Here is a 70,864-nt window from a genome sequence, read left to right as displayed (position 1 = left end):
TGAAAAACATGCTGTCCAGTCTGAGCACCTGATGGGCTCTCAGAGAAGGTCTTAGATCATAGACCAGGCTTGCCAATCATGCAGGTATGGGCAGAGAAGTTCAGTGCTTCCTCTCAAATGTGCAAACTGCCTTCATGTTACGTATTCAGTTCAGCAGGCTGTGGGTCAGCAATGGAGGCGAGAGGTGGAGACAGGCAGAGAAGCAGAGGTGTGTGGTCATGCAGGTGAGCATGTCCTTGCATGCATGCACACGCAGGGAGCACAGCATTCCAGTATTAACAGAACTGGCAGCTTCTTCTCTTAAGGCACCTGTTGCATCGGCGCAGACAGACAACCCAAAGCTCTAAGCAAACAGCTACACTTCACACAATGCACTCCTGGGGTCTGTATTTCCAGAACCAAAAGTGAACCTTTCCAAGCACACACACCCTTCGGTGCCTCACACACCCCTGGCAATCCTGCACTGCAACAATGCCGCTTTCTGCTGCTTGGAAGTGACCTGGAAGGCACACCTGCCGAAGCAAGTTTGTGTTACTTTTTATTAGGACAGGAAGGGAAAGAACAAGGCTCTGGATGCAAAGGAGAGAAGGTGTGGTGGGAGTGAGGGAGTTAAAAGCACCGGCATTTTCATGGGCTTATCTGCCTCTTCCATCCAAGTGCAACGCGCAGGCAGTTGCCATCCATTGGTCTGCAGGTGTTGCTGAGCTCTGCCTTCTCCATGCCTTCTGCAGGCTGTATCCTGGGGGCGCAGTGACCCATACCTCCAGGATAGGGGCCTGTGGAAACACAGTGGGCTGAGCGGCATGGCCAGAGGAGGAGGCAGCCCAGGAAGGCTAAGGAGGGGAAGTAACTCCTGCAGTGACACGGACAGCTGAGGTACATATGGAACATATGGCTCGGTGGCCTTGCGTTGCTGCTCGCGAGGCGGCTGTCCTCTTCTGATGCACTTCAGCCTGCCTGTCAGTGGCAGTAGCTCAGCCCTTCACTGCCCACTCAAAGACACAGTCAGAGACGGTTGCGCCTTCATGCAGAGACTCTCCAGACATGCAGGTGCTGTTAGCCATGTCCAAGCAGAGCTTAGAGACAGCAGGCACGTGCTGGTCCTCCTTCTATTTCTGTGCTCTTTCATTTCCCTGGAAATCTGATAGGTGCTGACATTCACTGTGGCACCAAGTCCTTTGCCAAGTTTGACTTTATACTTGCTACACAGACATGCCATGCATGGAGAATTAGTCAGTGGTGGCTCCTCCCTGGCACATGGCAGTCCAGTTATGCCTACATTTTCCTTGGAAGAGGAGTCCAAACTGCTTCCCAAACAGGTGCACCCAAGTACTGACTCTGCCGTGAGGCGTCCCTGGGTTCAGTTTGCGTGAGAACCAGCCTCGTTTCCTCGCACACAACAAATGGAAAGGAGCACATGGCTGGCAAAATGGTGCCAGAAGGCTGGTGGGCTGATTGCTAGGCAAGCAGGCATGGATTGTCTGGCCACACGGCTGGCTCCAACCAGAATGCTTTGTAGGCCAGCCTGGGCTTTCTGCCTGCCAAGCAAACAGGAGCAATGCTGAGGGAGAGCATGAGGAGGAAGAGCAACTGGAAACTGCAGCAGTGAGGGAGGGAGTCCACAGAGGGTGTCCGCACTGGGTGGCACAAACAGGTCTGGCTGACCCTATAGGGTCTGCAGACTTTCAGCACTAGCTTCTGCTAAGTCACAGAGGAAACAGGACAACTCCTGATAACATGTAGGCATTTGTGGACTCGGATGAGAGGAATGCATGTGGACGAAAAATAAGCAAGAAATAAGCAACTTTCCCCCACTGTCCTATCTAAGGGCATCCCTGTTCAGAGTCAGGTGCAGTCCTTGACTTGTGCCGATCCCAGCCAGCAAGGAAGTCCAAAAAGTGCCTCCAGCAACGACCACGCTCCTCGGCCCCCGCATGGCTTCTCTCGCTTGGCCCTCCTGCCCAAGCTAGCTGCAGCTGCACCCCTCGTTCTCTCTCGGCAGCACGACTGGAAAGAAATATCACGGGACAGGCCCCAGTGGCTACGCAGGGCCTGCAGGTTCCTCATCCTTCCTTCTCCAAACCTCTAGCTGTTGTAGAGTCCGAAGGAAGACCCTCAGATTGGCTGGTCCGAGATGACTGGGTTCGCACAACACGGCAACACACTGTGGATAACTGGTGAGGACAAGTTGTTGTGCCATAAGAATCCAGGCTGCCTCCTGTAAAGTGGCTTGTTGTTGCCAGCAAGACACTATGAAAACCCAGGGAAGCCGTGAATGAGTCACTCCAGCAAGAACTACAAAAAACCTCCTGCCACTGAGTTTGCCTGGACCACCACCAGTGACAGCTGCTTGTGCCCGTGTGCCTTTTGCACTCACTGTGGTACTTGAGCCCATTTCCTCCACTGCCAGAGAGATTGCATTTCATGATCTCCAAACTGACAGCCCCTCCAATCTGCCTGAAAGGCATGCTGGTGCAGCTCTCAGTGGTTTGCCAACTTTCCTCCCTGTATTTATTTGCCTGCTGCAGAAATATGCAGAAATGTTTTCAGTATTTTCTTTTTAAAAATTGGTCAGTAATTGATAGTTGTGCAAATGCACAACTCCAGCTACCCAAAATTGGAAGCCTTGCCTGGTCAGTGTCCTTGAAAATGCCTGTGTCCAAGCAGGCCCTGCCCATGGCCACTGACAAAGCTCAGTTTCAAATACATTATTTTGGTTCCACTTGATAGCTATGAAACAGTGCCATCGAGGGCAAAACAAAAACCACAAGCAGAACTTTGCTTACGAAAGGTGTGGTGACTGTATCACCTAGAAGTGATCCTCTAGGCTTTATGGTTGTACCTGAAAGTCTTCTACCTTTTCCAATATTTTTTGAGATTCTAAGTGCTCAGGAAGGTAGAAAAGTGCAGTCTACCCCATTTGACAGTTGTCAAAAGTAAGGCTTTTAAAAACTGGGTTTTTTGACATGGCTACATAGGTTTCCTTGACAAAAACATATACAGATGTCATGATTATGAAAATCAATCTCCAGAAAGAGAGTGGGGAGCAGCAGCAGCAGCTCAGTGACTGCAAAAAGGGTCATGATCACAGCTTCCCTTGTATTTCCTACAGGAGGACTGAGGGGGAAGAAGGGTAGAGACAACTCATGGTGAGCTTGATCATCTGTTGGGCACAGACCTTGGGTTGTTCCACACATAACCCACACTTTATAGTTTATTCAAGGGGTAAGATTGCCAAGTCATGTGAACTCACGCACGGTCTCAGCTACTGGGGCCTAGGGAGGCCACAGGGCACAAGGCCGTAAGACAAACTGAAGAACAACCAGGTATATCAATATTAGTACATCTGCACTCCAGATCTTATTCCAGACAGTGTTGTAAACAACACATGCCCCTTGCTACAGACAACCACCATGCAGATTTTGAGCAGCCATTTTGTGAAGAGCCAAGCGCCCATTAATCCCTGATATGCCATAACAGTAGATATAAATAGAACATTTTGAGATTTTTTACAGGGACAGTAAATGTTTCATCACAGACAGCAAATCCTAGCTGCCACAGTTATAAATGGCAGGTGGGGGCAGGGTGCCAGCCCATCCATTATTTTTGTGCATAGGGGGTACACATTAGGGAAGGGTACACTGAGTGTGTGTGTGTGTGCCATGACTTTAAGGGACAAAGTCCTCTTCTCAGCAGAGCCACCAAATCACAAGTACATAGCTAAGAGCTTCGCCAAAACCTATAGCACCAACACTGAGAGGCTCGTAAGTGCAAATGCTGCACTCAGAAGTAAAAACAGGACCCAACTCGGCATGGGAACAATAACGGTGTATCTATTCATCCATTATAATATGCCACCATTGCCTGATGGATGTCTTAGATGAGCTTTTTGCACTGGGTACAGAGGGTGCAAGGCATGACTAAGAAGAACAGGAGTATGCTAAGGGTATTTACAAGGATGCAGTGGAGTATTACCTGCCCACAGATGAAGGCAAACAAGAGGAGGTCCAGCACAAAATAACTACTTTTAATACGGTTTAGGCCATTTTCTTTTCTTTACAGAAAGTGAGCATATTCTACCCTTATATAATTCACATTACATGCCATTCCTGAAACTGCCTGCCATTTTAGTGCTTAGCAAACACACACATGACATTAATCTATTTTTCCCTATTTTCCAAGTGCCCATTTTTCTAACTGCACATTTTGTGTCCCATTGCACACTAGGAAAAACAAAACCCTGAGGTGCCCTGTGATCCTTCTGCAGAAGATGGAACTCAGAAAAAGAGGGGTAGGGGAAGTGGCTCAGTAAGGCACAAAACAAAATCGGCATTTACGAGCAAAAAGAAAAGCAAGAGTGGAAATGCTGGCAATAACTTAGGTGGCAGCTGAGGAAAATACACTGTGCAATATACACCTAGTTACAATTTTAATGAAGCACTGAAAGTTTAGCAAGGGATGTCTCCTTTTCTGCCCTCATAACACAACCAAGTCATACCAGAATGCCATGACCACATGGTTCTTTTCCACATGGTTTAATGTGGAAAAGAGCACAGAGCCCGCTGCCCTGATGGATGGGTATTTATGATTAGGAATAGGAAATCCAGAGAGAAATTTATTCTGCTATATTTATTTCTGCTAAGGCAGAAAACAGCATATCAAAAAGCAGTTGGGAGGTGGGGCACTATTGCTCAGAAAGAGAGGGAGGAAGTAGCCATGATGAAAGCAAAAATGAGTCACAGTGGAATAAGATGCTGAAACTGTAACATGGATTCTTTCTGCCCTGCTACAAGAGCTACCTGCATTAAAATCTAATGCACTGGATTCCAAAGATTCATGAGATTTTGGTTGAAAGATCCCAGCTGCCAAAGCAACGCCACACAGAGAAAACAGCAACGATTAAAATCAGGCTCCCTGAATATCCACAACTCAACAGGAATGCTACTACATAAATACCAACTTAAAATTCAATCATAAACTTTCCAAGTTCTTCACTTCAAGGCCCCACCAGTTCAAGTGTGCAAGATTCTGAGGGGTTCTTGCAGCTGGAAAGTGAAGAAAGTACTGGCCCCTGCCCTCCAGAATAGAAAATATTGAATCTAATGGTTATTTCAAAAAGGAAACTTGGGGGCTCAAAATCCAGGAAGTACAATTCTATCGTTCTCCTCCTGGTTAATATAATTAAAATCACAAAGGAAGAGGGCAACTTGTATTATATCCTATTCCCAGCCTGAATGCTAGTCACGGACAATGGCTGGTGAAGCCCTCTTTATTGCACATAGTTAAGACAACTTCAGTGACCAGAGAACATCCAGCAGGAGAAACCAGCACCAATGGTTGGACAGAACATTAATGTATCGTTGCATCACTGTCTGTGGATGCAAAGAAAGAATAAACCTTGAAAAGCTACTCATGAATAACCCTTCCTTAAAATAATCCATCCTGCCCCTCTCAGTAGTATACAGAGCTTCTCCGCTTGCTCAGCACAACAAATTCTTTAACCAAAAGTTAGTTCTCATGCGCTAGTAACTCAAGCACAGAACTCCAAATCCCAGAACAACGCACAGCCATCATTCTCTTGTAACCAAAATTATGGTACTTTGCATAATCCACTTTTCAGATTTGGAATTGCTCTGTGGATAATTTGGAATTGCTGATATAGAATTCCCAAAAGCAATGTCTAAAAACAATGGAGTTACTCCACAACAATTAAGAACATTATCTGGATTATGCAAATCATCATTAGCTTGGCTGCAACAGTACAGTAATAATAATATGAAAGTATTTGATAAGAGTCATTTCAAAGAGCCAAAGGACTTTAACACTCATTATTTCTATTTATCTATATTTTACTGGATTGACTGCAAACCAAGGGTATTTCCAAACAAGACTTTTATTGAGCTATCATCCTGCCTCATTCATGGAATTTGACCAGGGTCCAAAAATAATCTTTTATTTGTAACCCTTCTGTGCCTTCCCACCGCTTCCTCTGATTTTTTTGTCCCCACAGAAAAACCATTGAGGAAGAAAAGATGAAATAGCTGAGCAATGCTTTTTGGTTGTTAGTACCAGAAGTCTTCTCTCTGGAAGCATCTAAGTTAGTGGAACTTAAATCCCATTGCTGTTTTTCCCTTAAAAACCTATGTTACGTTAACAAAATATTCCATTTCAATCAGCCCAATTCTTGCCCAGGCTTAAACTGATTGAAATTAAATCCAGACATGATGGGATGAAAGTAATAAGGATTGCCTGTTCCCCATATGTTCCTGTCGGCTAAGATCAAGCCAGGAGGCCCTTCTTAGGGAGCTGTCCCCAAGGGAGGTGAGGGGGGTGCTGCCGAGAAGGGCCTTCTCAGCAGTTGTACCCCACCTCTAGAATAGGCTACCCAGAGGGCAGCATTTTGTTACGGCATTGTTAGCATTTTGGCAGCAGGCAAAGATTCACCTTTTCTCCAGGTATTTTAACAATGGATTTTAATGACTATCTGGTTTCAAATTTGACTCCATAATAGTTCTCGTTGATTTTAGTTTAATTTTTTATTTAATGTTTTATATTGTATCTTAATTTGATATACTATTTTTACATTTGGATTATGTTAATCAGTTTTGAATAAGTTGATTTAAGGTTATTGATTTCAGAATGCTGTGTTGTTTTTATATTATGAGCTGCGCAGACAGCCCAGATAGGGGCCACTGTAGTGGCATAAAAGTCCCTTAAATAAACGAAATAATGATTAGCAAGCCTTGTGATTATGAAGGAACTTGGATTCCCACCCTCACAGTATTCACTACCCATCTGCCCACACCGGCTTACACCCTTTGTGATCCCTGAAATCATTTCTCCAAGACTAACTACTAAGGGTGCACCCATGAGTGACCTCTGTAAGTCCCACTGTAGCCTTTCCTGTAGGCTCAGGCTGTCATTTTTACTTCACAGCTCTCAGCGCTGCTGCTGCTGCTGCTGCAATGTGCTTTATGTGGGTCAGCCCTGGAGAGCATGAGGGAAGCTTCAACCTCAACAGCACCGCACACCTGATGGTGATGAGTCAGTGGAAGCGCATGACATTCCAGCATTGGCACTTGCTCCTTATTGCCCTTCTGGTTATATTTAGGCTGCAATTTTACACGGTTTCCCGGGAGTCAGTTCCACTGAACTCAATAGGGCTTACTTGTGAGTAGACATGCACAGGGCCACAGTACTGATGTGTTACTTAGGATTCACAAAACACTGAACCTACAAGACGCCACTCAGTGCTCCATCCGAATGCTCAGGAGCACTCTCTTGCATTTACCATCTGTGCACTTAAGTCGTAAAGAAAAGTACAGAGCTGCTCTTGGTGGCCAGATCTCCACCCGGCACACCCTTCCCATGAAGACTTTCCAAAGTAGGAGTGACCGTTCTCTTAAAGCAGTGCAAGCCATTTAGCTTTTGCTAATCAAAAAGAGGATAGGAAGGGGGTGGTTTTACAAATTGTAATGGGTTTAACACAGTGCTGAAGAAATGCTTTCAGCTTGAAGGATGAATTCAGCTTTGGAGAAGCCCTCAGGAGGCCACATTCAGTGGGGAAGGGAGCAAAAGAAAAAGTAGGAGCAAAATTTAGAAAACCCACAAAATTTACCAACATAGTATAGTTTAAGAAAGCAGTTAGAGGCTGAAGTCACAAGGAGGGACCTTCTAATTAAGCTATAGAGACCTTTCTTGAGTGAGGCATTCTTCTGAGTTAACACATAGAATAGGCTTTGTCACCGGCACTGCCAGACAATAAACCACTCTTTAATTCTGCTTCTAACTAATTGCAGCAAAGCAGTGTCTTAGCACCACTAAAAGGTCCTAGTGTGGAAGCAACCTATAAATCAAGTAAGTACATTAAACTCTAGATTTGCATTCATTTCAAAGGTGTTGTCAGGATTTCACCTATTTTCTTTCCATCATATTTAACCATGAATATATTCAGTTGTCCTCCTTTACAAGTGCCACATCAGATTGGTTTTCACCCTTCAACATTGCTGAAACTTCACAGTTGAGTTCTCCAATGCTAACCTACTCAATACTTCTCAATTCTTGGCAAGCAAGGAAAAATACGCATTGTCCTTAATGCTGAAATGGTCACATATTAGGTAAAATATCCATAAATAACCAGTATTTCTTCCAAGTCTTCTAGAATACTGCATGGCATCCTGGAAAGGAATTTTTTTAACTAAACAGATAGAAGATTAAACCCAAGCTAACAACAGGGCACTTTCATTCTCAAAAGTTATCTGTATCTCCCAAACACTGGAAGAAAATCCACTGTATCTGAATACATTTCCAACTGTTGTGCTGTGGACAATGCAACAGTGCAGGGTTGTTGGTAATTGCAAGAGCACATTTCCAAGTCAGAACCAAAGGTGGATGCCCAATAAGAACACAACTCAACTGCTCTTAACAAGGGGGAAAGGTTTGGAAATACTGACCTAGTTGGGATGGAATGTATAAAGCTCAATGTGGCTCCTGCCAAGTCTGCAGTCAGCTCTGACAAAACACAAACCAAGAGTTCAAACAGAAGCCTATTCACACAGTAAACCCAGTGATGCTAAAAATGGATGAAGATTCCAACAATAAATTGCTACTAGTTCAGTGGAGTTCACCACATGACTGGCAGGTAGAAGCTGCACATGAAACAGCCCGGATGTATGGTAAGAGACATTTTAAAATGCTGATTATGTGGTTGGACTAATAAGGGTGTGAAAACATTGTGCATGATGCTATTTGTAACTAATCCAAAAGTACTGAAATGGTTACTTCACATTAAATATCTTTGCACAACATTTAGAATAAGAGAAATGCTTCCCTATTATTTCAGAAACAGTAAACCTGGGTGTGGGGTAGGTAAAAGTAATGCAAGTGTTGTAGCTGGCAACCTGCCAATAAATAAAAAAATAAGCTGAAATAAAGTAAGATAGAACCTCAGCGTTCATTATGTCTCCAAAATTAAGCTAGTTAGTCCAAACACTTTGACAGTATTCAGCTACCATAGCATGCCACAGAAATTGAAACTGTGCTTAGTGGAACTGATCCAGAGAAAGACTGAACACAGCTGACAAAGAGGTGTGTACTGGATCAAAGAGGAAGGGAAAGAGCTGAGAGCTATGCAGGCAGCGAAGAAATCTGAGAGGCAGTGAGTTAGAATGAGAGAGGAAGAGGTATAGAACAGAATGGTGCTCTGATCAGAAACAGGAGCAGGAAAGAATGCTTTTGTTTGTTTTTTTATAAATAACACAAATGCCTGAGGAACTTGTTTTTTTCACTAGGTGTTATAACCTCATTTACAACACACTTTAAAAATAACCCCACCTTGCCCAACAACTTTGGTCTGCTGCTTTTGGAGCAATCTCCCTGAGAATTTGTGTTCCCCCTCCCCCCTCCAGTTCTCTTGCTCTCCCTTTGAAGTGATTTTATTGCTTAGATTTAATACAAATCTAGCCCAAGTTCCTCCACAATCAACCCCACAAGAATGAACCTGCCACCCTCCAAGACAGAAGAAAGTCTTGGGGCTGCCACCATTCTAACACAAGATCCACACAAGTTTGCAGTGGCCCAGGTCATATCAGTTTTGCTTCTGTGCCCTTTTATGGGAATAGAAAGTCCAGGAAAGCAGCAGGGCAAAGCACACAGCTTCTTTCCCACCATACAAAGAGTGGAGGCAACGCTCTTTCCAGGACGGATAGCTCTGTACACAAACAAGGATTTCACATGAGCTTCTTCTCAAACCTGACAGCTACAAGGAGCAAACCAAGTTTAATTCCAGTAGTAAAATAAAAATTCCTGGGATGAATGATTTCACATTCCCATTATCAACTCTGCAACCTTCTGGGGCTCAGATTTAAAAGTGGGTTGGGAAGAATAAATAACAAGATGATTTTATCCTCTCTTGTTGTTGAGACTCATTGTAGCATGTCAGCCAGCCAGATTGGGGATCACCCACGGATACCAGACTGTCACAGCATTAAAGTCAATTTGACGTGCTGCCTTCACCATGATGTGACCATTATTTATGCTTTGAATCAGGGACAAAGGATGATCATTTCAAACATTTGGTGCAATGGAATTATCCACTGTGCAAATAATTTGCCCCTACAACCCCTCCCATCCCTTGCAACCTGAGTGTTCACAAGGAACAAAGTTACCCATAAAGTTACAGATATATGGGGCTGAGAATGCCCATAGTTCCAGTCAGGAAAAAGAGAAAGACTGCATGTTTTTGGAGGAGATGTCCTTTACAAGGAATTGACCAACTGATCGTTGGTCAACAGTTGCCAATGATCCTACTGCAGAGGCAGTGGTTCTGGAGGCAGACACAGTGCAAGTCCAACTCCTAATTCCCTGCAGGACAAAAGCACTTTTTCTAGAGCCCAACAGATTTTCAGTGCAGCAACTGTGCTGCACCCATTTCATGTCTCCTCGGGAGAGCATTCTAGAGGAGAATAACTGCCTTCCCCATCATCCAACATGGAGGAGTCATTTTTTATATTGGTCTGGAGAACCTCAGATTCATTCTCATCCTGTTCTTCCTCTTCTTGCTCCCGAATGGCCTGGCGACGTTCCTCCCTAGCTTCCATAAACTCCTGGGCTCCCTCACCCACCACAATGACTGTGTCTGCCACACTGGGTGGCGCTTCCACAGGGTTGTGGTCATAGGAGAAGAGTCGAAGCCTCCACAGGTGACTCAAGTCAGGAAATTCAGTGAGCTTGTTGCGGTCCAGGTCGAGGATGTGAAGCTGGGTCATGCGCAGCAAAGGCTTTGGGAATTCCTCAAAGCGGTTGCCATACAGCCAGAGTCCCCGGAGCCCCCTCATGCGTGGCAGGCCATTTGGTAGGGTCTTGAGTCGGTTGTCACCCATCTGCAGGGACTGTAGTCCAGGCATCTGAAGCAGGACCCGTGGGAAGTGGTACAAGTAATTACTCTCAATCCACAAGCAACGGAGAGTCTTGAGCTGACAGAACTCTGCAGGAAGCCCAAAAAGACGATTGCTGCCAAGGTAGAGACGGGTCAGTTGTGGTAGACGGCACAGAGCCTCAGGCACTTCCTCCAGCTTGTTAAAGTCCAATGCCAGGATCCGCAGCTCCTGCAGCCCCTCTATTTCTTCCGGCAGCTCTGTTATCCCTGTGCCACTGATGTAGAGCTTCTGGAGGGTGCTCAGGGCACAGACTGGTATTGGCAGCTTCTTCAGATGGCGCCCAGAGAGCTCCAGCATCTGATCCCCAGCATTCAGCTGCTCTTCGGCAGCCGATGGCAGCCGTTCCTCCCTGCCTGAGGACCCCCCACTGCCCATCCTCATAGCCAGGGAAGGCTGCTGGCTGGACGAAGGCCTCCACCTCGGCCTGGTGGGCTCCAAGGAGACATGGCAGCCCCCTAGGCCCCTGCCCACGAGACTGCCCTCCCGGGGTCAGGACCAGGGCTCTCTGGTTGGCAATATCCCCTGCCAGGGCTGGAACTGATGCTGCCGCCGCCAGCGGGTTCTCCCCCGCCAAAGCTTCCCAGAACTCGGAAGCTGGCGTCCCCAGCTCAGCCCCACGATAGAGCCGAAGAGGGCGGGACGGGAGCTCCTTAGCATGGGATGGTAAGCGGCGCTCCAATACAGCGCTCGTGCCCGGCTAGCCGGCTGCTCCCCGGTCCCAGGCCACCCTTTACGTTCAGGGGCTGGGGGCTGCGAGCTGGTGGCGGCAGCGACGGCGGCTGGGGCCGCTGCTAGCGCTCCCGTCCACAGCAGGAAGGGAGGGCGCCCCCTCAGGTGGCCGCGCCGCCGCCTTAGGATCTTCCGCGCGCCGGCACAGGTAGGCGCTGGCTGCCCTTAACCTCCCGGCTTCTCTCGCTCCGGGGCTCCCGGCTTGGTCTGAGCTCGGCTCCCACACACGAGCCGGGCGCCTAGCGACTCGTCTCCATGGAAACCCCCACGCGGGATCGCCCGCCTATGGCAAGGCAAGGGCGGGGTTACGAGTTCGCTGCGCTCTCGCACGCGCGCGCCCCTCCCCCCGCCCCCCCCCCCCACTCCTCACCGGACACGCCCCCCTTTACGGGAGCGGACGAGTTTCCAACCCGACTAGGTAGCTAAGGAGAGGAGGAAGCCACGCCCCGTCGATCCGGCCCTCGTGCCCCCCGTTTTCCGATGGCGCGTGCTCCTGCTTGCTGGCACCCCGGACGGCTACAGTCTGAAGAGCTTCTCCAGGTCCGTCTCGTCTGTGCCACCCTGTTTTCGCGCACTGAAATAAGCGGGAGGGCAGCCTCTTCCAGCCGCACACCATTAAGCACCTGCGATAACAGGTAGTCCTAAAACAGGTACAGTTTTTGCGGATGGGTGCATTTTCCCGGCGTGGATATTCCGTGGTTGGAAGGGAGAGAGCTTTGCCTTTTTCATTCCTGCGTGTCGCGCAGCAGCCAAAATGTAGGAGGAGACGGACCCGGCCAAGCAATGGGAGCGCAGGCTGAGCAGTAGCAGCAGAATCACACCGGCTGGGAGAGCCAAGTGACTGCTCCCTCACTCCCTCCCACACACGCTAAAGCAAAGGCTATATTAAAAAGCTTTCGTCGACCTGGTCCCCTCCGGCTTCTTACACCAGAAGCTTTTTAAATCCCAGTGGGCAGGACATCCTGGGAATTGTAGCCCAAAAAATTCAGAGGGGGTCAGGGACAAAGTTGTGAAGACGTTTTGCTTCAGAACAATTACTACTAACAGATTCCTTACCCCAGGGTGGGGAACCTGTGACCTTCTAGATGATGTTGAACTCAGGTCAATCACACCTGCTCTGCAGTGTCACAGAAACCATGTTTCCAGGAGCAAAATGGGCAGGGAGATCTATAGGTGAACGATCAGTGGTATGATCCCCATACATATGCAATATGTATAAGTCAGGGAACATTTTTGCCTTAACCTTGCAGATTCACAAGTGTTAGCCAGTTTGAGCTAACAGGTGTGGTTATCACTGATTCGAGTGGACAGTGGCCCCAGTGGAATAACCACAAATTTCACTCTGGTGGCCTCCAGTTGTGTTGAAGTGCATCTCCCCGCAGTCCTCTCCAGAATGGACATTGGCCACATACTAGGATGATACATTTGGCCAGGCTAAGGCCCACCTCCCCAACTGCTCAAAGCTAAATGTCATTCTGGTGCCCTGATGAGGGCAAGCCTATCTCCAGATCTCAAGAAAATCCTGCACCCAGTGACACAGGAGTAATCTCCACTGTATCCAGTAGGAATTACTTCAAGTAAACCCCAGTTTCTCTCCCAGAAGCTGGCTGGCTAGCGGCATGCTAAGCACCTGTTATTGAGGCTGCGGGGGGGGGGGGGTGAGCATTTTATGGCACTCCAGATGTGTTTGTCTACAACCCATCAACATCCCTAGGCAACGCAGTCAGTATTGCCCTTTAAGAGAGAACATGTTTGAACAGAGCCCCTAGCACAATCATGTAGACTAAGAGCATCTATTTCCTCTTACAGATCATGGCATTTCCATCTTTGCATGCAGTCAATGAGGCATTGCTAAAGGTGACAGATGATAGACATTGTAGGCTAAAACTTGTAAAGGACCATAAAGCGCGCACCCTTGCTTTACAAAGAGGACAACTAGAAATCTTAAGTAAAATCCTGAAAAGCTTTTGCCTTTTTTGAAGAGCTTCAACTTTGACATAATAAAAATTAAAAGTTCACTCTCCGTCTTTTATAAATGAAGACTGAGGATGCCTTGTCCCAGCTGCTTTATTGTGTGATGTTTAATGCCAGTAACAACCTCCATTGTTACCTGTTTTGCAAGGGATCATAGATGTTAGGCTATGCTTAATTCAGCAAAATTTGATGGTTCATGTATACTGCATGCCACAGCATCTCTTTGATAACAGTTTAATTACATCAACCCAAGATTGGAGTACAATGCTGCTAATGCTTGTCTTCTTGATATGTTTTGGCAATGCCCAATAGCAGATTCCTTTGGGGAGGAGGTAATAATTCAGATAAATCTTATGCTGGAAAGTTATTTAATAATTAAGGTTACACCTCTTCTTTTGAATTATCTACTTATCTCTTGAAATCTAGCACAAGGTCAGCATAAAAGGATTTTCTGTACCCTTTGGACAGTTAAAACAACATTGGAAGGATAAAAGCCCACTTGCAGTAACACAATGGGTGGAGAATTTAATGAAACTTTCAGTCTTGAATGCATGGCCTTGAGGTGTAATCTCTGCATAAATAAACATGGACATTTGGGGTGCCTTTGTTAAAGTCTATGAAAAGTTGTTTTTAATAGCAGTAGTATAATCCATTAAATAACACTACACAAAGACATATAATAGATATATAACTAGTGGTGTGATTCATTTAAAAGAGTAATGTTTATTTTAATCTTTTTTCCCTCTAATAGTGCATTTTGGTTTTGGATCTGTGTTGTGCAGAACGCCCCCCCCCCCAAAAAAAGCCCAATTTCCATCAATTCTGTGTGGCTGTACAAGGCCAACAGCATATGCAGAACCCCACATGAGCTGGTTTTTATTGCACCACTGCAGCAAAGATAGTTTCTTGAGTGCTTAAACAATCACTTTAAAAAGCCAGTCTCTACAGGCTTCTGTCTATGGCATTAGCCTTCCTGCAATCACTTTAGCTTGAAGCCTCTGCAGCGAGAAGTAGTTGTAGTATCTATTGAAACTACAACCAATACAACATCACCAAACACCAACCATTCTAAGGTATATTCATTGCATTAAGAAATGTGTCTGATCTCTGGTTCCACAAAATTAGAAACTACTAGTTTGCTCCAGGGTGTCAAAAGCACAAGAAAACTGCCTCCATCAGCACTGCCATAGGCTGTAAAAGCTTGCTGAGTCTGTTGTACTAATAATTAAGGCATAGTACCAGGCACTGTAGATATGAGACAGCAGGTCTTCTGGACTGTCACTGTAAATAGCAAATCATTCATAGCTGACGATGTGCCATAAGAACTTCCTGGCCAAAGGCCTCTGTTGTATGCAACACCACCTTTCAGTTACAGAAAAACTATACAAGAATTCCCAAACCTATTTCATAGGCATAAATAACAAATCACATGCATAACTGAAATGCCAACATTTATAGCACAAACAGTAATTTGTTAGATCCTTGTCTAGGTCCCACAGAAATAATGAATTGTTTCTCCATTGATTTTACTGGCAGGTCAACAACCAAGCCTTCAGAATCTGTTCAGCAGTCTCCCCCCAACTTGGTGCCCTCCAGATTATTTTGCAGGCCAGGAATTCTGGAAATTGTTATCCAAAGCATCTAGAGGGCATCCAGTTGGGCAGACTTGCTATCCTTAATCAGGTTTGGTTCACTACTACCCTAACCTCCAGTAGCTCTCTCAATGTATCTCCACAGTAGTTATTTTTGTACTAACTCCCCCTCAAACTTATATATATCCATTGTCATGAGTGACACTCGTTCTGAATTAGTTTCACTCCAGATGGTTGCAAAAGAGATTGGGATTCTTTTTCCAGAACTATAGGCAGCTTTGCTGTCTTCTGCTGAGTCAATTACCAGCTGATGTTACAAATCTGATGTATGTCCCTATACTCCTTTTAAATTTGCAAGATTGCCTCTAGTATGGATAAGTTATGAAACAGTGGCCCATTTTTCAGGTAACCATCCACGTCATCACCCAATACATATAGGGACTTGATAGAGCACACCTCCACATCCACCCACAAGCATGTAGCACATAAACACAATTTGGGACAAGACACCCCCCTCCCCCCCGCACACAATAACACTCAATAACAGCATGGACTGCTTATTTTCAGAAAAATGCAGCTACTCCATCTGGAGAAATGCAAACACAGATATTCAGTAGGAGGAAGAAAGCGGAGAGCATGTCTCAGACAGCAGATTAGATATGTAAGAAAACAGCATGGTAGAGAGCACAGTTCTGCAGGCTGCATGCAAAGATGGAAATGCCACAGTTTGTGAGTGGAGAGGGATGAATCTAGTCCACATGGTTGTGCTAAGGGTTCTCTTCAAACAGGCCGTCACGTGTTGGCTGACAAATGGGAAGATGTTGAGTGCAACCACGCATGCCTGTCAAAATATAATCCAATAGCAAGAAGAAATGGTTTGCCCAATGGATAAAGGATTTAACATAGCTTCACTAGGAAAAAAAAGATGTGGTGTCAGATGAAAACAATCTAAATATTTCACAAATAGTTAAGAATCCCTAATAAAGGACTCTCTTGGTGCCCCAAGCCATGAAGATAACAGAAATACATGCATCTGGTATTATGAGGCTGCAGAGACAGCCAGACAATAACTGGAATGGAGAACAGAATGTTTTCAAATGGAAGTGCTTTCTCAGAAGCTATAGTCAAGCTCACTCTTTAACTGAATACGCATACGTGCAAAAACTAGCTATCACTTTTGCCCCATCTCTGAATTGTCTTAGTTTACACACTTTTTCAGTGTTAGGCAATGGATCAATGTGTTCCGTGCAGCAACCAAGTTCAGGAGAAGTTCTAGGTCCTTGAATGCAGAACAACTTCATAGGATTTGCTGGGTGAAATAGCAAAGCCAATTGCAAGTCATTCTCCACTGATTAGGCACGCCAGTTCAAGTGCCAGATAACATTACTCTGAAAGAGGAGCTAGTGCATCTGGTACTGAGAAGGGTTTTTTTTTCCTTTTTAGTGCCAGAGCAGCCCATGAAACATTCACTAGGAGTGAAAACTTATCCACAGAGAGAAATGTGAGAAATGGAAAAAGGAGGACAACACACTGTAGCACTAGACAAAAAAACTGAGAACTAGAGCTGAGATGGTGTGCATTGCACCTGAAAGAAGCCAGAGTGCCCATTCCATGCTGAAAAAGGAAGGAAGCCCAAGTTTGTATCACATTTCATGTGACTTTGGCTTTAGGATCCATGTGTGCAAATTCACTTACGTACATAAGGGGAGCCGTATGCTTTTCATGTGGGTCACACAATAAAAACAATCCAGGGAATTCCAGCTTCACACTCTCCTTCTACCATTTCACACCATATAGTGCTCCCCGCACAAGCATGGATTTTCATTGCACAGTACATGAAAGCGACAGTATCCCACTGATTCTGTAGGTGGATGAATATGTATATCATAGCACAAAGAGGCATACGGAAGCTTTGCCGCACGGTGTTTTATCATGCCCTGTAGGGGTACAAGGCATCCTGCAGGGTGTGCGTGTGCATGTTCAGCTCATATTGAGATCAAGAAGATCGCAAAAACATCCTTGCTGCCACAAGGCAAATACTAGTTTGATGAAAACAAGATGCTGGTAAGTAGTACCACTAAGAGGACACTGTACCAGATCTGATGTTCTGGGAATGCTTCCAGACAAGGTTTTCATTGTACAGTTGCTCTACCTCATTCATGGAATTTTCCAGGGAGTCCAGATGCCACCATCTTCTATTTGTAACCCTGTTTTTCCACCACGGCTTCCAAAACTCCATTAAGGAAGAAAAGGCAGGATCACTGCACAACAACTTTTGATTGATGGAACAAGAAGCCCCTCCTCTGAAGCCCAGTGAATCCTTTTCACTCTTAGCAGAGTCAAGCCAGCTTTGTTGCACTGCCACTGTTGGAAACTGAAATAATCCGGTATAGATAGCACTCAGATGGAATATTTACCCCAGGTACTGGCCTTACCCGCTGACCCTGGAAATTAGTAGATGGCCTTGAGTGCTGAGGAGCTTGAAAGTGGAGAAGAAAATGTGGATCCCTCTCCAAAGCATCCATATGGTTGAGAACCTTGCACCTGCACTGTGGGGCCGTCAGTTGGCCACATCAGGACTCGCTCTGTTCACTCTACTCCACCTCTGCCATCTCCTCCTACTTAAAACTTCCCTAGGCTCTATGAAGCACTACCCACCGCTAGAAAATTTTCTTCCCACACTTCAGCGTTGCATCTAGGACACAAGACATACTACCAAGATAGGTTTTAATTTTTTTTAAAACAATACATTTCTTGATATAAAAGATGATTGGCACTATCATTTGTGTTCCTTTCTTAGCATGTGGGATAATAACCTGAAGACATCACACAAGACTGCCCAGGTCAGAACAGAAGCTGCAAAAAAGGGTAAATTAGTGAGTAAATTTAATGTAGAGGATAAATACTGAGAGAGGGAGGAATGTCCCCATTTCTTACAGGGGCCTGTGAATTTCTTTTCTTTAGCAACACTGACCCCACAGCAATTCTCTGGACATTTCCTGGGTAGGGAAAAAGCTTGGTTGGGTCTCTAACATTTTGGTTTACAAAGAGAGAAAAATGTCTGCAGGTATTCGTGGAAGAAGAAACTTAGATCTGAGAGGCCTGAGAGGCCCTAGGCTCCATTTCCAGCAATGACCAAATCAATCAAAACACAACCCAATACCTGTCTTTGCATATGCCCCCCAACCAACGCACAGTCCTGCTCAGCCTTGTGATCCTACTGCCCTAAGATGCAATGATCATGCAACTTACTTAATTGGGTACCGTTGTCTGATGGAGAGCTGTGAAGCGGCGGTCGTGAGGAGAGTCACGATAGAACGGATCAACTGTTGTGATGGTCCTGTTAAAGCAGAACAGACAGATTCCAAAAGGAAAATCCATTGGAGGGAGCGGGGAAAGAAAGGGCAAAGAAGGACAGGGGGATCATTGAAACAGCCTTCTCCAACCGGGTGTCCTCCAGATGCATTGGACTTCAACTCCCATTAGCCCCAGCCAGTTAACCAGCGGTCAGTAATTCTAGGAATGATCACCCAAAATGTCTAGGGGCCACTAGGCCTGGAAAGTAAGAGTTCAAACACATTGAGGAGGATTACCTGCCAACATGGGGGTGAACAGTTCTCAATATCTCTGTGGCATTTGGGTCAGTGCCTAAGCCAGTGGGATGGTTGTTGGTTGCAAAACCACCTGCCTTCTGAGGCTGGATCCCTCCACGCGTCCAGCCTTCCCTGTCCACTCCCTTTGGAATATTTTCATAAAACCTGATGAAGGGAAAAGAGGGATTAGTGCCGAATCCACTAGGCACGGAGAAAGGACTTCCTACTAGGTATTATGTCCTCGAGGTCCTGCAGACATGGCAGTTGCATGGTTCTGTAGAGTATGGCTATTTTGGTACATACCATTCAGACATCAAACAACGGACCAAGCAGCTACACAGTCCTTTGCTGCCTGCCCCAGAAAATCTCCCTGTGCATGGAACAAAGCTAGGTCCACAAAAATAAAGGAACCAGAACCCTAGCCCTGCACCAATAAAAGCCTTAAATCAACAAAGTATAACCGAGCAATGTTGTTATCCTAATGCAATACAGGGTAAATTACTATGAAACTCACTTGGAGTTATAGCTAGTCAAGAACCTGTTGGGCAGATCTGGATCATATGCAGGTGACACATAACTGAGGTTATTGAGGCTGAATCCCGTTGGCTCCTGTATGGAAAGGACCATGAAAAGAAAACTAAGGGTCTGATACCAGAGGGGCAAAGCAAAGAGCCCCGTGGATTATGCAGACTGTAGTGCAGGCATACCTTGTTACCCACATGTTCCCGCCCCAGAAGACTGGTTTGTGTCTGAGGCTGCTGCTGAAGACCTTGGTACTGAGAATGGCTCAGGGGGCCAGGTACCTCTGCGGGGGGTGGAACCACCTGTGAAGATCAAAAATGGTGTGAAGTGAAGGCCATCCTGTGGGAGCTGGTGCACATGACAGAGGTATAAGAAGGAAGACAAGAATCAAGATGGAGACAGTGGCGGAAGGAACACTGGGGTGGAGGTAAGCTGGAGAAGAGCAAAAAGGAAGCATTGTGCACACGGAGGGTAGTAAGATGAATCGGCAGACAGACACAAAGCTTCAGTTTGCAGAGTATAACAAGGAAAGACATCTCAGAGGAAGGTGGCAAAACACAAGGGAAAGCAAGTTGAGAAATAGGTCATGGCAGGCAGAGGTATGTGGCATAGATCAAGGATGCAGAACTTCTTGCAGCCTGAGCAGCTTTCAGGAGCCATATTCCAGTCATGACCAGGGCTGAAGGCAACAGGGTTGGGGCTGAAATAGCTGCATACTTTAGCTTAACCCACTTACTGATGGTGAATTAAACTCAGGGAAGACATTCCAATCTTTTAGAATAGGGGAAAAAACTACAGAAAAGCCAGGAAGCCACCAGACAATGAGCAGTTTGGGGACAGGATGGGGCCATGGGAGGAGCCCCAAAGGTCAGACTAAGACCCCAAGAGAGCTGGATTTGGTCCCTGGGCCTGACATCCTGAAACCTTGATGCGGATACAAGGGAGATGCTAGCAGGAAAAGAGCTGCAGACATGTAAGAGATAGCCAAGGAAGCTAGTGTAAGAAAAGCAGCAGGCAGAGGGGAAATACTAAGGGAAGCAGATTGCAAATATGTTGCTAACAAAGGACCGCCACTTACTGCAGCTCCAAGGCCAAGATCTTTCTCCTGACTGAATCCGGAGCCCCTCTCGGAGCCCTTGGAGATGACTGGTAGAAACTCATCACCCTGTCAAGGAGAACATAATGCATGTGGCTGCAGCACACACAAACCGGGGTGGAATATAGGAGTGGAAGGGAAGAAACATCACTTTTTTGTCTTCCTACTCCCTATCAGCTCCTACTCCCTACCAAAGACTCCTTACATGTGGAGGGGAAGAGGGCAGATAATCCGTCTTCATAATGCTGATTCCAGGGCTCCTGTCCTGCAAAGCAGAAACCAGATACTTGAGATCCTGAGAGAGAAAAGAGGCCAGATGGAACATCTCATCTCATTAATCAGGTTCATCGTAGGAGACATAGTGCAAGGCAGCGCTGTCTGGGACTTAATACACAGAACCCTATCTGTGCTATTGAAGGAGCTACAGAGAACCGTGGGTTAAATCTACGGCGAGGTGAAAGCAAAGTGACCACAAGGACAGAACTCACTTTAGGATGGTAAAACAAGTGAGATGTGCAGCAAAATCTGCAGTGTGGCTTGTGCCTGTTCAGAGCACCAGCCAGCCATGTCCTTTTCCCGGATCTTTCCATACCCCAGTCTTCCATTTCCTACTTCCCATCACCCAGTTGACTCTGCATTCATTCCCACTGGGCATTATCTGCCTTCCCTGAGAGAAATCTATTCTGAGAAAATTTCTCTGTAGCACTTTTCTCCTCAAAACATTCATACTTCCTCAACGTTGGGGTCCCCCCAAGCCTGCTGTTGCCTCTACTCTTGGGTGTGGATAGTGTTATTTTGAATGCACAGCGTGAGACTCTCAAAGGATGGCTTCCTTATTAGTAGACTGCACATGCACACAGCCTGCAGAACCCCAGGGCTCCCCACCGGTTTCTTCTACCCCTCACACCCCATCAGCTGAGCGGCAGGGATCGGTGTGCTGTTCACCTATTCCTGTTAGCAGCAGGGAAACAGCCTACCTTTTTCAGCCTCCCTGGAGAGGCAGATCCTGCCTCCCATCCCAGCAATCCCAATCAGGATCATCTTTCACACTGCTAGCGGCAGCAGGGTAACAGTTATCCCGAGTGGGATGATTGGGAGGGTGGAGGCGTTAACCTTGCCTCTTCCCACCCGCCAGCAATCTGTTCCCTGCCATGCTGGTTAGTCAGCTAGGGGCTGGGGTGACGAGAAGGAGGCTCTTGGAGGCTTTCCTCACATGCCCCCCCCCCCAGCAATTGTCATCTCCTCCCACTCGCAGTTTATTAGCAGCGATCTTGAATAGGACTACTACAGGAAGGGAGGGAGAGGAAGAGGGGAAGTGAATGAATGCACATGAGAGGAAATGCTTGCATGTGAGGAGAAGTGTGTGTGAGAGAGAGAACGTATGTTTCAGTGAGTGGGTGCATGTGTCCCAGCCCCATTAACTCACTCATTAAGCTCAACCCACTCATGCAAAGCCCTAAATGTTCCCGTGTGGCCCTGAACCCTACAATGTTGGTCATCCTTTTTTACAAACTAAAATTATCTGCAGAGCAATATTCTCAGTCTCTATGTTTGGATATCCTTCTCACATATCCTAGTTTGGGAGAGAACTCTTACCTTTGTCAAGGACCTGGCCATGGCATTGTGAGATAAGAATGCGGGGGATTTTGCAAACCCATTCTGGTATTAATTTTTCAAACATACATACCAGAACTGAAGAGATGAATAATTTCATGTGTAGTCTGCAAATTGACCAAACTCAAGAGAGCAAGATCAGCAGTTTTGCTAGGGCTTCATTTTGTAGCATGCTTAACATAATCCTTAATATACACAGCAGCAAAGACACATATTCCACTGGGAGAACCTGAGAAGTTGGTTTGTCCACAATGGGGTTAGCAAGGCAGCCTTCGGTGAATCCTGTCTCTTCCTTGGCTCCAATTGTTTTCTTTTGCAGGAAATCTGTATTGAGAAAGAGATTAAGAGGTAAAACTAAGCAGTTAAGGTGATAACTTGACTACCGCTTTTGAAACGGTAAGCAAGAAAACCTGCATGAAATTCCCAGGATAGCATATTCTGACCCGCAGAACACGTCCAGCAATTCTGCCTTCCAGGAGTGGAACTCGCAGTCATCTCTCCCTATTCCATTGTATTGCTCTTTCCAGTTGAGCGGCCAGCCAGGCCACTGTACTTCATCCTTCCAAGCTAGTGAAGCATTAGTTCTCCTTTGTTCATGTGGACACCATTGCTCCCCCTCGCAAAAAGCATCTTCCAAGCCCTGTCTGAGTGGAATCCTGGGTACCACACAGCAGCAGTTCCCTGGGAGCAGAGGGGTCACTTGCAGGCTCAGCCTTACCCACTGGGCAAATGGCTGAAAGTTGTGACGGATGCAGCAGTCCCCCTGGCCATCCCACAACCATCCGATCCTGGCTTTCTCCTGGTCAAAGGAGTTGTTTGCAGGCTGTGCTTGGGCTGCCTGGGGGTCCAAGGGAGCCCCACAGAATGCAGCCGCAGGCGACAAGGAGCTGTCATCCCCTCACAGGGCAGTGAGAGTCCTTTAGAAAGAGAAGCACAAGGGGCTCTTCTCTGATTAATACGTCCCCTGCAGGGATGCAGTGGGGTTATTCCTGGTGACCTTCGTAATCATTGGTGGGTGATCTCAGAGTGGCAGCCAGTCCTGCTACACTAGGCCTTGATGTCCAGCAATGTTCTTTGCCGAAGGCGATGCATAAGATCATGAGGGGCTTCGTGATGCCAACAGAAGTGCTTATTTAGTAGCTGGCCCATAGCAGGGCCATTGGACCAGCCTGCTTCTCTCTAACACAGCAAGCAGCCTGTGCATTATGCCAACCATAACAAGGGCCGAGAGTCAATACCAATATAAGGATGCTTATAAGTACTTAAGAAGAATGCTGCTGGATCGTACTAAAGGCCCGTTCGGGATGGTAGCTGGCCAAATACCTGGGAAGTGCACAAGCCAGACACAAGGAAAGCATGACTCTCCCACTGTGTTTCACCACAAGTGATACCCAGAGACAGACTCCTGTTTCTGATCCTAGATGTTGCATGCAGCCATCATGACACCTAGCCATTCAAAACTGTTCTGTGTAATAAGTGCATGATATTTCGTGGGGCCAGCACATGCAGCTTATTGCTATTCCAAGCTGGCTGGGCCAAGGAAGCCCTCCTTCTGAGACAGCCCCGAAGCCAAGGAAGACAGGGCAAGACCAAGGAAGGAGGCATCTAGCCTGCAGCTTCCCCATCCATGCTGTAACTGAATGGAGCAAATATCAAGTCACAAGTTATTCTCTGTTCTGTACAGTTCATACACTTATGGACATGATACATCCATGCAGCTGGCTAAGAAAGGTGACCTCTGAACTGCAATTTTCTAAAACAGAAACCCAGAATATACAGAAACATCATCCTGTGAAAGAGCTGCCTAGATTTTTCACTGTCACCTTAAATGCAAGGGTTCCTTTCAGACACAAGGGTAACTTACATATCCATATCTCTGACATGTAATATAACAAGCTCTCCATCAAACTCCAAGCAACTGATTTCATTGTGCTTCTTCTGATATTATAGCAAAAATGCTGCACAGCTCTAGAATCCCTCCTCTTCAGTTCCTAGTTATGCAAGAAACCCCACCTCCGTTATAAAATGTATTTCCAGCTTCCCAAGATGTAGTGGAAAGTTTAAACATTAGAACCCCCACAGACCTAGAAATAAAAAGGTAACCCCCCACAAAAGTACCCCAACAAAAATATAACAATCCACCTCTCCAATTTCCATATTAATCTCAACATTTCTATGACACTATTTTTGAATGCTTGTAGGTGGCAATATTGATATGTGGAATTAAAAAAAAACCAGTATACAGCTGGGAGCTACTTGTAATCTGGATCTGATCCAAACTATAGCTTTAGCTTCCTAAATATGAATTTAGGAGAACTTAAAATTCAAAGTACAGGGAGGTGAGATTCAGAGGAGGGAAAATAGCATACTGCAGCATGACATGCAAAGAGTATAAGAATAAAATATCTCCCAGATTGCTACCTTTGTGACAGTGGTACTATTTTACATATGTTCTATTTCAAGCACACAGCAATCTCCAATGAATACAGGCCTACATTAATTTAATTCTACACTGGATTGTAACCAGCATGTCCAGTGTCAGACTGACTCTGCTTCTCAACTTACCATTTTCCCTGTTCTTTTTTGGCATTGGTGAACCAAATATCTAGTTTCAATAAGTGATAGCTACAACCTCCTTAACAGATACAATTCTCCTTAGACTACAAGATTCCTTTGTGGCTTCAGAATCAACTGGCTCCAGCAAGCTGGCAATATTGTTCATTTAAACACAACATTTTTGTCTTAAAGACAGGTAGGACTCACTAGAACAATTTCTCCCAATGTTACACACTCCAAATGTCTTAAAATGCCACTCCAATGTCATTCTGCAACTCCTAAGTACCATGCCAATTGGAGATGATGGGAGTGGCATTCCAATGTGTGTGGGGGGCCACTAGGCTAAAGAAGGTGGCACCAGATTCATCATTTGCCTAGAAAATGTCACACACAAAAGACTAGAAGCTTTGCTTCTTATCCCAGCAATACTCATTTTTGTTAGCAATATGAGACTGCCTGGATGAAATGTCACTTCAAGATTTAGCTACTGTCTAAGAACTAGCGAGGCAATGCTTCTGCAGGAGCTAGCTGCCTTTTCTTTGTGACCTCCCAGCTGGTCACTGACTGAAGGTGCTTTAAAAAATGCAAGACACTAGCTAGTTGAGGCAAGATGGACAAACACACCTACCCCCCTTTGTACGAGGGGAGAGAGTCAATATCAGGGCCATGAAGAAGAGCTATACCTGGTTGTCCTGGAATGCTGAAGCGGAACTTTGAGCCATATTCTGTAGACATGTAGTGGGGTCCCTACAAATACAGCAAAAATTAAGACCATGTGCTGGCAGCCTATCACTTGCCCAACCCACAAGCTTTCCAAACTCTACATCCCATGATGCTTCTCAGCTGTACAAAGTTCTCTCAAATGAGTTTGCCCTTTCTTTTTTGCTGCCCCTTATGCCTGAAATGGCTTCCCATAATTTGTCAGGTCACCACCCTGACAAAGACGAGTACCTGCAAATTCCTCCATAAAAGCCACCTTCTTTGTAAAACCTTTGGCACAGCGTCCTACATAGCCTTCCTATCCTACTGCAACTTGCCCCAGCCTGGTGCTCACCAGATCTTTTGGACTTCATCTCCCATCAGTCCCAGCCAGCACAGCCAATTATCAGGAATGATGGAAGTGGAACCAGTTGGGAAACCTGCTCTACTATAATGAAGCCTAAGTTCATGCACCTGGAATAATCTCATAATCTTCCCATATATTTTCCTTCCTCCATTTCTTTTCTGTCCCCTGCCCCCCTCTACACACACACACTTTCCTCAGCCCCTGAGTTGTAAGTTCCTCAGGGCAGGGACCTGTCATCTCACTCATTAAACACCATGTACCTCTGGGATGGGGAATGTATGGGCTTCTAAATGTTGCCGGACTGCAGCTCTTCACCACTGATGCACTTGGATGACATTGTATTCATTTATTTAAAGCAATTATAGACTGATTCTTCATTCAAAAGAGAATTTCAAGATGCTACACACACACAATATTCCATACAATAGAAACAGCTTAAAATCTAATCAGCAATGCAGTAAAATGAAGAAGCACTGAAACTATTTCAATCAGCTAAAAAGATGCATCTAAATTTTAAATGACTGGGCAATAAAAAGCTTTTAACCACATGCCAAAAAGAGTATATTGCTTCTAAGCATGCTTCCTATAGGAGGATATTGGAACCAACATAGAGAAGGTCCTCTTTTGCACGTGCACAATGTACTTCTCCTATAGATGGATGTGTTTTCTTGATGAAGTTTGAAAATTGTACTTTCGTTCACCCCCACCACCTAAAAACCCAGGCAAGCTGCATGGCGCTTGAGGCTAGTCAAGTTTTTTGAGTGCCAGAGACAGAAAATTACAGAAGAACCTCTCTGCTTCCCTGGAACCAAAAACACTACTATAATAAATTCAGTAATGGATAGTCTACTGCTCTTTCATGTCAACCAAATTCAGCTGCCTGAGGCAGCCAGGTCACGTGGTCTAATGGCAGGGGTGGCCCTGAGGAAGGGCTGACTGAGCCAGCATCATTGGACTCACATGTCGGGCATTTTCCACATCAATGGAGCCTTTTCCCACCACCTGGTGGAGGAGAGGGGTGTGCTTGGGCTCCAGCCCTGTCAGCGCTTGTGCTCCCTGGTCTGCTGTGTCAAAATGGACTTTCTTGACCTGTAAAATCAAACCCAGCTTGAAACTTGAAATGAACATTTATTTATTTGAGTTATACACAACTTTCCAGCAAGGATATTGCATTCAAGGTGACTAACAATAATGAGAAGCACCATCTAAAATAAAGAGTTAGCTAAGGCAATGATAAATTTAATAAATTAGATATGCATTCAAAAAGTGCAACTGTAAAAGAATAAAAAAGCACCCAAGCCAAGAGATCGGCTTATATGTCAAAGGCTAATAACTTAGATAGGCATGAATCATCATACAGTGGAGGGGACATAATGGGATATAATGGAGAAGGAAGACAGCAGAATAGTTAAAGCAAGACAGAAATGTCAAGTGAACATTTGGTATCTCTTTATCTTCTCAAAGAAGGTGGGGATGCCCTCTCCTTGGCTGGACCCTGGATTAGGCTCTGATTAATTGCAAGGAAAACTACGATGCCTCAAGTCTTTGTGCACCCATGTCTTTCTTCCTTTTCTTACACTCTCCAAACAAAATAATATGAATCTCAGCTTAAGAGTATTTTAAACAGAATAAAGGTTCTAATCTTTCCTATTGCAGTGAGCATATTTGAACAAAAATGATGATTACAGTGTTTTGCTAAATGTTCACAATACACAAGGCAAACCACACTTTGCTTTTAATACTCACAACTGTAAAGTGATTCCATAATTGCAGAGGCCAAGGCATTTGGCAAATGCCTGGGCTCAGTCACTCTGCCCTCCCTCAGTCTGAAAGGAATATATAAGCAGTAGCACACCCCACACACCTGAGCTGCTGTCACCCTGACCTTTGGGTTTGAACGAAGCCCAAGTTTGGTTCAAACAGCCCCCTTCTGCCACAATGTGTTTCACTTAAAATATCACGCAGGCCTGAGTCACATACGCACAACCTCTCATGGCCTACAGCCTGAGAGGAGTCCTGAGCCTTTTTTGAGGAGAGCTGCCAACTGAACATTACTGTGCTGGTCTATCCAACAAAATCATATTCTGGCCAGTACATAGGACAGGGTTCTAAAGAACCCTTAGTCTCCACAACTGGGTGCACACTATTCTGTTTTGCTATGGACTTGCCCAATCTGGTCAGTCTTCACCCACGACTGTCCAATCATTCAAACCTTAACTGTGACTTAGCAAAGTCCACTCAGAGGTTCCAAGTAGCCTACTAAAACCTATGTCAATTATATACTCCTGCTGCTCACCCGCTCATATTTCAGGCTCTAGCTCACCTGGTGTCATTATAGATACGTCACACATACTGTGTCCTGCGCATGTTTACTCAGGTTGTTTAATGGGGCTTGTTCTCAAGTGAGGACATTTGATTTAATACAGTGGTACTTAGTACTGAGTAAATATGCATGATTGTGTTGCACATACAAGTTTCTGTCTCACCACTTGTCACCTCCTGTTCCCGAAGTTCTGTTTATCCGAATCCTCACAGACACTTTTGCTGTACCATCAGTTTACCTGTTTAAGGTGTTGTGTTCTTAGTCCTGAATGGCAGTAGATGTCTTTGCATCTTATGTGTGTACAGTGACAAGGTTGAGAATTCACTGGCTTCTAAATACCCAGAAACTCAGAATTCATTCCTGGAAAACATCCCACCCCATCCCCAACTTTGTGTTAGGTGTCTTAGTTTGAGCCAAATCCACAGCACAGGGGAGTCTAAACAGTTATTAGTGGACACAAGGTGTTAACTTCAGGCTGTCACAGCAGGTGGATGTCCTGAAGTCTTGACCAACAACTGTAAGTCCTGGGCACTGTAATCACTGATGAGAGATGGTAGGAGTTGCAAGCCAAAACATCTGGAGAACCACATGTTCTCCCACCCCTCCATTGCTGCAATGCAGTGCAGAGCCTTGATTCTGGAGACTTACTGCTTTAGTGGTGGGAAATGAAAGTGGCTTTTCCCGGTCATACCCACTTCCTGACTGGTGCACACTCCAAGGAAGAGGATATTTCCCATCTGGGAGCTGAAGAGGCTGGAAGTGCTTAGTAGTTGTTGATTCATAGTTGTCATGAAGAAGCTTCCTGGTTAGGAGAGAGAATAGACTTAAGGGACTTAAGCACCAGGATTTAGTGGAGATAGAGGCCATGTCCAGGTGTAATGTTAAACCATACTTTGCTTTAAACATAGTTTGGCATGCAGCTCAAGTTCGGGCTTGCCTGCAACGAAAGAGACCATATGTCATTTGTCTGTTCTGCAAATACTCAGTACTAATGCAGAATCCTTTGCCGTATTAGAAAACAGACACATCATTGCATCACTGGTTCTCCTCTGGTGCTGCCTGTAGAAACAGCAAGGAACATTCATCTTCTGCTTCTTCAAGATAGTTAGCTACTCTCAGGACACCTTGAAGCAAACTCCAACTCTGTTTGGCACAAGGGTACTGAAAATCGCCAAGGAGGAAAAGCATTTGTGGTCCCTGCCTGACACCATTTCTGCAACAGGCCAATAGTGATCTAGCCTCCAAAGTTTTGTTTCCTTACCTGTCACAGGACATGCTACACAGATGTAGTCATCTTCATCCCACTGCCATTATTTCTTACTGATTCCCCTCCCCTCACTTTGCTGCACAAATCTGCTCCAACTTCCTGCTCCAAGACTCCTGCCTGCATTCTCATGAGCTTTCATGCTAGCAGTCCAAAAACACCAGTGATCATGTAAAAATGTTCCATTTGATACTCAACCACCAGAACTGGCTGCAGGAACCTGGATCTGGGTGTTGCATATTATTTACACCCTTCCAAGCGAGCATAGAGGTGTGGACCTCATTTTGTGTACTTGCCCAAACACTGTCAATTCTTGTTTACAACCTTCACATCTTGGGTCTGACCTGAGGAATCAATCCTGCTTCAACTGCCTGGTTCCAGGAATATGTAGAACTCTGGGGTCATTCATTGGTCAACAAGGTGCGCAATACTGAGGAGTCACAAATATGACTTTTGCCTGAAAAGGGTTACATGGAGCAGCTTTTGAGAAGGTTTTTGTTTAACCTTGTTTGTTTAAAAAATTGGGGTAGGTTCACAAGAGCAAAATTATACTTTCAAGATAGATTCCTAGACAGGAATTTTCTATATCTAGAAAATAACCAGTGGCGATGTTGAACTTTCCTTCTCCCCTCAAGTGAAGCTAGGTAAGTAAGGAGGTATAATGGAACCTAAATCTGTTGCGAAGTGAAGTGAGGAGGTAAGCCTCAGGTCTGATAAAAACAAGTATCATTTAGGTATGTCTACAATTTTTAATTGCTCTTGACTCACATTTCAATAAATGGGGAGAAACATCAGAACAAACTAGAATTAAGCCAGGATTGCTGGTTCTGATGCAACAACCACCAGTTGACACGAACTGAGATTCTCCCACCAACCCTAAGCATGGTCTTAGAGACAAGCATTGTTGACAGGGGTGGGTTCTGACAAACAAACCACAGCTAGCCTAAAAAAAAAGTAACTAAAACTATTTAGGATTTCCATTGCTGGAAACAGTGAAAAGGCAGTATCTGATTAGGAAGACTAAGTACTGCAACAGAAATCTATTATATAGTACCTTAGAACTAAGCTGACAAGACACTCATGAGACATGAGTCTTATTTTCAATTAGAGAATTTCAAGTTTATTTTCAATTCTCAGGCTAAGAATTTAAAACTGACAACCAAAACATGCTGTTCCATCCACCTGAGCTTCACTCAATGATGACACCATGGTGAAGCATCATGTAAAGTTTCCTTGCCATGGACTTTGTTATTCTGCGTTACAGGAAAATGAATGAGGGTATGACAAGTGAAAGTATGTTGCTGATCCAAAGCTTCCCTAAGTTATGTGGATGTGATTATGTTAGGACAGGACTGAAGCATCCCAGGCCTGGGGGCCAAATCCAGTCCTCCTGAGTGCCTCAGAAAGTCATATCTCCTTTCCCAGTTCACCAAATGGTTGGGTAGTTTCTCAGTTTCTGCCCAGATTTTTCCCATTCTATAATGTTGACATGCCTCTCCTAAAGCTCAATTACTGACAGAAAGTGCTTAAAGCTAATGTATGTTACTATTCTGTGCCTCACCCCTTTGCCTCTAGCCACCACCCCTTAAATGCATTCTCCAGGAGATTCTCAGAAATGGAATTCAGCCACCGGGCTGCAAGAGGGTCAACACCCGTGTCAGAATATGTAGCACCACAAGGACATTCTCTCACTTTGAACCACCCAGCTAATTTCCTCCAAGTCTCCAATACCTACCCCGCAGCAGGATTATCCAATTTGTCTAAGCTTGGTTTGTACTGAACAACAGGCCGGTAATTGCTCTTGTACCCAGCTCCAGAGTGAAAGCCATTCCGAGGACGAAACCCTTCTCGCCCTACCAGAGAAAAGGGAGGCAAGAGCAGATTTATTTTGCCAGTATTTAAATACACTATATCCATACACTTCTTGCAGGTGGAATGCTCACTGCAACCGTCCATGTGTGTGTGGGGAGAACTAAGGGCATTTGATCTATGTGCCATGTCAATGGAAAGGCTTTGCAGTTTCCCTCTGAAGCAGCCAGGTGGAAGGGCTGTGGATGGGTGCAGTTTCTTTTCTTTTCTTTTTTTTGAATAAATTTTGTTATTTTCTACAAACTGAAAAAAAAGGAACTAAAACAAAAATCCGTCATCAGAACCGTCAGACCTGCTGGGTCAGCCCCCCATTTTTTTTAATAGCAATCCATAAATATATTCAAATTTATGCATAGTCCTGTTCTCTAGCCAATGATAAAAAGAGTTCCAAGTTTGACAGAAGTATTTATCCTCTTTCTCCTTCAGAGACAAAGTCAGTCTGTCCATTTCAGCGCAATCCAGAATCTTTTTCAAGATCAGTTCATCAGTGGTTCTTCACTCCTCCAGTGTTGGGCAAATGCAATCCTTGCCGCAGTAATTACATGTAAAATCAAATACATAGCTTGTTTATCAACATCATCAGGTACAATGCCTAGTAAGAAGACTTCAGGTTTAAATATTAAAGATTTTTGTAACATTTCCTCAAGCCATTTATGTATTTTAGTCCAATATATTTTTGCCTTATCACAAGTCCACCATATATGTTGGAAGGTACCCGGTTTATGTTTGCATTTCCAACATCCATTTGACATATTTGAAAACATATTTGCTAATCTGTTTGGTGGTAGATACCATCTATAAAACATTTTATAGAAATTTTCTTTATATAAGGTTGGTATATAACTTTATATAAGTTACCTTGATATTTCTTTCCCACAACTTTTGCCATTTCTGTAACTCAATATTATATCCAAAATTTTGTGCCCATGTTTTCATAGTTTCCTTAACTTGTTCATCTTTCATTCTCATATCCAAAAGAAAATTATACAGTCTTTTAATCATTTTCTCATCTGATTTTAAGATCACTTGGTCAAATGTTGTTAACTCCTTATGAAAACCCCACATTTTATAATCTTTAACATGTCTCGATTGTATTTGAACCTTATGCCACCAAGAGATATTAATACCCTGCTCTTGCAGTTCTTGGCTCCATTTCAATCCTCCATCATTATCCAAAATATCATCATATTTCACAATCATATCAAAATTCAATGCATTTGGATATACAAGACCTTCCATAGGTGAAAGCCACCTTGGCAACTTAGTGTACAGTTTTGTCTTTAATTTTTCCCACACCGACATTAATGACTTTCTAATATAATGATTTAAGAAACAACCATGTGTCTTACACTTCTTATACCACATATAAGCATGCCAACCCATTTGTAGATCATGCCCTTCAAGATAAAGGATTCTCTTATTTCTTAAAGTTATCCATTCTTTTAGCCACGTTAAGACAAAAGCTTGATAGTACAGCATCCAATCAGGCAGGCCAAAACCCCCATTCCCTTTGGCCTCCTGAAGCATTTTTAATTTAATTTTTGGTTTCTTCTTTTGCCACACAAATCTCAAAACTTGGGTGTTTAGATCATCAAAAAATTTTTATCAATTTTTATGGGAATTGCTTGAAATAAAAATAAAAACATTGATAATATATTCATTTTAACTATTGCTATTCTTCCCAACAACGATAGTTGCAAATTAGCCCATTTTTCCAGATCACTCTTAATTTCCTTAAGTAGTTTATCGTAATTATCTTCTTTCAATGCAGTACATTTAGCTGTAAGAAAAATTCCCAAATATTTAACCTTTTTAACCATTTGAACATCTACTTGTTCTATCAAAGTTGTTCTCTGCTCCAATGTGCGATTTTTCACTAGCAATTTCATCTTTTCTCTATTTATTTTCATCCCAGTAACTTCACCATACTCTTCTATCTTTTGTAAAAGTTTACACATTGTTACCAAAGGTTCCTCTAGAATAAAAACTAAATCATCTGCAAATGCTTGCGGTTTATAGCTTTCACTTCTAATTCTAGCACCTTTAATATCCATATCTTCTCTGATATTTCTATTTAACACTTCTAAAATCAATATAAATAACAATGGTGATAGCGGACATCCTTGTCTTGTGCCCTTCGAATATCTATAGTATTTGTAAGTTCTCCATTGATTATTATCCTGGCAGTCTGTTTTTGGTAAATAATTGATATTGCATTAATAAATTTTCCACCAAATTCCATTTGTGCTAGTTGTTGTTTCATAAATTGCTAGTTAACATTGTCAAAGGCCTTCTGTGCATCAAGAAACAATAATGCCATTGGTTTTTCAGAGTGGATTTCATAATATTCTAGAATATCCAAAATAGTTCTCATATTATTCCTCATTTGTCTTTTAGGTAGAAAGCCATTTTGATCTGGGTATATAAAGTCCATTAGATACCTCTTCAGTCTTTCTGCCATTACAGAGGCAAAAATTTTATAATCCACGTTTAAAAGTGATATAGGTCTATAGTTTTGGATCTGTGCCAAGTCCATATCTTCTTTCAGTATCAAGGTAATATTTGCCTCAGTCCAGGTATTTGGTATTTTAGCATCTGACAATACCACTTTACATATATCCTTAAAGGGCATAGACAGGATTCCTTCAAAAGCTTTATAAAACTCTGCTGGTAGACCATCTGGGCCAGGAGTTTTATCATTCTTTTGTCTCTTGATTGCCTCAGTTATTTCTGTCATTGTTATTTCCTCATTTAATATTTTTTGGTATTTCTCTGACAACTTTGGTAGGCTTCCTTTTTGGATATACTCATTAACTTTCTCAATTGGGATTTTTTTATTTTGGTACAACTTCACAAAAAAGTATTCCACTATTTTCTTGATTGATGGATGGGTGCATTTTCAAGAGGCAAGGAGCCAATTTGTCCCAGCCAGTCCAACGGGGTGGGGTGGGGGGGGGTCTCTCTTCTCCCAATCAGGCAGCCTTCCCTAACCTAGTGCCCTTGAGATGTTTAGGGCTTCAGCTCCCCTTGGCCTCAGCCAGCATGACCCAATGACCAGGAATACCGGTAGTTATAGCCCAAAAGATCTAGAAAGCACCAGGGTGGGGAAGGCTGCTGTACTATAGCCCACTGCAATGGACCCAGATGGAAGCATTGCAGGGAAAGGAAGAGGCAAGCAGCCATTGGCCCTGGCAATGCTGATGGAGGGGGCCTCATTGACGGCTCCTTTAATGCAACCAGGGAGAACAGGCCCTGCAACAGTTGGTTCTGCGAGAGGACTGAGCTTTCCGAAAAATGAAAACCACACGAAGAGGACACGTGCTGGCTACAAGTGCGTGGGGCGTCTCCAGAAAGGCCATTGTAACCTTTGTTGCTTGAGTCAATGGTGATCTCTAAATTGCATTTGCAACAAACATTCCCGCTTACACTTCTTTCAAGGTTCAGCACAGCATTCATATAGCAGAAAGCAGAAAGAATGAAAGCTATAGGGCCTTGACTCAAATTTAAGTCCTTTATGTTTAGACAAGGTCATTTAATTATCTAGTCACTTTTCAGTCAAACTAGGGGCCCACCAGTGTGCAGATATAGCTTGTAACAGGGGTGCACAACCCACGGGCTGCATGTGGGCCCTGGAACCCCCGAGTAGCCCCATGCTACTGCTGCCACCCTTAACAAGTAATAGTGCCTGTTACTGAAAAAGCCCATTTTAAGAGAAGAACCTACATTCTATACATCTATATCTCAGCCAAAAGATGCATATTTTAGCTTAACATTTCAAGCACCCCACAGGATACAAGGAAGGCAAGTATGGTAAGCTGCTAGGAAATTCCTCTGAATTTAGTAGAACTTGCTTCTGAGTAAAGGTATTTCGCTGTTCATTTTGGATGCAGTCAGATTATGACCAGTCCAAAGGAGCCTCAGACTTGCTTATGCCTGCTCTCTTCATGTACCACACAACATATTACCTCCAATATGCCATAAAACATAGCCTGCCGTTTCGTCCAAAGAGGCAAGCTATGGTTTGTTTTCCAGCAAACCTGGATAAACCCATTTTTCACTCCAGATCATAATTTGCACATTGGTTTGAATGAATGAACTAAGATGTACAAATGAGGAGCCAAATGTGCTAAGTTTGGTACCTAAAGGAAGTTGGGAATATGTGAGCCTGGGCCTTGTTCACATAACCACAGCTTGCCAGTTTATCTGAATGATCTTACAATTGCATTGGGTGGCAAACATTTTTCCCTGCTCTGATAATGACCATAGTATTGACATGTAAAAATTAACCCCTTGCTACATTGATCAGGTCCTTACCATAAGCTGTGCCGTAGCTTGTGCAATAGAATTTCATGGGATCCATACTGCCCCCAGAGCTTGTTCTTACATAGGGAGAAACAACCCCCAGGGGGAGACGCCCCATCTTTTCAGAAGATACAGATTCAGATTTTCTGATGTACGGTTTTCCTGGAGAAATAGAGATGGTAGATGACTGACCACTAATCATTCTCAGTAGAGGAATGCTGCTTAATGTTATGAAGAAAAATTCAAACTGACTTGGGGCAGTAGTTAATCCACAGTGTACATGTCTCCCTAGAAGCAGAATGAGGTCACACACGGTACTGTGATGTCATAGTTCAGGTTTAAAAGCAAATGACAGAAACCAGATCATTTGGGGTACCATAAAGATAATTCAGCAGAGTTAGGCTTTAAGCACCTCCTACAAATTGCAATGAACTGCAACACAAGTGAGGCAAAATCTGAAGCCATGACCAATGCCTTCCCTATCATATTTTGACTGGCCTGCTAGGTTATATACCTAGGGCAAGGCCTACTGAAACAAAGGGGAACGGCTTAAGAAATGGCAGAACTGTTTCATCTGATTGGTCTTGTGTCCACAAATTATAGTTACAAGGTCAGCCAATTTCAGAAAATAATGGAAGAATTATACATTCTTTTCACAAGGCTTTCATGTAAATTTTAAAGATAAATTCCTTTAGAGCAGAAAGCAAGTATGGGAACATATGGAATATTGAAAATCAGGCTTGATTCTCAGGTTATCTTCTAGTACCTTCTGGGAGAATAATATTGTTTCTTCTGCATTTCTGTCCCAATTACCAATTAATACTTCCATCAGTACTATATTTGTGTGATTCCAGGTAAGTAAATGTGTCTCAAAAGATTGTGATGAACTGGTAGGCAACCATGTTTCCACTCCCAACAAAGTGTGCTCATCCGCTTAGACTTCAACCAGTGTAGTTTTGGGCTGATGGGAGACCGATACCCCTCAACTCACAAGATTCTTACAGTTGGAAAGCCACCTCACCGGCGTCTGAGGTCTAGCACTTAAGAGGTAAAATTAGGTAGAGATTCCCCCTTCAGTGAAGCATATTTTAATATAATAGGCTATATTAGGTTTTATTGCATGGTCTTATGAACTGCTTCTGTTAGCACTGTGGTGGGGCAGAAATTTAATTCAAGTATGGCCAATTCGGGACTGCAACCAAGAAATTAAAAGATGCTTGCTCCTGGGGAGGAAAGTTGTGGCAAATCTAGACAGCATACTAAAAAGCAGAGACATCACCCTACCAACAAAAGTGCGTATAGTCAAGGCTATGGTTTTCCCAGTTGCAATGTATGGCTGTCAAAGCTGGACCATAAGGAAGGCTGAGCGCCAAAGGATTGAGGCCTTTGAATTGTGGTGCTGGAGGTGACTCCTGTGAATCCCTTGGACCGCAAGGCGATCAAACCAGTCAGTCTTAGAGGAGATCAACCCTGACTGCTCTTTAGAAGGCCAGATAGTGAAGATGAAACTCAAATACTTTGGCCACCTAATGAGAAGGAAGGACTCCCTGGAGAAGAGCCTAATGCTGGGAACAATAGATAGCAAAAGAAGAAGGGGATGGCAGAGGATGAGGTGGCTGGATGGAGTCACTGAGGCAGTTGGTGTGAGCTTAAGTGGACTCCGGGGGATGGTGGAGGACAGGAAGGCCTGGAGGAATGTTGTCCATGGGGTCGCGATGGGTCAGACACGACTTCGCAACTAACAACAAATGGCCAATCATTGCCCCTTTTGACAGGGACACTAAGGGCCCTATCTGACCACAGGAGCTTGCCTTCTCAAGAAGTCGTGTCTGCATGAATGCTTTTTAACTACGAGGATCACATAATGACTGATAGATGTTTAATAGAAATGTTATAATAATAATAATGAGAACTCCACACATTACTATTACTACTGCAGTGGGAAACAATGTTACCCCAGTATTTTTAATTGCATTCATATGATGTATAGATGTGTCATTGCACATCTAGAATCCCAGTAATTGAAATGCATAGAACCCTTACATACTTAAATTGCATCTTGAACCACATGCCTCATACTTTCCCCAAACTGCTGCTGACCATTGCTAACTGTAGGAATCTTGTGAGTTGATGGGTATCGGTCTCCCAGCAGGCCATACACTATTGCCCATTTTTCAGCATGAACTTTTCCAATGCAAAGCACATGAGAGAGAGAGAGAGAGCGGGGATAACGTTTGGTAGCACGGCATGTACTTGGCACACAAGGCCTTAGGTTCCCAGCAGCTGCATCTTAAAAGCACTTGGGCAGCAGGGCTGGCAAAGTTCTTGGTTAGCTGCTTGGCATACTTAGCTAATACAAGGCAACAGTCAAAGAATATGGCAGACAAGTTTGAGACATTGCAAGACTTCTTCCTCAACCAAACCAAACCAAAACCCACTCTGGACAGCAGGCAGCTCTCACCAGTCCACCTTCACCTTGCGATGGCATGCTCTTACCTGTCCCAGCCGAGGCAATGGTTACTGGTTTCCTGTAGCAAGTACAATCCTGTTGCCTCCCCAAAGAACTGATCCATCCACTTAAATAAGTTAGGAACTTGATGAAAGAATGCTAGCAGCATGTATCCTAGCAACCAGCACATAGCAACCAGCTCAGACAACACACTGAGAAATCCTCATTTATAGATGCCAGTGCAGAGGCCACTGGAAGGCACATAGTGGCCCACAGCACAACTATATTGAATAGTTCCAAACCAGGTGTTAATTATTTGATTCCCAAGTACAACCTTCCAAGGCTTGAGGGAGAGGGGCAGTGTGACCCCTGTCAATGATCCAATTGTGGTTTTCAAAAAGAGCAGACTCCAGACTGATTTTTCTGTTATATAGGAGTCATGGCAGTAAGCAGCAGTTGGAGAGTCAGGGTGGCTTCAGAGAGACAGGCAGGAGTGGTACAACGAACCCCAAGTATAGTTTTGGCACCTAGCACAGAATTCCTGAAATGGTAAGGCACCACCTCTACCAATATTCTAACATTTGTACCTATAGAAATAATTCTGAAACCTCAGTAACTAGAAACGGAGGCTAAGCAGAAGTTGAAAATCACACAGTCCAGATCCATGAAATTTCATTATTGTGCAATTCTTTTCTCATGTTCATCTAAGAATAAACACTTCAGCCGGATTGCCCTTCAATGCAGTCATAGAATTTGGATTTACTTGGTGCAGAACTGTGAAATCTGGGCATAGCATACACTGAGCCCTGAGTATGCTGTAACAAGGACTCACAAAGTAACACCACTTTTAAGTAAACCTACATAGAATTCCTTCACCTTCTTCAGCCCTGAATGAGCAACTTATTATACATACACTTATTATGACACCATGTGGTAGTTTCAAGGTAATGCCACTGAAAAACTGATGGCTGCAAAGAAATATGTTATTATGAATAACTAATTAAACCCCCCATATGATTAAGGGTGAATTAAAATGTATTTCAAATTGTCACACAGTTACATTTGAAAATAGCTGAAACGCTACTACCCAAAGCTTTCATAGTTTAAAAAGCATTCCCCCACAACATTAATAGGAATACTGCATCTTTTAAATGTATTTATATAATTAAGCATTCACTGATGCAACAGATTAAAATGTATCTTAAGGTGCAATCTTCTCTAAGTTTAGACAGAAAGAAATCCTACAACTTTCTAGCATGGTCCAGCTAGACATAAGGCTGTCTAAACTTGCATCAGATTGCACCGTTAGTCATTTTTTGAACACAATAGGTATGGGCACAAGACAAAAAATACTGGATTGGATCTACTACTGGAAGAGAAGCTGCTGCTGGAACAGATTTTCCCTCCCCTATGAAGGACTCACATCCACCCTGTCTACTCTAGAAGGTTGTGGGACCCTCCAGTGCAGATCTGGAGGGCCTACATGGGAGCATGAGGGAAAGCAGGCAAGTCCTGCTTTATTAAATTGGATCCAACCCATGATTTCGTTTTCTTGTATCATGACAGGGTTCTGACAGGAAATGTAAGCAGTTAAAAGGAAACAAGGAAACAAATGGTATACAAGTAGCAAATGCCTGCTACATCAACATAAACTCTTCATAAGTCATAATCACAGAAGGTACTGAGCAGATACTAATTAATCAAATAAATCTAAGGGTCATCCTATGAGGATGTTCGTAACAACCTTCTGAACTCAGAATGTTACGTGCATCCACTCAAGCACAGGAGGAGCAGAGAGGCAAGCTCTGACTTCCTCCACCTTGCAAAAGAGACAGAGAATTTTGACTGTGTCTTTTGTCCTTGCCTGGAAAGAGGGGCTGAGGCACCATGTGAGCTTTAGGCTTTAAACATACATTTCTTTCAGGGGTTTCCTCCAGAATCGTAAGGATACTGTAACAGAGGTAAAGGATATTCAACCATGCGAGTACCACTGCTTGAAATGGTATAATTGTTATATGGGTTGAAATTCTTCTGCATTTCCAAATTTGCTACTGTGGACATTTGCCAATAGTAAATACTTAAATTACCCAAAGAAATATATATCAAAAAATCCAGCCTTCAATATGACTTAATGCCAGTACTGACCACCTTCTGCCTCATAAGATATAATCATAAGTAGCACTGTTGTGCTCAAGTCCTCTTTGGATATTCAATTACAGCGCCAAATTCACACAAAACTATTTGTAGCTAAAATTGTCAACCATAATGGTCAACAATCTAGGGCAATGGAAGCTGGCCGTCAGTTGGGAGAAAACTGGACTCCAACACAACCCAGATGTTCCCAAGTAAAACCAAAGTAAGTGTAAAAACTTTGCCCAACAAAGCTGTTACAGGTGAGTCTCCAAATCAAAAGTATACTGAACCGGTAACAGAGAAATCAGAATGTACAAGTGACTGATAGCAGTTACACAAAGTAGAAAACAAGAAGTGACAAAGCAGAAATGAAACAAAATAATATTTATCAGGGATTGACATGGCTAAAGAACTGGTAACCACAAGGCTGCCCTTGAGAAAATGATTGTAGCTAATATGTCCCAATATATTAGAAGGTGATAGCCAATCATGGTTTTCCTAAATTGGAATACATACAGAGTAAAAACACTAATATTGACTTTTGCAAATCCATGATATTCATCTGTACACCTCTGAGAAAGATTGTCCTTTGCACTGAACAAAAGTGAAATATGTGCAGGAACACTGGAACTGGGCAAGATATAAAGCTAATTAAATAACAGGAATATTTCTCAGTGAATGAGAACTACCATGATAATTTCATTCAAATCAGTCTGCAGATAAGATAGATATAAATGGACTGTACTGCTGAAGTGCAAAATGAGTCAAAACCAAAGTGTCCTTATGACTCCTTTTTCCTCATCTTCAGGAAAAAGGCCTAAAATTTTATTACATAGAAACAAAACATGCAGAACTGTAGCTACTCGAGCCAGGACCGGGAAATACTGTGTTTGACATTGAGAAAGATCCAAATACTACAATATATACTTTCTTAGTTTCAGAGGATTCCAAAGTTGTGTGACATAGAGAAAGTTATACAAGATCAGTGTGGGGCTTCAATAAAGTTGTCCAGATCTGGTTGTTGCAGTCTCTTCTCTCTCTTCTTGTTTTTGGTAAATTGTCTAAGCATCTCCATGACTTCATTCTCAAAGATTTCTGGAGCAGGCTTTGCTTCTTAAGGAAGAAAAAAGTGGAAGTGAAACACAATCTTTATATAATGACTGAAGATTGCTAAAGTAGCTTTCCCCAAACTAGTGGCTTCCAAATGGTTGGGACTCAGCTTTCCTGACTGTTATCCATGATTCCTGAGATAGATACAGTTGCACTCCAAAACATATGAAAGGCACCAAGTTAAGAAAGGCTGCTCTAGAGAGTTATAGTGTGGTGAAGCGATTGGAGTGTTGGATTGAGACTAAGCAGACTCAAATTCTAGTTCTTGCTTGGCCATGAAGTTCACTGGGTAACTTTGGGTCAGTCACTGACTCTCAACCCAACCTACCCCACAGGGTAGCTACATGGAAGGAATGGAAAGGATGAAGAATGGATTTCCTGAAAGAAAAAAGTGGGCTATAAATATAATAAAGCCAACCTAGTGCCATTTTTTACATGGCTCTCTCTCTGTTAAGTTACTTCCAAGCCAGAGGGTTTCCAGTGCTAACAGGCAGAAGGTACTGCCCAGCTATGAAGAGGCAGTGAAAAAACAAAGAAGGGCTGTGAGTAGATGATGTCATCTGACCCCTCATTCCCCCAGGAAAATTCTATGAATGAGGAAAGACAATGTGATAAAAGTCTCATCTGGAAACTTTTCTCATTTGCTAAATATAAAAAAGGAGCACCAACCCATGACAAGAATTGCTATCCTCTGGAAATGTTAGATGGAGATTTTTAGAAGAGATACTTTTATCATAACAGTGATGCAGCACTTATAGAATCTGATTCTAACACATCCTTATAAGGAAGTTAGTCCTACTGAATTCAAAAGGGCTTCCAATCATGTAAGTATACAAAAGATCCAAAGTGGATCCAGACTTAACCAAACTTACAGTGGACTTCTTAAAATTAACAAGTCAAATTAGCCAATCAACTTCATGTATAGAATACACCAGTTATAATCTTGATGGTCCTGGAAGCCAAGGCTAGAAAGATTATCAGAGATCACCTCTTTACGCAAATATTTAGGTTTCGCATAAAGCTGAAACAATTATTTCAAATTGCCAGTGTCAGCCTTCTAGGAATATGGACAACAACATTGTTCAACTCTTTTTGTAATATCCCTAAAATATGACTATAGATAAGAAACAAAAATTGATTACGTATATAGTTCTGCTGCATGTGAAGATAATCCTTCACAAGCCAAGAAATATCATAGTGAGAGCCAAAAGACAATGGTTTGCATTACCTGTTGCCCAGTAATAGATATCCCAGTCATTGCTGGGCTCATTAATGAGGCGATCATAAAGATCCAGCTGTTGTTCATTCATTTGATTCAGATTCTCCTTGGCAAAGAAGCTAAGGGAAACAGCAAAACACAATACAAAAACCACAATAGGAAAACTCACCAAATAAGCACAAAGTCAGGAAACAATGCTAACTGTGGCAAAAGGACCACTTAAAGATAAATCAGTGTTTGAATTCTCCTATTTGTTTGTTTATATTTCTATCCTGTCTCTTAGCTGGAATGGCTATTCTTAAGTACCATATCTGCAAAAATATAGTCATTGGAATGGCCAATCTTTGCTTTTGTTGATAGAATCATGCTGTTTTGCAACAATATTTTTGGATGCTGCACTTGAGATGGAATACATTCTAAAGTTTAATAACATGGCAACATTCTAAAGTATCTTAGGTTTAGAAGTGGTGCATATAGCATAGAGAATGCAGACAGTAAGAATTCAAGAGCCACCCAGAGGATAACACATAAAAGATAGAATACACAGTCCCATAGCACAGGACCACTTAGTTTTTAAAAGGGATTCATAATCCATGGAAGTGGTTAGATCTATCAACATCTTAGATCCCTGATAGAATTTATATCTCCTGAGGCAGTAAACCACTGAATACCATGCTAGGGTAGGAAGAAAGAACTGCTGGCCTCCTAGAGGCATAGACGTGGCCCTTTAATCTGACCCTAATATTCCCAAAATTTTCTGCATAAAACAAGGCAATCAAGCCTGGAGTTCTTAGTGGAAGTTACAGAAGGTGTTTCAAAGATACCAAAGTACTGGGAATCACCCAATATGCTGGCTATTGGCGCAGAGGCCCTCTCCCTACCTTCCATAACTTGATTTCCTCCAGACGTGTGAGACTACAATTTCCAGCCTCCCCAAACTGACTGAAAAAGGCTGGCCTAACTAAATACAGAAAAGGAATATAAGAAGACCGAAAAAGGGGATAGGGGCAAGAGGCTCACCTGAGCAAGAGGCAATTCTCCAGCATACCTCTCTTGCGGCTCTCGTACAACAACCTCGCGCGTTTAGTTTGCAGTGGCTCGTGAGGGCGAGCCTGCCAGGGCGGCAGAGGAATCTCCAGCAGGTCCCGCCCGGAGTCGGCTGGAGAATCTCCACGATAGCTGCACCTTGGCAAGCGGAGGACGGAACCGGGAAGGAGCCAAAGACGCTGGGAAATACAATTAGAAGAAGGACAAGGCGAGCCACGGTAAACGATCACCTTCACTAGAGGCCCAACTGTCCCTCAACCCCGTTACGCCTCCCCTCACTCACTCGGGCGCTCGCTGCAGCCATCCCGGCTCTTCTCGGGCAGCCACTCTACCCCTCGCTCCCTACCATAGACGTGTAGTAAGTCCGGACACGGTCTCTACGGAAGCCCCTTGCCTCACTCAGCCATAGAGCCACTCGCGCGTCCTAGAGCAACCTCTCCTTGTTTCCCGTTACGGCTGTTTCGCTCAGCGTTGCCCTCCAATCTCGGAAGGGCGGGACAAGGCCCTCCAACAGGCCCTTTCCGTTTTTGTTCGTTTGTTCAGGCCGGCAGTGGTAAGCCGGAAGGGGCGGGCTTCTCACCAGGAAGGAAGGGGAGGGGCGCTGGAGGAGGAGCTTGCGGCGGCGGCGGCGGAGGAGTGAGAAAGAGAGAGAGGGAGAGAGAGAGGTTCGCGCGCGCTTTGGGCCTGCTTGGGATTTGGGGCCTTACGCGGTGTAACGGGCTGGAGCAGTACCGGGGAGGTGTTGAGGTTTCGGGCGAGGGGCGGGCCAACGGCGAGGGGCGGGCAGGGATGCTTGGCTGTCCGGCCTCATTCTCAGCGCGGGAAAGAGAAGGCGATGGCGGGCGCGAGCGCAACTATGGCGGCAACCGGGTTCTGGCGCGGGGGAGGCGGCGGCCGGGGGTCAGGCTTCTGCCCCGCACACACGCGCACGCCGCTCCCTCTGCCCTGGCTGCGGAGCTCTTCCAGTCGCGCTAAGGAAAGGGGGCGGGGCTGCCGTGCGCCCAAGGCCCACTCCGGTCTCGGCGGGCTTCTTGACGGCCAAGCACGGCAGGCGGCGCGGAGACGGGGGCGAGCTCACGGCCGCGCGGCATGATCGTTCGTTGGCCTTGTTAAAACTCATCTCCCTCCTCTTTGCTTTGACCCTGCAGTGCGGCTCTTTCTCTCCAGTTCTCTCTGTGTCGCTCCTGAAAATATGTCGGAAGGAGTGGACCTCATTGATATCTACGCCGACGAAGAGTTCAACCAGGTGAGCGCCGGTGCGGACCTGCTAGGAAGGAGGGCAAGGAAAAGCATTATACTGAATATAGAAGGAGCAGTGGAGTTGGGAAGGGCATACCGCTCTGTAGGAGACAAACCTTCAGACCATGATGGAACCTCAAGAGGCTTGTCCTGTGCAGTAAAACATTTGGATTTAAAATTGCTACTTTTCCTTGTATAGGGGTCTTGTTATTAACAAGGGAGATCTTCATGCCCATTTTTTGAACGACTGTGCAGTATAAAATTGAAATAGTTGAAGATGAAGAACTTGTAATAAGGTTCTCATATTGCCTGTTTGGTGTGAATCATTTTGATCTTCAGGGAAGGATGAATGAATTTTTTCACATTCAAAGTTTCTCAGCAAATCTCATGAGGATAGCAGGTTGGAAGAAACGCTGATGTATTTCTTCTGAGTGGAACCAGTTTGGGAGCGTTGGGGTCATCTTTTTTTATTTAAAGAACTAGGACATGAAATAACAGGTTATTTACTGTAGCCTCAAATCAGGATAAGATAAATCTTCCTGAAATAGACTTCATTCAAACTTGAGGGTGTCCTTATGTAGGGTGTCCTTGTGTCTTCTGCTGTCAGTATCACACTGATACTATAACAGTTAAAAATACCAGCAAATATTCATAGAGATAGAGAACAACAGTCTTAGTCTAGTTTGTCATATAGCATTCAGCTTTGATTCTTTAGAGCAGTGGGTAACATTAAATAGGAATATCTGAATTCTGTTTTTCACTTGTAATTCTTCACAGTTAACATTTTTGTATTCTTAAAAATGTTAGGTTATTAAGTGAAGAGGAAATAATTGGGAGAAAATAGGAGGACTCCTACAACATGATATAATGAGTTTGTGGAAAGATTTATAACTTTAGATACTCTCAGACTCCCATTCAAATTTTTTTTGGTATATTGTTCCTCACTGTTCTAAAACAAAGCATATGATTATGTTGTAAACTTGTATAGTTATGAATGACTTAAAAATGGAACTGTGTGGAATGCAGTGGGAGACAATTCAGGAATCAGCTGCATTAGAACCAAACTCACCCTTAGTAGAATTGCCTAGTAGCCACACATTCAAAGCAGCAAGTAAATTCATATTTACTTCTGAAGTCTCTTTATTACATTGCCTGGATTGTGAATCATCCTAGTTCAGCATCGAACAGATTTTTCTTGCAGATGCTTCCATGTTCTTCTGTGCATTCACCCGGTAGGGCTGGGGAAAAGATCCATATAAAGTTCTGGAACATCTTTGTCACTTAGTGTAGATCATGTTGAACTAGGTGGACAGCATCTGGCTCACTTTCTGGCAACTTCTTAAGCTTATATGGAAGAATCCTGACAAAGGACTAAAGCAGGTTGTTTGTATGAGGTCCCCATGCTCAGTGTGAGCATTTCTGATTAAATGCTCCTCAGTAGCAGGCTTGGAAAGACATTTATATAACAGTGGAGAGGTGATAACCAGTCAGGGGTAGTCCATAGCTTGGGACAAACTAACTCATATTGACAGGCCCTTTGTAGTCTCCCACCTGCCCAGCCTACTAAATACAACCGCCTTTGTCAAGGGTTTCTAGCCTCCCACTACATGCATGAGCTTTTGATTGATTGCTACTATGTAACATGTTTCCAAGGATTCCTGGTATGTCTTATCATGGATCCTAAACCAGCAGCATCATTGCTGGCCAGCCAGCTGTGAGGGATGCTGAATATCTGTCCATTGTCCTGCCTGACTTTTCAGTGGGGATGTACTTGAACCATTGCTCTTCTGGGTTGTTGAGGATGGGTGACCTGCTATTCCCTTCTCTTATTGTGTGTTGTAAACAGTACAGATTTGTATTTATAGATGTGCATGCCATCTCACATTCGCAAGCAGAGATAGAGTTGCTTCAGTAACTTTGAACGTATGACTGTTGGTCAAACGGTTTTGACATTACATATGGCTATCTGGTGCTATGTGAGCCTCCTGCACTAACCATTGTTTTGCTGTTCTCATGGCTCAGGTAGTGATGCTTACTCATTTTTGAGAGAGGTGCATAGATACCCATTTACTTCTGGAAGAAATGGGAAATGTTAATAGCATCATCCCCTTCTTTGTGTAAAAAATTGGTAATCGTATAAATTCTTCTGCTTGTGCTTTCCCTTTAAAACTGTTATTCTCTACCAAAAGAGTAAAACTTAACATACACACATAGCATACAGAATTAAATTATGTGTGAATATTATTGTCCACATCTTCTTTTCATATTTCCAAAGTGGGCTTCCAAAGTGCAGTATTGTTCATTAAACCTAAACAATGATCTGTTCTGGGAATATCTTCTATTTTGGACAGGTTTTAATTATTACTAATCTCTGATATGCATTAAAACTGTAATAGTTTTAAAAATCTGTGTGATAAGTTTTCCTAAAATTCCTAATCAGAGTTGTGGGCAGTAAATAGGATGAGATTTGCCTGTTCCAGTGTCCATTACATAATTACAAAATATTGTAGAATTTCTGCAGTCCAGTATTTTGTGTTTTGCCTGTTTCCTGTGTTTTTTCTTCATAGATCAGTGAGGGTACATTCTTCCAGCCCACATATTACTGAATTTATGCTAGTCAGTTTGCTTTCAGATCGGTTTGCTCTTGGATCTCTAGGTTGTGAGTGTATCTACTGAGGGTGAGAAACAGCATTTAGAAGGTATACTTGGTTTTCCGTTGGTGTATGTTGCCTTGGCCCCCATGGAATCTGCTGCATGTCTTTGGAAAGTTTTTGTAATAAGGAAGAATAGTAAAGTGAGTGTGTGGCTTCATGGATTCCTGTGCTCTCCATATTTTGACAGTGCATGTGTGGTAGGACTTTAGCTGTCACTGGGATATGCATGTGTGGCGAAACAAGCCCCCAGAAGCAATCTGGACATTCTAGAAATGCATTTGTATAGCTGAGGCTAATACAGGAGCTGCACCTGTTCCTAGTGATGTTTGATCAGGCCAGAATCACAAATGATTTAGTTGCATCCTCCTTGAACTACTGTCACATGTTTGCATGGGGTTGCCTTTAAGAACTGATTAAAAGCTGGTCCAGATTGCTATAATCGGTTTCTTGGAAAGGAGCATGTGACTCACAATCCCTTCACTGGCTATCTGTATGTTTTGGGCAGAATCTAAATCACTTTAATATTTATATGTCACTTACAAAGCTCTTAGAGGGCTTGGGATCAGGTTGTCTGAGAGACTTCCTTCTCCCATACAGTTCTGACCAGCTGTTAAGAGCTTTGGGGAATGGCCTTGCAGTCATGTGCCATCCCAAGGTGCACGTGGTGAAGACATGAGAGAGAGCCTTCTCTGTGGTCTCTCCCAGGCCCTGGAACTCCATGCTCAGGGAGGCTTTGTTGGCCTCCTCTCTGTTGTCCTTTCAAAAGCAAGCAAAAGCATTTTTGTTTAGGAAGGCAGGCCTTTGGCATACAATCTGGGATGTTGCCGAACAGGGTGTTAGTTGAATGGTCAGTTTGGTTGTTGCTGTTTATTTTTTGAATTGTGTTTTTAATTTTTGGGTTTTAATAAAGAATTTGTTTTCAGAGTCAAATTAGAAAACAGCAACAACCTGTTTGTTGTTAGTTGCCTAGAGCATTATTTTTGCATAAAGGAAGGATACCAGTTAGATACAGATTTTTGTTTGTAGTATGTCATTTGATACTGTGACTCACTTCAATACATTATTCCCATTTCCTTACCTCTGTTTGCTGTTATGAATGGAGTGCTTCCATAGCAGTATCTCCTGTTATAGGTGTGAGTTGAGTATCTTAGCTTTCTGCATGAAGAGGAGTGAGACAGGAGCACAGGAAACTGCCTTATATTAAGTCAGACCATCTTCCTAGCTAGTGTAGCACTGTTGACACTGATTGGTAGCAGGTTTCAGGCAAGAACTGGTTCACCTTTACCTGGAGGTACAAGGAATTGAACATGGGACTTTCTTCCTGCAAAGCAGGTGCTCTGCTCATGAGCTACAGCCCCTTCCTTGAAGATCTTAAATCTTGGGCAGGGTTCTATGGGAGGAGGCTACTTGTGAAGAAACTGAAAACAAGAAGTACCACCTGCTCTTTTTTGCTGTGCGTATTGGTCTTGATGAAGATGTGTTTAGATACTTCTAACCTATGGTACTTTGATGCACTTCATGTTGGCTTTCCATTGGTGGTTTTTAGTATTTCTTTCCTGAATGTGGTCCTTGTGTTGTATCATATGCCTTGTTGTATGGGTGCTGTTCACTTGTTTTCTCACCTTTTAAGTCTCTCCTTTTTTCTGTGTATCTCTGTTGTGAGATGTTAAGGTGCAGGTGTACTTGCTAGGCCACCATAAGACAGGCAACAGGCTTACCTTGTACAAGTATAGCATTCTACTTCTGTAGTAGCAGAGATCTTCCCATGAAGCAAGAAGACCAGTTGTGGGTTGATAGATTTGATTTGTACCTTGGCGTTTTACCAAGAAAAACAGCTCTCAAGGTGACTTACAATCATAAATAAAATGTGTTAAAATAATAAATGTGTTAGATTGCATTTAGAAATGCAACAATAACAGAATAAAAATGGCATGCAGCCTGACAGACTAGCTTACATGGCAAAGGCCTGCTTGATTAAAATGAGTCTTGCCTGCCAGTGGAAGCACAACAGAAATGGAGGTAACCTAGCCTTCCTGACAGGGAATTCCAAAGCTTGGGCGCTGCCACTGAGAGGGCCTTCTCTCATGCTTCTAGCAAATGTGCCTCTGAAGAAGCGCCTCTCCTCAAGATCTTAAGATGTAGACAGGCTTGCATGGAAGAAGACAGTCTTCAGTCAGCCTGGTCTTAAGCAGCTTTTTAATTTCCACCCAGAAACAGATGGGGTAACCCGTGAAACTGTTTTAACAAGGTAAGCACATGTTCCTTGTAACCAGCCTTAGTCATGGTATGACTGTTGGTCCAGAGGAAGCTTCCACACAGTTTTCAAATGCAGCCTCATATATAATACTTTCCAACATAATTTCCAATTTTCCAATAATCCAAAGAGATAACTAAGGCATGTATGACTGGACGTCTAGCTGGGCAGAGTTGGCACACTAGCCTCATTTATATTAAATGCACTCCAGGCCATTGCTGAAACCTGGGCATCCAGCTTCAGGGCCAAGACTACGACTACATCGGAACTGCAAGCTTGAGTAGTCAAGGTTACTGTGACCCCATCCAGTACATTATTCTGCCTTTTAACAAATCAGGAGCAGATCTGTCTTGCCTGGATTAAGCCTGATTTGTTTGTTCTCCTCTAGTCTATTACTGACAGCAGGCACCAATTTAGAATTAGAACAGTGTCCTTGAATTGGATGGAAAAGAAATACAGTTAGGTGTCATCAGCATACTTGGTGGCACCAAACAATATCTCTTAGCAGTTTCATGTGTATGTCAAATAACATGGAGGGAAAAATGCGGTCCTGCAGGACACCACAGGCAACTGGCCTGACATTGAACAGTTCGCAACATACTTTGTCCATTAAAGTGGCCAAAATAATGTTTGTCCCATAACCAGGCCTGAAACCAGATTGAAATGAACTTGTGCCTGTCCTTTTCATAATTGATTATTTTGGGCACAGGGCAGTTAGTTATGTTGGCACTTGTCAAGCTGTGTAGTCTGTGGGTTTTCTCCTATCAGCTAAATGTCAGTTTCAATACAAAAATGTTTTCTATAAGACTTAACCTTTTGAAAGAGAATAGGATGCAATGAGGATGATCTTTTCCCCGTTGGTTTCACATTTCTTCTGAGCAGTACAGCTACAGCATTGTGGATGCACAGATGCAATGGATGTGGGCATCCTTAACGTTCAGTTGTGAAAGTTGTATGTAAATACTTTATCCTGAGAAAAAATCCATTAGAGAGTTACAGTGAAGGTAACAACTGAATAACAAGTACAATTGGAACAAGCAGCTATGTGCTTGTAGGGTACAAAAAGTAGTTAAATATTACAAAGATATTTGTATTCTTTGTATACTGTATTCTGTAAGCTGGTTTCAGAAAAGAAGTCTAGTCATGAGAGTAAATTGAAGAGTTGCAATATTTTTAGAAGTAGTTTCTTCTGCTGATTCTGGGTAGAAAAAAAATGAGATGTTGCAAATATGGTTACATGAACAATGAATGCAAATGTGAAAGCCCTCCTGTACTACAAATGTGAAGAAATATAAGCTATGGCTTAAATTTTTAATTCTTGTGTGCCTAGGTTCAGAAACACTATAGGGGAGGTGTTAGTATACATTTGCTCCTCTTTCCCATTGTGCTCTCTGGAAAGGTGCTTTGGAAGATGTAAGGAGACTTTTGGGAACTTTTTCGGAGAGTATGTGGGGAGCTGCAGAAGAAGGATTTTAGCCCCTTCCATGAACAGAAGGCATACACTGGATCCATTCCCTTGTATTTCACATTAAGTTTTATTTGACTTGTAAAAGATGTGCATATTTCAAATCTGAAAGAGACCCAAAATTATCAAAATCAAATTATAAAGCTCCAATTATTTTTTGTGCTGTATAATTACTCAGAATTAGACTGCCTTTTTCCCAGATACTGTTTAAAAATTCTGTGTGGAAGGTTGCTTTGCCATTCCTCATTCACTTGAAAGTATCACAAAGAAATAACTCCAAATCTCATCCTATACCACTGAAAGAGAAATTGCATGCTACCAGATCAGTTAGTTAACTGTTTGAGTCTAATTAGCTTGGCTCACATTTCACATTCTATTAAGTGCCCTTTAGCAAAATAATTTTTAGACATAAGAGTCATCAAAGAGGCAAAGAGCAGCTGTATAGATTCACTGCTGGCAGAATCAGAAATGAATAAGCCCTACAACACTTACCTTGAAAAAGTCAGAAAGAGCAGTAGGGGGCATAAGCAGCATGATAGCTAAAGAATGCTGTGAATCTGAAAGAGATGGCATTAAGGATCATCTGTCTGACAACCAAAGAAAAATATTTAGGTGCTATAGGAAAATAATAAAAAATAGATATATAAATGTGTTATGCCCTGTTTGCTAACTCCCTGAGACTGTATTGTTTGTTGAACAAAACTCCTGTGTCAGAATCACAGAATGGTTCCCTGAAATCTTGAAAGTTTGCAAATAAAGGAGAAGTGTTAGTGAGTGTTTGATGAATGGGTGGGTGATTGGGAGGCCTACAAGCATCACTGTCATGTGTGATGAGGGGTGACAGCAATTTCTGTCACTCCTTGTTCTCTACACTGGACACTCAAAAAAACCCCTTTTCCCCTCCTCCAAGGTTCAGTTGCAACCTCAGATGAGGGGCAGGCTGTGCAGTCCTTTCTGTGCTGGCCTTTGACGTCCCAGCTCAGAAGATGTTGGGAGATCATAGGACAGTGCCTTAAGAATTTACAAATCCTTCTCAAGACATACTTTCAAACACATTTAAGATGATCCTTGGATGTTTCAACCAGTTTTCTCTTGCTCTTGAAAGAATTACCAGGAGACACCAGCTTGCAGTATAGGGCCAAAAGGGATATTCTGTATGAGAGATCCTTCTGTTTCATGGGCTTTTTGCTGCCTTGTAATTAGCAGTAGTGCTTGCTACAAGTGTTCTGTGATCTCATTTTTTCAGTTTGCCTGAAAGTAACCATTAGGAGCTGCAATGTAATCTTCACTTTGATTTCTAGTAGCAACACTGGGAATATCTATGTTTTCCATGGTACAGGAAGGCTCACAATGATAAAGTTGCCAAACCCTTGCCTTACAGATTGGAGAGGCCCTCTAAAAAGTCGAATTTCAGTGCAAACATATACATGAGCAGACATAAATCCTGCAACTCCTGGCCTCTCCCTAGTTGGGATATGCTAGGTGTTGGAATACATATTTCTGTGTAAACATGCAAACCACTGCATAAATGTGGTGCAATCTTCCTAAATAGCTGGACAATGCTTCAAGTGACTTAACTTTTGTGCCATCTTTCAATGTCACTGGCTACAGATAGAAAGAGATTCTTATACTATAGTAACTTTTTTCTTGTGTATGTTATTCATTAAATGCTGTAAGTTATTTTCATTTTCTTATATGCAGCATAAACATTTTGAGTTCCATTTCCTAATAGAATGATGGTTTATAAAATAAACACATCATTAGTACTGCAGCTGGTAATTTGCTGTAGTATGTGCCACTTGAAGATTTGTTTTATAAAGGTTGTTTGAGAAGGAGCTGCAGTTACATTTAAATGTGGTCTGACGCACCCAAATAAAATATTTATTCTAGATAATTGGAGTCTTATGAACATATAATCAAGTTTATAAAGACTGATGGGTGGGTGTGATCTACAACCCAGTAGATGGCTTCAGTCCAACTTAGTTCTGCAGAAACCAGCGGAGAATATTAACTACAATTCAAGTTCCACTGATTTCATTGCTACTTAAGCATATCCATCTAGGCCTATTCGTTCAGGGACATTATCTCATACATGCCAGTGTCTAATATTATTGCCGACATTGCACTGTGCTGCATGCATATTCTGCCCTTTTTTCTCAATACCACGGAATTCTTGATTGGGTTTAGACTTTCAGCATATGCTGGACTTGATTGTTTGGCTATATTGAACCCATTTCAATTAAAACACTGAAAAATCCTTCAGGTGGGCAGATGTAGACAGTACAGTTATTTACCATCGCACTTATATTATTGTATTGGTTTTATCTAAACATATCAAGCTGCATGTGCTGGTTGCTTTAAGTATAAAGTGGAGTAGATTGTAATGTATGCGGAGAAAAGAATTCTATATAGCATACTCTACACAATTTTTGGTGTGAGTTATTGAAAACCCTATAGAGGATCAATGTAGATTAACCAGTGCAAGTTTTAGATTGCTGAACCCTTTGAGGTGTCATTTGCAGAAATTATAAAAGAAATAGAGAAAAGAGCCTAGGGCCCTTCTCCAAGATTCTGTGATCTTTTGTCATAGGAAGTTACCTTATAATGTTTCAGGCTATTGGCCCACCTGGTTCAATACTAACAGTGGTTTTCTAGGGTTTCAGGTTATGATTTTTTTTCCTGGCTCCATGTTGAGGTGCTGGGTATTGAAGCCAGGACCTTCTGCATGTAAACCATGTGTCCTTCCCCCATAAGGGTTTTTTGATATTCCATCTTTGACGGCCTAAATCTGTGAGCTCTTCTGCATTTCACAGGCACCAGTGAAAGCTTTAGTAGACAGAGCTCATCCCAGAGTAAGTAAGCATAGGAGCATAGTGCATTAAGCCATCCCTCAAAAATGGAGAAGGACTTTGTGTAATAACATGAAGGAGTGAAATTAAAATGTTTATCCTCTCAAAGATAATGCTGAGATGCTTGGGGTTATGTGAACTAATACGTCTTAGAATATTGTTTGCTTTTTCTTCCAGCTATAGCAAAAGGCTCCTTTTTGAGTTTCTGGGGTTGAATAGGTATAGTCAGTATTCAGTGTAAATGCACTGCTGTTAGAGCCACAGAAAAAGAATATTAACATGGAGTGGAGATCCTGCCTTGAGTTTGCATTACTTATTGCTATATTCCTGTTTCTTAGGACTCTGAGTTTAGTAATGCTGACCAGATGGATCTATATGACGACGTGCTAGCTGCCAGCTCACAACCTTCTGAAAGTTGCACTAGCAGCTCTGAGCCACCACCTGAAAGCCGCCAAGAGCAGTCTCCCAAGCCAAACAGCAAATCACCTGCTATCCTGTATACCTACAGTGGACTACGAAATAAGAGAGCTGCAGTGTATGTGGGCAGCTTTTCTTGGGTAGGTGCATTCCTAAGCCAGAGCATATAGCAAATTTGCCTCTTACAGAAAATTGTCTGATCATATGGAACGCTCTTGTTACATGCTAGGTTTACTCTAGACCTAAAGTTTTCCATAGCATAGTTTCCCATCTAACAGGTGTGTGTTTGCTGGGTAAATTTGTTGCCGCTCACCATCTTTGGTCATCATGAGAAGAGTCTGAGTACTAAAATATATGTGTTTATTTGAATTATAGTGCATTCGTTTTCCCTGCTTTTCTTGCAGATTCACACTGCTTTCCATTAAATAAACCGCAGCAGCCATATATGCACTGTCTGGGGAAAATACTTCCCCAGTAACACCAAATGTAACATAGCTTATGCTTGAAGAATACGAGACTTCTGCAGTAGACATGTATAAAGGGAAGAGACCCAGACTGGCGTAATATATTAGTAATGCAGTTATTCTGCTTTTCAAATAGTAGAGTAGGGCCCCTAAAATACAACAGTATAGACAATTTAACAGTCTATTAATGGTGAAAAATGCATCATTGAAACCTACAGTTGGGCCCTCTTCTATCATAAAGCAAATTGCTTCCCCCTTCCATGCACAGCTTTAATAACTGAAGAAATATGTTTGTTGATACACACTGAGGAAAGGAAATAACTGCTTTCTTGACTTTTCTAGTTAGCATTCATTTGGCTGCTTTCTGTTATGCTTTTGGTGCTCTAACTGTGAAATGGGCCTCCAGAGTGTTTTCCACCAGAGAAATCACTTTAAGATGTGGCTAGCTGATGGGAGAACATTAGATCCACTGTACTTGGTGGTGAATGATCACCAGTTTGGATAGCTTAAAAGGGGGAACTGGACAATTTGTGGAGGGTAAGGCTATCAGCAACTGCCTGTTACGACAGCTGTATGTTGCCTCTGGTATCAAAGTTGGTACGTCTCTGTGCCACTTGTTGGAGAACATGAGCAGAATGGACATCCTGTTTGTGGGCAGCTTATTGAAGCATCTGGTTGGTCACCATATGATCAGAATGCTGGACTAAATGGACTGATCTGATCTAGCATGGCTCTTTCGTTCTTATGAGGAACTTAAAGGATGAGATCCTACCAAAAAAAAAATCAACTTATATACCTGTCACTTTTTATCTATTCATATGCAGTGGACGACTGACCAGCAGCTGACTCGAATCATCCGCTCTGTGGGTGTTTATGATGTGGTGGAACTCAAGTTTGCTGAGAACAGAGCCAACGGCCAGTCCAAAGGGTGAGTACTGCAAGACTTCTTTATAAAAGAACTCACTGGTTTGTATCCAGTGGTGGTGTTCCTTCCAGTGGGAAGGAAATACTGGCGGAAAGGATTTCCCGTATCTCCCTTGTGCCCCCATCTACCCTGGAGAGCTGGGAGACTTTTGGAACAGGTTTGAGAAGAACAGAATAAGGATTAGAGGACTTGGAAGTTCTGCTACGCAGGGGTTGGAGCCAGTCTAACATGACAGGCAATTGTAAGGAGTCAGAGTAAAGAGAGCATGCAAGAGCAGTTTTCTTCCTAGTTGTTCAGTCTGGGTCCCACCACCTACAAAATAAGTAAATGTTTGTTGTAGTTGATCCAGGAAGGCAGACTGTGTCTAGTTCCTCATAACAGTCAAACAGCTTGCTATTTGTTGTTCTATTTAGTTATAGTTTTGTGTGTGGTGCAGAGAAACTGAAAGTTCTGTGCTATTGATTAGGCAATGCTGGTAGACTATGCTGGTGGGATTTTAATGTACTCTCCCTCCCAGCTCTTGATCAAGCACAGGCTTGACTAGGGCAGAGGAAGGACACACCTCCAGCACCATTGGTGCTCCCACATGCTCGTTGGCGTCCATGGTTTCTTTAGTTGGGCTCACTTCAGTTGGGGCAGGTTGGCCTGCTGTGTACCTTCCCCCTTGAAAAGGACATGGGCTGTGGCTCTGAGAAGCTCATTAAATAAGGGGGACAGTAGGGATTCTTTGCCCTATACCTTCCCTAATATCCCAGTAGCTTCCAAGAGGTGGGGACTTGAAGAAGAAGAGGGTCCACAGAGGGAGTCTAAAATTCCATTGGCCAGCTGGGGAACCTCTGCTGCAGAAGGACATGCTGCTTTGCTCTATCTTTGCCATGAAACTTAGGTCATATTCTTTGCCAGAAGTTCCCAACAATCTTCAGTGATTTTTCCTGTGGCTTTGTGAACAGATATGCGGAAGTGGTGGTTGCCTCAGAGAATTCTGTCCACAAACTTCTGGAGCTGCTGCCAGGCAAAATCCTCAATGGAGATAAGATGGAAGTGAAGCTGGCTACCCGACAGAACCTTGCGCAGTTTGAAGCACAAGCTCGAAAAAGTAAGTTTTGGGAGGGAGGTTGTTGGCTGAGTAGGGAGCAAGGCTGAGAGAAAGACACTGGAAGTGGATTTGAGAATCGTGAGTAGAGCTTTGTTCAGCCAGAAACAAATCAGGCTTCATTTGGATGTGTGTGAATACTCAGGAGTGTCTGCTTATTTTTTCCCCCCGTTGCTGCTATTTAAAACTGTTTAGTAGAGTTTATGATCCTCTTCTAGGTTATATGACATAAATCCTTCATAGTCTTTAGTTCAGGGGTGGGCAATGTATAGCCATCCTGATATTTTAACTTACAACTGCAGTCAATGATGAAGGATGATAGGTGTCAAAAACTAAATCATCTAGAGGATGAGTTACTTGCCCCAGCTTTAGCTCATGCTCCCCCAGACTGAATAGACCTTAAGCTCTTGAGGCTGCTGTTATGGACAAGACCCTCCATATCTATTAATAGCTCCTCTCTGGACTTTGTCTAGAAGTTGTTTGTGAAGGGATGAACAAGTTGTACAGAGAGAAAGCACCCAGTACTGAATGCAGTAACTCCAGATGTGGGCTCACGTTGGTCCTTGTGCAATGGCAATAGATGGTCTTGTTTGTCAGTTACTATTAAGCTAATGTCTCACCAGACAATATGCTCTTGGAGCCACCATCTTTCTGATGTGTGCAGCAAAATTCTGATTTCCTAAGGCTACTGTAGTTTCCGTGGTCAGTCAGGAAGAAGAGAGAAGTAATATTTCCCTTGTCATGGCTAGGTTTAGACTGGATTGTTCATTCTCACCATCTGTGTGATCCTGTGATAGTCAAAACTAACTGTAACATCACAGCATCAACAGCTGTATTTTTACTGTGCCTTAACAAAATTTGTGTTCTGCCCTAGAAGGTGGCTGAATTTCAGTGCTGGAGGTAATGTACCTTCTGTGTCCTTTATCTCAGTGGGGTGCTAGTCCATTTCTCTGGTAGGAATATCAATGTTGCTGAATCCTGAGACGAAGCAGAGCTGCTGTTAGCCCTGATCAAGCTTTTCCCTGTGAAAAACTGCTTAAAGGGGCTTATCTTGTCTTCGCTAGGAGGCCGCGCTGGTGAATGGCAACGTCTGGCAGTAACCCTGGCACGTCACCATTTTTGACAAGGCCTTCGTAAATGACTTCCATCACTTTGATTGCTTGCCCTAAGGGCCTGAGAATACAAATCTATTGTTTTAGTAATTTTCTTTATTCTCTGCTTCTCCTTACATTCAAGGGAGTTCACAATAACACAAAAAGCAGTATGATTAAAACAAAAGCAGAAGTGTAACACCTTGAAGTTCCCTTTATTGTATTCATCTCCTATTTATTGCAAAGAAAAGCTAAAAGTGGCTTTGGCTCATGACCACAAGGTGAATTAATATAATTTAGGCACACTTATCTTGAAATATGATGTTACATTTTAGATTTCCTGGACTTGCTCTCTTTTGTTTTTATGTGCTGGTGGTATAACAGATTTCCATGGCAATAACTATTGTGTGTCATTAGGATTGTATGATCATGTTCTTTCTTTTGAAATGTTTCTCAGATATATTTGCAGTTAATTGTTTTTGTCCAGAATTATGTCGCATTGAGACAAGATCACAAAAATGCTTGAAAGCATCTTCTCGGCATTCTTTCCAAGAACCTTTCGATTATTGATTTCCTTCAATTATGTTTTAGATCCTCTCTAGTTTAAGGTTCTTAATAAAAGGTGTTTCAAATCTCATTACATATTACCGTTGAGCATATTGTATATTATGAATCCTACCTACCCAAATTAAGATGACACACAGCTTTTTTTAACCTGGGACTTTTAAAAAATATTGGCTTTATTCAGACATTGTAAATCTTTGTAAAAAAATTTCCTGTAATGCCCTTCCATATTATTGCCATCTTGGTTTGTGTCAAATAAAGTTGACTCTAAGTACAGTACTTTGGTCAGCATGGTTTTATTATTTCTGTGTGGTCCATAACTCCTCAGTGGGAAAGGACAAAGGTGAAACTCGCAAATCAAGAGGTTTTCTTTGTAACCAAGCAAATGGCTCACAGCAATGGAAGATAGTATTAAATGCCTTTTTTAAAAATCAAGTTCCGTCAATTGTCTATTGCCAGTACTTAGCTTTCCCCTTTGTTTCTTTATCTTGTGTTTATTAATATAATTGTTTATTGAGATCCACGAGTATATATGGAATCTGAATTGAATTATTTGAACATTTGTATGAGGCTCAGATGAAACTATAATGGCATAACTTAAATTATATAAACCAAATATTACTGGTCTACTACTATGTTGGGTGCTAGTCTCAACAGATTCTACAGTTTTTACCATTTCATGTATAACAATTATGTAGGGGGAGAGGCAGATTTTCTTTCCCATTTGGATTAGACATTGATTATAAATAAAAGCTCATCCATGTACAATGCAAGCCTATTGATGTTTGTCATCTTATATAGCATGGTAGCTTTTGACATTTTGTGCTCTGTCTTAAAGCCTTAACTAGTAAACTAGTTCCTGATGATGATGGGGTGCGTGTGGATATCTTCTAGAATTTAGGTCTAGATGGCCTTATATAAAATCTATAATCACAATTTTCATAGTTCAGGTTTCCACTCATTCGAGTTTTCATAATAGAAACAGAGTAGGGGTAACGATGTCCTACTACCAGCTTCCCTAAAGAAGTCCATTCTTGTGGTGCTTTTATAGTAACAAGTAATGCTTTTATCCATCAGTTCACTTGAACTAAAGGTACATTTTAATATTAAGCCAGGGATGGACATGTGGATCAGCAGGGTCTACAGATTCAGGTTTGCAGTAGATCATCAAGGGTCTCCAACTCCCAGTTGTTTAACAGTAGTAATATTTAGATTTAAATTAGACTACTAAAATTCTTGATGTGTAGTAACTCAGCTCAGATTTGTATTTGTGTATGCATGCCACTCCAGTGTCTGGCTCATGGGGTTCAGTGGCACGTTGGCTCTGTCTTCCGAATCACTAAATTACTCCTGGCTTCACTTAGTGAACCTTGGGATTCCAGTAAAAGAGCAAAATGGATCCCACAAGCCTGTTGTCTGCTTGTCTTGGTTTAACTGAATTGGATCAATAGGAAGATCCTTCATTACCATTTTATAGCCATTAGCCTTAGTCTTTTTTTCAGGCATATCTAATCAGACGTCATTAGTTGGGACTGACTTGCAACCACTTGCTACTGACATAGGCCCAAAGTATTAGCTGGTTAAGCAGCTTGGTTCTCCGCCTAGATCAGTTCTCTCCCAAATCTGACATTTCTAAAGGGCAGTCATGAATGTTTGTTCTACAGCTAAAGGCACACTGAAAGGGGGGGATTAGGGAATTGGTTTGTAAATTTAGTTTAACTGAACCATGAAGATAATGATGTAGCACATGTTGGTTTTACTTCCTCCTCTAAAAATATTTAGTCTTAGCTCCCAGTATGCCTGGGAATGGGCTATTCAGCTATTATCCCAACACTGATCATAATTTATCTTTCTGCTACCTCTCAGTTGGCTGTTTCTGCACATAGCAGCAATGCAGAATAAGGCTTAAGTATGAGTTGCCAATATATTGCTGAATGGGTGGTCATTATGTGTGACTCCTACACTATGATTTACCTATGAGTTGTTTGCCACAAATAGCCCAGAATTTCTAGGTTGTTTGTGGTTAAAAACTATAGTTAAAAAACAGTGCAAGGTCTGTCAATACAGTGGCAGTCTATATTCTAGGTTGTTAGGTGCAAACCAGGACGCTATCATACTTCTGGTTCTTCAGTTTGCTCTAACAACTTTCTGATTTTACTTTTTCTTAATGAAAGCTTTCAATATACAGTAGACTCCCAACTATCCGGCCTAATGTGGCGCATGGGCAGGCCGGATAACAAAAAAGCCAGATAGGCTGGAGTTCTATAAATGCTCACTTCCTACCCTACCCATACCATTAAAAACACCCTTTTTATACCAAAACCCGCTCTTATTCATATTTTCTGACCTCTTAGTACAGGCCAGTACTTTATAAATGTTTGTTATGTACTGTACTGTAGGTTTTAAAAATTTATTACAGAAAAAAGTCCAAGGATAAAAATATTGTACATATTTTAAGATAAATTTTATAATGTCTAACTTAATTGCAGGAAACATAAAATCATGTACACTGTACAGTATGAATACATACACTTTTAAAATAAACAAAACATTAATGTAAAACATAGGCTTAATTCTTACATAAATTATTTAAACTTATTTTACTGTTCATTGATAGTTATTTTTTAGCTAGGCCAGATAGTATGGAGGCCGGATAGTCGCGAGCCGAATAGTCGGGAGTCTACCGTATTTATTTTTGATAGTGAGTGATCTTAGTTTCTAATCTGCTGAGCTGTACCCACTGCTCATCATGTTCCCCAAGAACTTCCCAAGAATAGGCTATATATAGTATTTGAAACATATTTCTTGTAATTGCATCTCTAAAAGTAAATATTCTGTGGTAAGATTTGTAAATGAAAGTTTAAGAGGACAAGTTTCTCTCTCCTGCTAAGCTTCAGTTACATAAGTAATCTTATTCTGTCTTATATAACTTGCATACTAGATTGAACTGTAAAATTGAAAATTCTCCAGTTCAAATTTTACCTTAGCAGCTCAATCTTTAGGTGACCTTGAGTACTGTCTGTTGGACTTAGCTCCCATCTCCATCCTAGAGATAAGTGTAACTTGCTCAATGGAATTAGTATCAGGATTAGTGAGCTAATTTGTAAAGCACTTTGAACACTAAAGCACTGTATAGATGCTGAGTATTACCTGAATGTCCAAGTAAACATATATTCCATTTACATTGAAAAGTGTAACACAATTAAGATATTCTAAGTATTAAAAAATGATCTTAACTGATTCAGAAATTGAAGGAACTGTCTACTATGTCATGATCTTTTTCATACATCCTAGCTAGCATTAAATAATTAGTTTGCATTACTGCTGCCTTTTCCTCATAGTACACAGCAGTTTAGCTTCACTTGCCTCTTGACAGAGACTAGAAATGCAGATTTCCACTGTGTCAGGAAGGTAACCAGATGGCTCTGAAAACCTGTGTGCAAGTGCTGGCAATACCCACCCTTTGTGCCTGCTGGAAGATGTGAGCTTTCTGTTACTTGGGAGAAGGGGATATTGTTTCGGGGCTCTAAGGGTTCAATTGCTGATGTACTGGAAAGTGGGAGATGTGCCTATTTGGCTCCTGTTCCTACCCAGGCGTCCTTGCTCAGTGTTTTTCCTCTTCTGTGATGTCTGACAGGGGTACCTCCGAGGGCTCACTCAAGGGATTCCTCAGATTCGGTGGATGGCCGAGCCACTCCAACAGAGAATGCTGTGCCACCACCACGCATTGAGAAGCCGCCTTCCGTTTTGCCTTTCTTTAACCGCCCTCCTTCTGCGCTTCCTCTCATGGGGCTTCCACCTCCACCAATACCGCCCCCTCCACCACTGTCCTCAAGCTTCGGGGTTCCACCTCCCCCACCAGGAATCCACTACCAACACCTGATGCCCCCTCCCCCTCGACTCCCCCCTCACCTCACTGTGCCACCTCCAGGGGCAGTCCCCCCTGCACTGCACCTCAACCCAGCCTTCTTCCCTCCACCAAATGCAGCTATGGGGCCTCCGCCAGATGCCTACAATAAGACCTCTGCACCGTACAACCACAGCAGGTGAGAACGCGTCTGTTCACAGGCATTTGGGAGGAGCGTGTGCAAAGAGTGCTCTCCAGGTCTTGGAGCTAGTGAGGCCGCTGTCACAGAGAGGTGGTATTTGGCTTGGTATTAAAAGGGTGCAGCACTGATTTTTATTGTCAACAATTTTATTGAACGTTTGTGTTTCTCATTAAATTTGCATACAAGCAAAATTCTTTTTGAGGAAAAAAAAGACCAACTCATAATACGGTGGAAGGAGTACCCCACTGTTGAGAGGGCTAGTGGTAGTTCTCAGTTGTGCCGCCCCATCTATGAAGCTGATGATTGGTTGGTTGCTCTGGATTAGTGTCTTGTGTTGTGCATTATTATTACTTATTTTTGAATTGTTAATGATTGTTATGGTATTTTGATGTTTTCTGCTGTAAATCATTCTGAGAGTGTTTGCTATGGAATGATCTGTTTTAAAAAAGCAACCTTTAAATAAATAAATAATAGAAAATGCTGTTGGCCTCTCTAGTTGCCACATGATGGGAAAGATCAGCCAGCATGAGCACTGGCTCTTAGGGATCCTGGTTACTAATGCCTTCTTTAAGGAATGGAGAGGGAAGATCAGGAAGTGTTGCCATGGTTTGTCCTTTGCCTCTGAATGATTAGTGTATATTTGTGTCCTGCAGCCGGGATTTGGGCCCTCTGCCGCCCCCTGTCAGTGAAGCTGAATTTGAAGATATCATGAACAGGAATAGAGCAATTTCCAGCAGTGCCATTTCCAAAGCTGTGTCTGGTGCCAGTGCAGGTAACGACAGCTGGCTGCTGCGGTCCCTCTTTGACTCCTAACTCTAGGCCTTGACCTTACCGTGTTGCCTTTGCTCTTATATCGCAGGGGATTACAGCGATGCCATTGAGACCTTGCTTACAGCTATTGCCGTGATCAAGCAGTCGCGTGTGGCGAATGATGAGCGATGTAGAGTCCTTATCTCTTCGCTCAAGGATTGTCTTCATGGCATTGAAGCCAAGTCTTACAGCATGGGCACCAGCAGCAGCAGCAGCAGCAGCAGTTCTTCCAGGTAAGCACCAGCAGACAGAAGTGATATAGCTGGCTTTATTTTGCTGGTGATTTAGTCTTGCATGTACTTGGTTACCTTCCTGGTCTTTTGTACAGCCTTTGTAGAGGAAGAAGTAAGTAGGCATTTTGGTCATACTTTGTCAGAACCCTAGATGTTTGGCTTTATTTTCCAGAAAAAGACATCGGTCTCGGGATAGATCACCCAGTCGATCCCGTGAGAGCAGTAGGAGGCACCGAGATGTGGTCCATAATGAAGATCGACATGAGGACTATTTCCAGGAAAGAAGCCGGGAGCATGAGAGACACAGAGACAGGGACAGAGAAAGAGATCGGCATCACTGAGAGAAGTGAGAGATCTTTCCAAAATGCTTCCCTCTCCCCAGCCTTTTCATTTCAAAAACAGCCTCTTGTCTCTCAATTTGAATAGCGCCCCCTTTTGGGATGCTATCTAAATTAAGGTTAGCTTCCGTTAGGTTTTGCAAGAATTCCCATGGTTTCTTTTCCTTCTGTGAATGGAATAGCCACATGTGCATCTTTAGCCACTAGCCATACAAAGACATGCATTTTTGCATTTTCATTGTACTTGTTCTGCTAGGGAACAATTTTCAAATGGAAGGGAGTTAATCCTGCTCAATTCTTTCCTCTAAGCAACCTGAAATTTGAGTCTGATGCTTAGATATAGGTAATTTGCAGCATATAAGCTGTCAGCTGCTTCTGAATGACTGCAGCTCAGAACAACTGTTATTGCAGAACTTCAGCATGATTTCCTTCCTTACCCATCCCACAGTGACAAGTGGATTTGTTCTGTAGGGTAGGATCATGCTGTGGTGTCAGTGTGAAGCTTGGACAAAGGACTAGTTGTAAATTCATATTGGGACTGCAGCTACCAACATCATCCTCATTTCCTTTATGCAAAATCCACCTTTACTACTTTTGTAAGGTCCAGAAGTCAATGCCTTGAAGAACTAAAAAATGGAGTAATTAGATCCGTCCCATCCTTTCTCTGCTCCTCTTTGCAAGAAGACACGTCTCTAGCATTAGAATTAAAAGGCTATGAAATGGGTGGCTTTTTTCATGTACAAACATTTGGAAAAAGCTACAGCAAAACTAGTGGAGTTGATTCTCTGATGCTGAATTCAATATTTCTGGATTCAGAAAATCTCAGTCACGGTTTTCAAGGCAGGTTTCTAGTTCTTGTGGCTTCAGAGTAGAAAATATTTGGAATTTTTTACTAAATGCTTTGAAATTGGAAAGGGTCAAGGTAAAACTTGCACAGCTAGAGTAACAGTGCTATTTTTTCCAATTTTTAAAATAATTTCCTGTTTCTTGCTTCTTCCAAATGAAGAGCATTATACATTTCTCTGAAACAAGAATCGAAGTATGTGAAGTATGCAGAATTTGTTATACACATAGGACTGGATCTAAACATACTTAGTAGCCCTATTGAAATTAGTAGGTGACTAGCACTACTGGTTTTTAATTAAAACAGCTTAATTCGTTCAAAACAATGGCTCCAGTTAATAAATTGTAACAAGTGTTCTAAGTATATTCAGCTGAACTATCACAATCTATACTGCTCCCAAAGCCACATTAGGACTGGAGCAGATATCTGTCTAGGGCTTGAGTCTGATTCAGTAGATGCTGTCTAACTTTGTTTATGCCATTGAGCTTTCTGTTACACTCCTGTTCCTGAAGTCCACATACGCCCCAAAATCTGCTCCAAGGGTCATCCAACCTTTCAGAGCAAATTCTGTGGCGGCAGGGCAAGTCTGTTCCACTGAAGGATACTGTACTATCAGGAAGGATGATAGTTATCCAACACCCAGGATGATTCAGTGGGTAGAGTGCTGCGTCTTGGTTCAGATCCAAGCCCAGCTCAGTCATGAGTTATGAATTAAGAATCGTCTAGCCTCATGCCATTTTTGTATGTAGAAATAACAGTGTCTTCCACCTTGAGGTCAAGAATTTTGCATTTTCCAAACAGTGCTCTTTAAAGTTGCTATAGAAATGACTGATACACTGCTTTGTTTTGTCCCTTTGCAGAAGCGTGGGAAGCATTCAGTGTTTTTATGGACTTGTATCTCCTCTCCTTAATCAAGACTCAAGGATGGAGGCATCTCCACCCTCTCCTTCCCACTGCCCTCTGCTCTTTCCAGACCCCTTGGAAGTAACTTTGCCTGCAGAACTCCATCTGGCACACTGCGGCATGGGGACCTGAGCTCTGCCTGTGTGTGCTGCTGCTTGATGGAGAAACACTGAATGACTTGGAGTTTTGGAGGGGTTGTCTGAGCCACTGTGAACAGGGGGCCACTTCAGTCCATGGATTTTGGACCCAAAGAGAATGGTGCTTTCCACAGAGGTCTACCGCCTCTTGTCTTTCCATGGCTTTTCTATGAGCACCCGGGGAAAAAAACCATCTGGTTTGTCTCCTGAAGAAGAACTGGTGCTTCAGCACAGCACAAGATGTCTGACCATAGTCTCACTGGAGCTTGTGTCCACAGTCCACATTGCATTGTCTTCTCAGGCATCAAGGCATCCAGTCCTCCTTAAATCTGATCCTTTTTTCCAACGCAGCTTCAGTCTTGCCCCTAACTCCATTGTACACAGCTTAGAAGACAGTATTTCTCCCCACCTCCCCTCACATGGAGGGCAGGCTGGCTGCTGCTTCCAGTCACCCTTTTCCTCTTCCCCTTCTTGGTTCCTGAAAACTATCATATCCTTTCCACCTGGCTTCTTCTAGAGGGGCCTGCGTCTGTCAACCTACTTACAACATGGAGTCTTTGTAAGAAATAGATCTAGCTCTGGCTACTGCAGGTCCCCTCTCCATACGTGATTTGCTAACAAGCTCCTCGCTTTGTTTCATGCAATAGCTGCTCCAATAGTAACTTCTTGCCTAAACCTTTTTTTCAAGAGCCGGCCCCTCCCAGAGTGCCACTTTCCTTGTTATAGAGGAAGTGCTGTGAATGGAGATCTGACTGTTGCAGTAGCATGAAATGGGGACAAAGTCAAGCTGGGGCTATCTGGAAGTTACTGTATGCAGTGCACCCTCAGCATTTTTAAATTCTATGTGATGTATGTATTGATTTAAGGTCCAGAACTTCCTTGCCCACAGACTCATTTTAAATTGGGTTCACTTCAGAGCGATTCACTCATGAGTTTGCTTCAGATGGCATCATACCTCACTGATCTCTGGCATGGCAGTCTAGTGAAACGGGCCGTGAAAAGCCTCTGTTCACATCCACCATGTTAACTGATGTGTAAACATAAACTAGGCTCTCTGGAGCCACTCAGGCTAGTGGCATCAATGTTGCTATAAAGGAGCATTACAAGACAGGAATGGCTTCAGAGTTCTTAATTAAAGCAATCGCCTTTAAGATGTAAACGGGGGGTGGGGGGTGCATTTTCAGCTTTCAAAACTCCATCCTAGCTTGAGCACCCAAGTTAGTTAAAGTCAAGATGAAACACTGTACCCTGGAATACACAGTCTCCAGCCCCTGGATCTGTTTTGTAAAGCCAAGCATCTGTTACATTCATGAACTCTCAATGTGACTGAAAGTGTCTGGCTGCACGATGAAGCCCCCCTCTTAGAAGGACCCTGTCCTATCTCACAGAACAGTTCTGTGGCCTAAAGAGGATGGATGGTGTCTAGCGAAGGATGTCACCCTGTGATGTGGTACCTCCTTTTGTACTGTAGTTCAAAGAGGTGCTCAGCTCTAAATGTTTTTTTTAAAGAGGAAAAAAGTTAGGTAAACAAATGGAGAGGCAGTTTAAACTGTAAAGTATAAAAGAATTGGAGAAAGTTGCTTTTTACATAATGGGACATTTTTAGTTTGTTTTGAAATAATGAAAGTAAAAAAAGAAAAAGCAACGAGCGATGGAAACCTCGCTTTGGTTCCCCTCAACTCTTCCACTCTTGTTCTTTGTGATTTGATTTGTTTGTCTTTTTCTGATAGGTTGGAAATTGTGTAATAAACTTGATGATATTGTCAATCTTTTATACTGCATTGTATGGTTTCTTTTTTCATTTTGTAACTTTTAAAATGCAGGGTGAGTTGTTTTATAGAATCTCCATGAAAAAGGACTGTCCGAGGGATGGGCTAATGTGACCTAGACGTGAGAGTGAAGGCAGTTAAAAAGACGGATGCCATATTTTGGCTGGATGGAAGCCCTTGTACAGCCATGGCTTTATGTAATGCTAAACTAGTTTCAAAAACACTTTATGTACACAAATTAAAATGCCTTTTTAAAAGCTTAAATTTCTATCTCATCATTCTAACACTTCAGACTAAGTCTGAACTCTTGATGTATAAGTTGCATCCCTGAGAATATGTCCTTTTTGTCAAACCTTTATTTTTAAACAGTCCTAACCTCATTGTGGATTAGTACGGATTTAGGCTGGAGAGGGATCTGGGCATGAAATTTTTTCGTGGCTGTTTCACCTTGGTCATTGGACTAAATGCTGTTCTAAATTTCATTAGAAATGCTACTGACCTCTGATCTTTTGGCTGAGGGCAAATAGGTTGCCTCTCCCAATTTAAAGGATCCCTAGTAGCAGAGGGAAGATAGAGTCTTGAGAGCTTCTGCAACACTCAATACTTAATTAGGGTCCACTGTTTAGCATTGGCCTAAGAAAAGTTCATTGATTGCTCATGTTTGTTTTAGAAGCCTAGAGAGGAAGAGAAATCATTAAAGTTTCACAAAATGGGATAACTGGTGGAGTGAACAACGGAGAGGGAAATGAAGCTGTCTTAAATATGTATGCCACTCTCGGATATTTTGAAAGTGGAATTTGAAGTAGAATGTCAAAAGGAATGACAGCAGCAAATGCAAACTGAAGGAGGGATAAGCAATAACTTGTCCAGATTATGGTTAAGGGACCCATCTTACATTTAGTTTGGGATTTAGTAAAATTTATCACTAATTGATTCTTTTCCATCTTCGTTGCATCATCTCGTATAAAAGTCTGTAACAATCACTGCCATTAATAAGGATAGCTTGCCTTGAGAGACCACAAACAATGTACTGAATACTTGAAAAGAGATGGAGTGGACTTCATTTACTTTTCCAAAAATAAGAGTTTATACTATATCTGGAACAGTCTGTCCTTCCTTTTGGTTTCTCAAGAACTACCTGCCTTAAAAAGTTTGGCTTCCTGTCATTGGTTTCAGTACTTAATATTTAGGTGCTAAATGGGTAGTCCTAAGTACAAGTTCTGAAAGTTCACAAAAAGAGAACTAATAGTTCTCTGTTGTTGTGACTTGCCTGTCTTCCTCCAGCCTTATTTCTTTAAGGTAGATAATTGGGTACCTTCCATATGTTTTGGACTACAACTTTCATAGTCTCAACATTAACTGCTTGTTAGGGTGAATGGGAACTGGAATCCAAACATCCCTCAAATTGAAACACTCTATTTATTCAGTCTGTGACTAATGGGGTAAAAACATAAATTTCCCCCATTCTTTCAATACAAGCTTTATAAACCAAAGTGTGTTTCTTTAATCTTTTGGTTTATTGAAATTCAGTGTAGCACAAGCATTCTTAGATTAGAACTCAATTCATCTAGAACCAGTCATGGTAGATATTCCACATAAATTAATAGAGAGTATTGGTGCAGGGGCTTTATTTCTGGGAGCGGGGTTAATTACAAGCAGATTGTCCCTATTGCTAGAAGATTTCTTTCTATCAGTACTAGAATGGTTATGTACCATTAAGTTGTCTCTGACTTTTGCTACCATATGAATGAGTGCCCTCCACAATATCCTGTCCTTGACAACCCGGCTCAGCAATTGTAAATCAAGGCTGCAGCTTCAGTTGTAGAATTGAGCCGCCATGTATTTAGTTGTCGTCTTCTGCCTAGCATCATTTTTATTTATTACATTTATATACTGCCTTTTTTCTTACAAAGAACTTAAAATGGCTGACCTAATTCTTCCTCCTGCTCTCAATCTTATCCCCACAGCAACAACCCTGTGAGGTAGGTTGGGCTGTGAGTCTGATTGGCCCTAAGTCACCCAGGTGGCTCCATGGCTTGAGCAGGGACTAGCACCCAGGTGGCCTGAGTGCCAGGCCTATGCTCTTAGCTGCTACACCACATGAGTCTTGCCTTCTCATGATGTGCTCAAAGTATGACAGCCCCATCATTTTTGCTTCCAGGGCAAGTTCTGTCCTGATTTAATCTAACACCTGCTTGTTTTTTCTGTTGATCCAGAGTGTGTGCAGAGCTTCCCTCCTGTATCAGTTTGAACACATCAATTTTTTTTCACTGTACAGCTTTTACACCTATACATTGTGATTGGGAATATAATATTACAGATGATCTTGGTCTTGCTCACCAGTGAAACTTCTTTACTTTTGATAGTCTTTTAATTCCTGCATTGCAGCCCTTCCAAGTCTCAATTATCTACTGATTTCTTTGCTACAGTTTTCCTGTGAATTGCTGACTGAGCCAAATGATGCAAAATTTCTCATAATTTCTGCATTGTTGACATTAAAGTTGCATAATGTGTCTGCAGTCATGATTTGTGTTCTCCTAATGTTCAGCTGCAGTCCTGCTTTTATGCTTCTTTAACTTTCATGAGGAGTCGTTCCAATTAATTTCTTTCTGCTTTCTCCGTCCTCTATATAAATTGAACAGATAGGAAGGTAAAATGCAACCTTAGCTGACATTTTTGCCTATAGGAATCCATTGTTTCTTCATATTCGTTTCTTCATATTCTGTCCCAACAGTGGCGGCTTCTCTGTGATGCAGCTACGTATCAAGGCAATCGGGTGTTGAGGCAGGTACACCCACTTCTTTCTGAACCACCCATAGCTTCTTACGATACACACGGTCAAAAGGTTTTGCTGTAGACTGGTCTGGGTATGCCCTAGCAGTCAACATATTTGTAATACGACCTCAAGTGCCTGGTCCTTCTCAGCATCCAGCTTGCATGTCTGCCATTTCTTATTTCATAAAGGGTAGATTCTTCATTGCAATACCCTGAGCATCACTTTGCTTGCACACCTGTTTATCTGTTGATCTTTTAGCATTCCTAATTTAAGTTTGAATTTCCCTTTGATTTATTTAATCTTTATTTAATCTTTGTTGTTTTTATGTGATAGTTGTGGTAAAGTTGCTTTCAGGATTCTGGCCCTCTTTCCGTCACCTTTTGCTTTTGCTTCTGCTTCTGCTTCTTGCCTGTCCTAAGCAATTGGGAGTGCTTCTGCCATCTTCTATCAAGGCTTTTTCTTTTTACTATAAGAATTACCTTTTTTGCATTCTTCTCTAATGCTGTAACTGGTGTCAGTCCACAGTACTTCTGGCTCACAGTCAGTTGAGTTCAGTAATGCAAATCTGTTCTTTGTGTAGATTATAAATTCTTCA

At 42.8% G+C, this 70,864-nt stretch overlaps 4 protein-coding genes across 5 annotated transcripts; 1 reads left to right on the top strand and 3 right to left on the bottom strand.

Annotated features, from left to right (window-relative positions):
• Positions 1-10,430: 10,430 nt before the first annotated feature.
• LRRC10B (leucine rich repeat containing 10B) lies at positions 10,431-11,318 on the bottom strand. Its single transcript, XM_044425515.1, has one exon. It carries the CDS (start codon positions 11,316-11,318, stop codon positions 10,431-10,433), a length of 888 nt encoding a protein of 295 aa, XP_044281450.1.
• Positions 11,319-18,009: 6,691 nt separating this feature from the next.
• On the bottom strand, positions 18,010-36,420 carry PPP1R32 (protein phosphatase 1 regulatory subunit 32). Its single transcript, XM_044425846.1, has 13 exons — positions 35,450-36,420; positions 31,002-31,119; positions 28,651-28,804; positions 26,640-26,768; positions 25,297-25,360; positions 22,287-22,381; positions 20,649-20,708; positions 20,426-20,512; positions 19,533-19,649; positions 19,340-19,434; positions 18,826-18,990; positions 18,485-18,572; positions 18,010-18,088 (listed from the first exon to the last, which is right to left on the bottom strand). The coding sequence occupies exons 1-12, from the start codon at positions 35,637-35,639 to the stop codon at positions 18,485-18,487; spliced, it is 1,362 nt and encodes a 453-aa protein (XP_044281781.1). The 5' UTR covers positions 35,640-36,420; the 3' UTR covers positions 18,010-18,088.
• A 3,968-nt stretch (positions 36,421-40,388) lies between these two features.
• On the bottom strand, positions 40,389-43,938 carry SDHAF2 (succinate dehydrogenase complex assembly factor 2). 2 transcript variants are annotated; one of them, XM_044426005.1, is made up of 4 exons: positions 43,679-43,938; positions 43,369-43,574; positions 42,358-42,467; positions 40,389-41,132 (listed from the first exon to the last, which is right to left on the bottom strand). In XM_044426005.1, the coding sequence occupies exons 1-4, from the start codon at positions 43,697-43,699 to the stop codon at positions 41,002-41,004; spliced, it is 468 nt and encodes a 155-aa protein (XP_044281940.1). In that variant the 5' UTR covers positions 43,700-43,938; the 3' UTR covers positions 40,389-41,001. The 2 variants fall into 2 exon arrangements, with proteins under 2 accessions (XP_044281940.1, XP_044281941.1); XM_044426006.1 differs by having other exon boundaries at positions 43,742-43,938.
• Positions 43,939-44,019: 81 nt separating this feature from the next.
• CPSF7 (cleavage and polyadenylation specific factor 7) lies at positions 44,020-67,498 on the top strand. Its single transcript, XM_044425788.1, has 10 exons — positions 44,020-44,060; positions 44,544-44,641; positions 54,195-54,413; positions 55,562-55,665; positions 56,613-56,758; positions 62,048-62,456; positions 63,113-63,231; positions 63,319-63,502; positions 63,675-63,848; positions 65,545-67,498. Exons 2-9 carry the CDS (start codon positions 44,588-44,590, stop codon positions 63,841-63,843), a joined length of 1,404 nt encoding a protein of 467 aa, XP_044281723.1. The 5' UTR covers positions 44,020-44,060; positions 44,544-44,587; the 3' UTR covers positions 63,844-63,848; positions 65,545-67,498.
• The last annotated feature ends 3,366 nt before the right edge of the window (positions 67,499-70,864 follow it).

The sequence above is a fragment of the Varanus komodoensis genome, unplaced genomic scaffold (assembly GCF_004798865.1).
Source record: "Varanus komodoensis strain SLA01 unplaced genomic scaffold, ASM479886v1 scaffold16, whole genome shotgun sequence".
NCBI classification, from domain to species: Eukaryota; Metazoa; Chordata; class Lepidosauria; order Squamata; family Varanidae; genus Varanus; species Varanus komodoensis.
Note: the sequence above shows the minus strand (reverse complement) of the source record. Positions and strands in the feature narration are given on the sequence as shown.

Excerpts from the sequence above, each read along its gene's own strand:
- LRRC10B (XM_044425515.1), bottom strand. The coding sequence starts at position 11,318 with ATGAGGATGGGCAGTGGGGGGTCCTCAGGCAGGGAGGAACGGCTGCCA.
- SDHAF2 (XM_044426005.1), bottom strand. The coding sequence starts at position 43,699 with ATGGCTGCAGCGAGCGCCCGA. Across the intron at positions 43,575-43,678 it reads TGGCTGCAGCGAGCGCCCGA|CGTCTTTGGCTCCTTCCCGG; the intron begins GTGAGTGAGGGG and ends TGTATTTCCCAG. Across the intron at positions 41,133-42,357 it reads TATCTATTACTGGGCAACAG|AAGCAAAGCCTGCTCCAGAA; the intron begins GTAATGCAAACC and ends TTCTTCCTTAAG.
- PPP1R32 (XM_044425846.1), bottom strand. The coding sequence starts at position 35,639 with ATGATTAGTGGTCAGTCATCTACCATCTCTATTTCTCCAGGAAAACCG. Across the intron at positions 31,120-35,449 it reads AAGCTACGGCACAGCTTATG|GGCGAGAAGGGTTTCGTCCT; the intron begins GTAAGGACCTGA and ends TTTCTCTGGTAG. Across the intron at positions 26,769-28,650 it reads CATTTCCCACCACTAAAGCA|GTCAAGAAAGTCCATTTTGA; the intron begins GTAAGTCTCCAG and ends TTGATTTTACAG.
- CPSF7 (XM_044425788.1), top strand. The coding sequence starts at position 44,588 with ATGTCGGAAGGAGTGGACCTCATTGATATCTACGCCGACGAAGAGTTC. Across the intron at positions 56,759-62,047 it reads TGAAGCACAAGCTCGAAAAA|GGGTACCTCCGAGGGCTCAC; the intron begins GTAAGTTTTGGG and ends GATGTCTGACAG. Across the intron at positions 63,232-63,318 it reads TGTGTCTGGTGCCAGTGCAG|GGGATTACAGCGATGCCATT; the intron begins GTAACGACAGCT and ends CTTATATCGCAG.